This window comes from Lagenorhynchus albirostris, chromosome 6 (assembly GCF_949774975.1).
Source record: "Lagenorhynchus albirostris chromosome 6, mLagAlb1.1, whole genome shotgun sequence".
Taxonomy (NCBI): domain Eukaryota; kingdom Metazoa; phylum Chordata; class Mammalia; order Artiodactyla; family Delphinidae; genus Lagenorhynchus; species Lagenorhynchus albirostris.
The window spans coordinates 15,956,657-16,028,745 of NC_083100.1; the positions used below are offsets into that span (position 1 = coordinate 15,956,657).

Consider the following 72,089-nt stretch of genomic DNA (forward strand, 5'->3'; position numbering starts at 1 on the left):
CTTTAACTTGAATATAATTTTGGTGATATACTTGCTTTGTTGATAACAGACTATCACAATTTTTATTAATGTTAATATCTGTCATCATGTAAAGTTAAGAGCCGTTGATGGATTCCTTTCCACACAGTGGAAGCTATTGCAGTCATGAATTTCTTCGACTGTGGCAGCTACTGTGCAAGACAGTAGTAAAAATTTCTAACATGAATCTCTCATTTTTCTGAAGATTTCAGTACTTTACAGACTTTTAAACCACCCATTTTTACAAGTTGAAATGGGGCCATGTGGCAGTAGCTTTTGCCAGAAAGCAGCCAGTGACAAGAGGAGCCTTGATCGATGCACATTAGGAAAAAATGCTGGAAGAAACAGAAGAGAAGGAGCTGTTAATTTAGCAAAGGGTACTTGCGCAAAGCTTTCGGTCCTACCTGGGCGATGCTGCAGAAGAATGACCCAGTTGGCAATTGGCAAAAGGAAATTTGAGGCTAAAAGTCACAGTAAACACTCTTTCTTTGTTTCTTCCCAAAGAGTGCCAACACATTTTTAATTCTCAACAGACATATTATACCTAGAACTAAACAAAGTACAGATTTATCTTTCTGAGAATAAGTATGTATTAACTCTGTAATAGTGTGGAGAAGGATTGAATCATTTATCCCATGGTCAGTAATAAACAAAAACACACAAAGAGGAAATTATTCCCTTAGTACACCACAGACCTCTCACTGTCTGCTTTGGTTTAATAGCTACCAATGTTTATAACTATCAAAGTTTTCTGACTTCTTGTCAGAAAAGATGACTGCATTGTAGTTAGAACTTTTCCAAACAAATGTAGCAAATTTCTTTGATGCAATGGTGGTGTTTTTTAGAAATGGATTCCTTAATGGATTATAGGCTTCTTTTTTCCTTTGTAAGATTCTAAAGGCTGAACGAAGTATTTGAAATACAACATGCTAATAACAAACACCACATCCCATAAAGTAAGCAGGAAAACAAAGGACCTCATATTAGGGTACAAAAATATGGTGATGACTTTAATTCAACAAGGAAAGATAAAATAAACTTAGAGCTGTAACTGATGATTTAATCTAATTTACCTTTAAAATCCATGGAATAGTCAAGAGTCGAAGACACCTGCCACCAGGATCCTGAAATCTGAGAAAATGTTGCATGCCCTCAGTCACAATCGGAGGTAATTTGATTGCAATTACTGGACAAAATTTGTTGAATGACATTCTAATAAACTCAGCTGAGGTAAATATCATATTATTACAAATAGAATTTTTGATTTTCCCTGCTTGAAGTAGATGAAGGACAAAATTAAATGCATTTCCTAAACATCTAAACAACAACGATAATCATAACAGTTTATAGCATCCTTAGTCTGTTTTCTGATCTGTGACTTAGAAGTCAGAAAGCCATAAACCTGTGTCTATTTACATGACTGGAAAATTAATTTCTCTCCTCTGGAGGAATGGAGGGAAGGCATTTTTCTCAGCTCTTTGACTATGGAGTCAATGGAATGAGAAGATGAAAATCAGAATGGAAGTGATGTACCTATCTTGAATAAGTTAGATGTGTATGCTCAATGTTGAGTCTGAATGTTAGCTTGTAGGTGTTAGGTTGAAAAGCCAAACTAAGATTTGAAACTGAACTTCATCTTAGAGTTCCTTTCAGAGTCGAATTCTCAACTGACATATTGAGGATTGATTTGAATTTACTTGAGTCTTCACTCATATGGAAACATAATTAGAAGAGGGAAACAGAGAGTTTAATTGTTTGGAAAGCAGGTCAGGCTATGCTTTTCAAGCTGAAAACAAGGAGAAAAGTGATGGAGGAGTAGGATGTGGGGAGGAGAGTGTAACAGGTTTCTACCTTGATCAAATTAACGTGGTGACTATAAAAAGCATCTATGTGAGCATAGAAATGGGCCAGTCTTTAAGAAGTATTTCTTATGGAATAATATGGGATTTTTATCTCTAGAAATCTGTAAAACAGCTGAGCCATTAGATCATTGTTTGGGCTAAAAGCAAATGCATAGTGCAATAGTTTGCTAGGGCTGCCATAATAAAGTACCACAATCTGGGGAACTTAAATGACAGATATTTATTTTTCACAGTTCTGGAGGCTAGAAGTCCAAGATCAAAGTGTTGGCTGGGTTAGGTCTTCTGAGACTTCTCTCCTTGTCCAATAGATGGCTGTCTTTTCTCTGTGTCTTCACATGGTTTTTCCTCTGTGGGTGTCTGTGTCCTGATCACCTCTTCTTGTAAAGGTACCAGTCATATTGGACTAGAGCCCACCTTAATGACCTCATTTTAGCTTAATTACCTCTTTAAAGACCCTATCTCTAAATACAGTCACATTCGGAGGTACTGGGGGTTAGAACTTAAACATATGAATATTTGGGGGCATAATTCAGCCCACAGGAGATGGGTTGTGTGACATTTGGAAGTTTTGTTGAGGCTATCCGAGAATTCTATGAAATATCTTGAATGCCTGGATCATGGTAGACTGTGTAATGAGTATACTGAGAAAGGCAAATGGAGAGTTAAGGTAGGAATTTAATTAATTAAAAAAGTTCTCTATCGAGGCAAATGGCCATTTTGACCTTTGTCTCTAGACTTGCCCCCTGACACACAGCCCTGTCCTTCGGGTGGCTCCAGAAAGAGGAAGGTAGCACGAGGGAACTTAGACTCCTGTGCTGCCTGTGGAGTAAATAAGAGGCGTCATCAGTATCGTGGGAAGTCCTGTCTCGTCATGATCGTCACAACTGGGAAAATGGACCACTTCCTGGATGTTAGTTTCAAAGAAGGGAAAGCAGCCAGAACTCCTAGTTCACTTCCTGTTCTTCCACGTGTAACCAGCTAAGCCACCAGCCCTTGGGTTGATGCTTACAATGTTCCTTTATTAACTAAGGCAAACATATTTTAGGAGAAAGCTCCTTATTGACCCTGCTTGCCCAATCAGTTACATCTACTAATTGTTCTATCAAATCACTTGTATCAGATATGTGCCTTTAGCCATAAAAAGAGATTTCCAATCATATCTATAATTTGCAGATGAAACAGGCTAAAATAGTGTAATTAGTGGGCTCTTTCAGCATGGTATAACTTTCCCAGTAGTTCTTCATTCTTCAACTCTTAAAATCTAATGGGGTCTCCAACTCTGGGCCAGGTGCTTCCCATGCTGTCAGGACTCTAAGAACTAATGCTGCCAAGAGCATATTTTAGGATTTTTGTTAAAGTTGACTTTTAGGTATAGGCACTTATATAATATATACCTTAAAATACTTCTTCCGTTGATGAAGGTTAGCAGTTATACAGATGTGGGCAGTGTTAAGGGTCACCTAATCTAAATATGTTTGACCTACCTTGTATTAGTTGAACTTGAATAGCCCTTCACAGCATGTAGCACTTAGAGTTGGTAAAGAAATTTCACATGACTTGTTTTGAGACTCAAAGCATCCACATGGGTGGAATGAAGGATTTTGCATATGAAGACATTTTGCCTCAGAAGTTAAATGATTTGTCCAAAGCAATGTATCTGTTATTGAGTGGAGGTACCATGACTCTAAGTTTGGTGTTCTTTCTAGTACCCTGTACTTGGTGGAGAACTAAGTCAGTCCTTTAAGCCCAATTCACCGTGAAACAGAGCATTTTTCTTTGACTAATAACAATAATTAACACTGTATGTTGAGGAAGACTGACAGCCTTGTGTTTCCCATAATATAGAGAAAAGAATCATTGTAGATCTTCTATCTTCATCTGTAAACTTTAAAAATAATTTCCTTGCCTATTTCTTAGGGTACCTGTAGAAGAATGATATAATGATAGCCAAAAATCTCAAAGAAATTAAAATTCTTTCTTTTTGTTTGGGTGTATTTCTTTCTTAGTTGATTATGGTTGGGAATAAATAATCACACTCAAAAGGAAAAAAAACCCTCAAATATTTTAGGCTCAGAAAGCACCTGGAGGAAGAAGAATGAAGTGGGAAAGATTACTCCTTAGGAAGTAATTACTTCTCAAAAGTTATAGAATGTTTTAAAATTGTTAAAATCTTGCTTTACTATCCATCCATTTAATAATTCCCTTGCCCTATTTCGTTTTTGCTCACAAACTTTCTGTCCTAGATTTTTTGTAGCTCTTTCTCAGAAGCATCCCATCCTTTGTATTATTGTTTATTCAATAGTTTGACTGAGATACAAAAGATGTGACTGGATCACACAACATGGATCTATGGTAAGAGGTCAGCCATTCTACTACGGGGTCCAGGTTTATTTGTAGATGTGCCTGATTTAGATGTTTACCAATACCTGACATTTTTCTGATTCTAATATTTATTTTTCTCTTGTTTTAATGATTTTCTTTTCTGAGGGATTTTAAGATATTACAGTATCTTTGATAGCATCCTAAGAGACATCAAGTACCAAACTCTCAATATTTTGTGTCTCCTATTCCTTTATTAATTTTCCTTTGCTGTATGATAGTTAAAGGTTGTTGTACTCAGACTGTTTAGGTTGGAGTTGACAGAAACCCAAATTTAAAATAACTTAGGTAAAAGTAAGGATTTATTAGTTCATGTAATTAGGATGGCTGAGATCAGGTCCATCTTAATTCGGGCAAGGGTTAAGCTAGGGGGTTCAAGTAAAGTTGAAGTTGAAGTTCATTCTCTCTCTCTCTCTCTCCCTCCTTTTTCTCTTCCATGTCTCAGCTTTGTTTACTTCTGGCCTGGTTTCTGTTCCAGTTCCTCTTGTCACAAAACAAACCACCCTAAACCTCCCAATACATTCATGGTATTCTGTGGGTCAGGAATCAGAGAGGGCCCAGGGAGGGCTTTTCTCTGCTACACAATGTCTGAGGCCTCAGCTGAAAAGAAGCTGAGCGGTGACTGGGGGCCAGAATTGTCTGCGGGCTCATTTACGCTTATGAACTGTGATTGATGGTAGCAGTTGGCCCAGGCCTCAGCTGGAGCTGTCGGCCAGAACACTGACACGTATCCTCTTCCTGTGGCTGCTTGGGCTTCCTCACAGCATGATAGCTGGGTTCCATGAGCAAGCGTCCTAAGAGGATCAGATCATCCTGGTTTGCCTTTTATGTCTTAGTTTCAGTGTCACTTCTGCCGTTTTCCAGATTGAAGAGGAGGAAACATAGACCCCACTCTTTCATAGGAGGCATGTCAAAGAGGATCATGTGGGATGGGAGACATTTTTGTGGTCATCTTTGCAAAAACATCTGCTGCAGCTTTATTCTCAGATTGGCTCTGTCCACATGGTGCTAAAGATGGTTCCAGGAGCTCCAGACATACATGGTCCTTTATTGCTGGGGAATCTCAGAAGGAGAAAGATTCTTTCTCTCTCCCAGTCTCATTGTCAATCCCAAGAAAAGGGCTGTGATTGGCCAGCCTGGATCACGTGGTCCCCCGTGGCAGAGAAGTAAGGCCATGTGATTGATAGCAGATACTGACAAGGCTGTAGTAAGCCAGGCACAGTCAGTTTCCAAAAGGGAAACAGCTCTTTTGATACAGAAGGAAAAGGGGGTACTGGCTGGCAAGCACAAACCAAAGGTCACTACGACTGGTTTCTCTTATCACTAAATATTTTATGCTGTCCTCTCCTTCTTAACCGAAATCAGGTCGTGTGTTACCAGGAGGCCCACATTTTCTCTGTGATAGCACTCATCAGACCATACCACAATTGTTGATTTGCCTTTTTATCTTCCCTGCTAGAATCCAGCATTGTACATGCATGACCATACCTTATTTGACACTATGTCTACAGTGTTACCCAAATTCTACCACAGTGGTTCTCAGAGTATGGTCCCTGGGCCAGCAGCATTAGCATCATCTGGGGACTGAGAGAAGTGAATTCTCTGAAGCATGCTGAAGATTAAGAACCACCGTTCTAGATGCTCAAAGAAGTTTGTTGACTGTTGAATGAACCAAGTGTATCCCCCCAGGACCTTCTGTAAAAAATGTCGTCTGGCCGGCGGTTTGGATTACGTGTGCATTGGACATTTGTTTGATTGGTCAAAAGTGAACATTTTGCAGTTGTCCACGGCAGAGCTGGAGCCCAAACCTGACATTGAGGCACTTCCCTTCCAATCAGCTGTAAATGGAGCAGGGTCTCCCAGGAGTGGGCGAGGGAGGAGGGGAACAGAAAGGACCCTTCCCATGGTTACTGATGGGAGCAGCAACTGCTTATAGAGTCAGTGTTGCCAGGAACCACCAGGACATTGAAAGCTACAGCAGGAAATGCTGCTTGTCCTTACATTTACATTTTCTTTTCATCATGTTGACATGAATGCAGTATGGCAAAAAGATAACTTATTCCAAATAGTGCAAGATGTTTCCCCTATGTAGCCCAGCCTCTGTGCCTGCACTTGTGTAGAGACACATGGAGACAAAGCACATGTGGCCAAATTATCTCCTCAGTTACATATGTACAACTACTAATGATTTCAATGGGAGTTGCCTGTAATAACCAAGGGTTGGATTTGGCCCATGCAATTTAAATTGAACTAAAGCCCAATTTGTAATACTTCAGTTGAAAACCAGCAGTGATTATAAGACTAGCATGTGATTAAAGCTTCACCTTCAAAATCTGCTGCCCAGAAATAGAGAAAGTTTAAAAAAATCATTATGTATTTTTTTCAACTTACAGTAAAGGATGAATTGTTAAAACTTCCAGCCTAAGAAAAGAATTAAAGTATTGGGGGAAATTGGATATTCAGGGTGGCTGTTTTTCATTACTCTGCAGCTAATGAAAAGAGTGAGACTTCAAATAGGATTCTGCTTTCATTGTTTCTGATTCCCCACAAGAACTTTCATCACGTTTTTGGAAACCATATCTACAAATTTCTTCCTGAAGTCAGTCTAATCCTAGAAAACATTTTATGAATTTTCAAATTATTAATTCTAAATACTTTAAAATTCTCTATTGTTGTGTAATAAACTACCCCCAACAGTTAGTGGTTTAGAACAGCCATTTATTTTGCTCATGACTTTGTGGGGCAGGAATTCAGGGTGGGCTCTCTTGGTCACTTGTCTCTGCTCCACCAGGCATCAGCTGGGGCAGCAGAGGCTGGAGGGCCCACCTCCAGGATGGCTTCTTCACTCACTCTTATGCCACTCTCTCTGTGTGTGTGTGGTCATTCCACGTGGCTTGGGCTTCACACAGCACGGACATCTCAGGAAGTTCTCCTTTCTTCCCCATTGGCTATCTTCCAAAGGACAGGAAGTTGTCCCTGCAAGTCTAGTTAATGTCTCTCCTAAGACTGGGACATCATTTCCATCATATCTATTGGACAAGTCAGTCACAGGACCCACCCAGACTCAAGGGGTGGGAAAACAGATTCTGCCTACGGAAGGGGGAATGACAAACTTCCAGTGCAAACACATGTGGGAGATGGAAGATGTTGAGCGACCATCTTTAGAAAATATAATCTGCTACATTCTTAAGCTGAATTAGCTTAACATAGCCTTATTTTAACAGCCATTATAAGCTTCTGTATTCAGTTTATTTTAATTTTTTTATACTTTATTTTTTTGACCAAATCTTTTTTTTTTTTTTTTTTTGGGCTGTGTTGGGTCTTCGTTGCTGTGTGTGGGCTTTCTCTAGTTGTGGCGAGCGGGGGCTACTCTTCATTGTGGTGCACGGGCTTCTCATTGCGGTGGCTTCTCTTGTTGCAGAGCATGGGCTCTAGGTGCGTGGGCTTCAGTAGTTGCAGCACGTGGGCTTAGTTGCTCCTCAGCATGTGGGATTTTCCTGGACCAGGGATTGAACTCGTGTCCCCTGCATTGGCAGGCGGATTCTTAACCACTGCGCCACCAGGGAAGTCCCTGTATTCAGTTTATGATACCGTATTTGGTGAGCACAAAAACCAAATAGCGTATCATTTCTTATTGTTAAATATGCAGAAACCATTCATTCTTTGTACAGGAAGATGTGTAGCCATATTTAAGTGTTCATTTAAAATTACTGATTTAATATAGATTAATATATATTATACTTATCATGTGCTAGATGGAAAGGTGGACAAAAATAAGTAGCCTAAGTTTAGAATCATGGAAGTTGACTGCTTAATTACCCCCCCCCCTTTTTTTTTTTTTCCTGCGGTACGCGAGCCTCTCACTGTTGTGGCCTCTCCCGTTGCGGAGCACAGGCTCCAGACGCGCAGGCTCAGCGGCCATGGCTCACGGGCCCAGCCGCTCCATGGCATGTGGGATCTTTCTGGACCGGGGCACGAACCCACGTCCCCTGCATCGGCAGGCGGATTCTCAACCACTGAGCCACCAGGGAAGCCCAGTTACCCCTTTTATAGATAAAAGGGTATGGTGAGATTGCCTAAACACACAGAGCTGATGTGTCTTAGTTTGGGTTTCCCCTAAAACAAACTCTAAGACAAGCATTTGGTCATAGTCGCTGATTTGGGAAGTGATCCGAGAAAGCAGATGTGAGGAAATGGGAAAAGTGACAGGGCAGGAGGAAACCCAACAAAAGGTGAGTCAGTGAGTGAGTTACCCATGCTCAGTCTCACTGGAAACCCCTCAAGAAACTGCGTGGAATGTACCTCGAAATGTGCAGACAGAGGTTGGAGAGCCGGGTTAATTTATCCACCAACTACCATCCTCCCTTGGTTGATGGTTGCCTCTGGCTGGGTACTTAATTCCTGCTGGCTGTTGAGCAAATCTTTGTGATGCCAGAGGAAGCCCTTCAGGAAGTGAGGAGAGATGCTGATGCTGAAGGTGGGAAGTTGACTGTGCTGGAAACTGTCCATTATACCTGCTGGTGAACTCAGGTGTCTCAAGGAGATATGGGGCAGGGCATAAACAGCATCTGCTACATGGTTGATGATGGTACACTTAGTAGAATGGATTTTGAAGGGTCATAATCACTGTCATTTTGGGGGCACTTAGTATATTCCAAGTGTTTTATATGTATTTTTATCGAAATACAGTTGAGTTACAGTGTTGTGTAGTTCCATGTGTACAGCTAAGTGATTCAGTTATACATATAAACATATGTCTGTATATATGTGTGTATATATATATATATATATATACATACACACACACATACTTTTTCAAATTCTTTTCATTATAAGCTATTACAAGATATTGAATATAGTTCCCTGTGCCATAAGAACTTGTTTTTTATCTATTTTGTATATAGTAGTGTGTGGTAACCATACGTTTGTTTTCTGTGTCTGTGAGTCTGTTTCTGTTCTGTAAATAAGTTCATTTGTCTCATTTTTTTTTAGATTCCACATGTAAGTGATATCATGTGGTATTTGTCTGACTTACTTCACTTAGTATGATAATCTCTTTCATTGAGTTATCCTAGCAATCATATGGAATAAATATTAGTATTACCCGTTTTTATTAATTTGAGGAAGAAAGTGGGGCTCACAGAGGTTTAGTAAGCTCTCCAAAGCCCCTTGGTTGGGAAGTGACAGAGCTGAGATGTGAACCTCCATCATTTTGTTGCCATCGTCCTTGCTCTTAACCATTGTCCTACTCGACAAACACAGTCGTGCCATCCCTATGGTATCTCATCTGGGCTCTTGCGGTGGTCTCCCAGCTCTTCTCTCAGGGGTCACTCTTGCCTCCCACAAGGCAGCTAGAGTGGTTTTTTAAAAACACAAACCCAAATAACGTCTCTCTCCTCCACTAATTTCTCACTGCCCTTGGAATAAAATCCAAAAGCCATAGCAAGCCCCAGCATGATCTAAACCGCCCCCTTCAGTTTCAACAGGCCACATTCACGCTGGCTCCTTACATTCCAGTTGCACTGACTTGGCCTCCCTTCTGTCCTCGAACCCCTACACTTGTTCATGCTTAGGGTCTTCACACTGCCCCTTCCTGCAGCATGGGATGCTTTTCTCCTGGATCTTTGTATGGCTGGCTCCTTTTTATCATTTCAATCTCAGCTTAAATGCCATCTCCTCAGAGAAGGTCTATGGCCCATATTACGAACACAGCAAATCAGATTTCTGTAAGACTCACAGACTTCTGAGAGTCTTTGGTGGCTCCCTCTCGCTTTATCTAGAGGGGAAAATAAGACACACATATAATTCACATATATTGGGTTGACCAAAGAGTTCGTCCCTATTTTTCTGTAACATCTTACAGAAAAACTCGAACGGACTTTTTGGCCAACCCAATATAAATACACACACACACACACACACACACACACACACACACACACACACACACACACACACACATATACACACAGACATATATACATACAGGGATATAAAGCTAGGTAGATAGATACAGATTGTTACAGCTATAACATGTTATATATACATATACATGTTATATATGCGTATGTTATATAAATATGTAGAAAGATTTTGTTGTTTGTTTATAGGAATTGACTTTACTGTTTTGCATATTTGTCATTGAGCAGCATTTCTGTCCTGGTGTCAACAGCACTAATAAAACTTATTTTAATTAAGTCACTACACCAAGACGTGTGTGTTTGTGTGTGTATATCTACACTCTAGGAGGAATGGTCTAAGGCAAGAATAATACACAAGTCCTTCACCGGGATCTTCCATCATATTTCTGATTTCGTCCTTGCACATGGACATCCTTGAACTGTTATTTTTACCAGATTTTTTATGGTATTATTTATATGCTATGTAATTCACACATTGTGAAATACAGTTCAGTGATTTTTAGTTAATTTAGACAGTGCACACCATCACCACCATCCAGTTTTAGAGCCTTTCTGTCACCCCATAAAGAGCCCTTATTAATTCCCATTTACAGTGGATTCCCATTCTACCTCTAGCCTCAGATAGCCGCTGATCTGCTTTCTCTCTACACTTCTGCTTTTTTAGGAATTTCATACAAATGAAATTTTACTACATGTAGTATTTTATGTCTGGTTTCTTCCACTTGGCACAATGTCTTCGGGTTCAGCCGTGCTGTTGCGTATATCAGTAGTTTATTCCTTTTTATTTTGTGGATAAACTGCATTTTTATCCATTCACTAATTGATGGACATTTTGATTGTTTTGGGGTTTTAGTTAGCCGTTATAAATAGTGCTACTACGAAAATTTGAGTAAAAGTTTTTTCTGGGGACATATATTTTCACTTCTCTTAAGTAGATACCATAGTGTAATTGCTGGGTATATAGTAAGTGTATGTTTAACTTTTTAAGAACCTGCCTGTTTTCCAAAGTGGCCACATCATTCTACAGTCACACCAGCAACCTGTGTGTTTTGAGTTCTCCATATCTTTGCCAACACTTGCTATACTGTTCATCTTTTTGGTTATATCTATTCTAATGGGTGTGTATAGTATCTCCTTCTGGTTTTAATTTTCATTTCCTTAATGATTAATGACATTGAGCATCTTTTCATACACTTATTAGTTATCTGTATATCTTCTTTAGTAGAATGAAAACCCAATGTTTACTTGATTGTTTGTCTTTTTAAGTTTTGAGTGAGTATAATATTTTAAAAGTTCCTTTGTTTGTGGCTTTCTTCAATAGCATTAGAATTGTCCCTTGAATGATGGTGTCATGGTCAGATAATGTTAATACATTAAGTGGTCTTGGAGATCATTTCTAGTGTTTCCTAAAGTGGTGCTCCAGGGAGGAATGTCTTAGGAGCTGTTGAAAGTGTTCCTTGGTTAAGAGTTCCTTTGGAGAGCTCTATTTACTGTATCCCACATCTTGGAAGGTCATAACATATGTCAGTATATTAAAGGCCCTGAGAAATTCTGTAATAACAACCTGTTAGCTCTTTAATCTAAGATCTTCTAAACTCACCTGAGCCTAGATCACATCAACAATTAAGTAAGACTAATGATATTAACATATTTATAAAGCAGAATTTTTCCAATCTGTGTTCCATGGACCTTGTTAATAGATGAAAGGTGAAAAAGGACATCCAGAGAGTTTAAATGATTTGTTCAACTTAGTGACAAAGTTGGTGGGTAGAACACAGATTTTTGGACAGCCACCCTAGTCCTCTTTCTTCACTGCTCCCTTGGGTTGCCACCAGCTACTGTCAAAAGCCAATAGAAAAGAAAACAAATGAAGTTGAAATATGTATGATCAATTCCAGCCAATGAGTTGACAAAGGATGCCTTCCAAAAGACCTCCTCTCACATCCAGCTGGTAGGGTACGTGCTATTCTACTAATATGCTTCTTTTCCATAATCTTTTGTTTTCAAAGGTTAATCTTTAATTTAAAAATTTATATATTTTTGTTTTTATATTTTTATATAGATAAAAATTTATATATTTATCTGTGAAGTAGGGTTAGGGAGACCTTAGTCTGAAGCTCCTTTAATAGAACTGATTATAATACAGTAAAACATTGGGCCTTCCTCTACTTCCTCTTTTTCTTGCAGGATTCTTTGGTTTGTTACTTCAGTAACTACTTACTTCTATCCAGGTATGTAACGGGCAAGGTCTTAGGGACAAGGAGAACAGCAGGGAACAAAGCAGAGTCCCTGTGCTCATGCGGTGGGTGTGAGGATAGAGACAATCAAGGAATAGGTAGATAGATGATGTTATGTCTGGTAGTGTTATGTGCTATGAGAAAAAAAATAAACAGGGAAAGGGGAAAGGGAATATTAATAATAGAGGGGGTGATTTTAGTAGAGCCTTGGATGAAAGGAGGGTAATAGTCATGTGACTATCTTTGGGAAGAAGGTATAAAGCACATGAATGGAAAATGTAAAATCTTGAGCCAAGGGTAGGCTTGATGCCCTTGAGGGGGGCTAAGGGGAGTGAATGAGAGGGAGAGTGGAGGAAATGAATGAGGTTAGGTGGGTCACTAGAACCACAGCGGGGTATACAAAGAATTATAAGGTGCATCTGCTGCCCCCAAGGAGTTGATAACCCTGGAGGGTCGGGTGGGCGTTGTTTAAAACCATGAAAACGACCTTTATGATTGAATTGAATTCAAAAATATCTGTTTTTCTACTTGAGTTTTCATGGCACTGATTAATAGTTGTTCCAAAAAAAAAAGGTGGTAGGAAGGAAATTTCTAGATAATTTTGGGAATTGCTCACCACACACTCATCTTGGAGATTTACAATGTACATACCCACTCACCCCCAACCCCCGACGTGCAGATGGTTCTGAGACCTTCAGCAATGAAGAAATATCTTGACTTTTTAAAACTTCACACATTTTACATCAGTTTATTTCATAAATTGATGACTCTCTCCTTGGATGATCAGAATTCTCAGGGATTGTTTTCTCTGGTTTCCAGTAGACATATTCTGTTCTGTTCACAGAAGGTGCTGAATGCAGCACATTTAATATGCACTAAGTCCATGGAACTAAAAAGGTATAATTAGGAGTTTTCAAAGTTTTATCTTTATTTAAAATTAGACAACTGACACTTTTTACTTTCAAGTACTCTCCAAATTTTTATCATGTCAGCTGTAAAGACCAAACTTAATAAAGATGAGAAATGTACAGTCTTATTAGATCCTGGCTCAACCGTTTGGATCCTCTGAAGTCTAGTCTTCTGATTTATGACTCATCTGAAACATAATAATTTTAAAAGTCCATCGTAACAAAATTGTTAAAATGCTAGATAAATTCCACTGTGGATATCAGATGAGAAATATACCTTCTATGAATGATATATTTCAAGACGCAAAAAAAGTGGAATTCACATGAAATGTTACGCGCTTCAGAATGAAATAATCCCTGATTCGTGCAGGGGGACCATAAACACGAATGTACGCACATTTATGGACATGAAACTGTGAGACTTGGCATGCGGCCCCCATCTGTGATGGCTTTTCTGAAAAGGACAATAAAGTCCACCTGTTCGACTTCCATTAGACCTGCAAGTGTAAGGCAGGCCAACGAGGTCCTGAGCCTACCTTTAATATGTGACTTTTGGAAATTGGTCTCATTACCTTGAACTCCACATCAGAGGAAACACAACTACTCAAAACAAATTTGTCAGGAAAAGCAGACAAATGAATAAAACGCTGGTTAACCAAGTCAATATCCTGCTTCCCTGCACAAGTACTTCTTCCTTGGGCATATGGTAATGGTCAGTGTGTGGTCTCTGCCTGATATTACGGAAACAATGCTCGTAAACAATTGGGCTTTCATACTGGGGGCCTTGGGGAGGCTGTGCCTTCATACAGGCACCACACAGGTGGGTGCTTTTCTGAAGTCCTGCAGCAGAAAGAACGCCATCCTGGGAGGGGGGTAGACGTGAATATTCAATAAGACACTGGGTTAAGGAGTTGTGTGAAATTAGGAAAGCCGTACCTTCTCTCCTGGCTTCAGTTTTCTTGTCTGAAGGGAATTTTGAGTTCTGAAAGCTCTGTGACCCTACATATTTTATGCCAGAATTATTTCCAGGTTATTGTTCCTTTCAATGGCTTTAAGGCCAAGTAAATAAAAATAATTAAGAAATTCACTTTGGCAAATGTTTCACGTTTTTATATTCAATATTGCATCTTTTTGAACCAAAAACCCAAAACCTCAAATTATTATTTCACTATTTCTCGCACTACACTTTTAAGCCGTACAGGAATTTCAGAGTACTCTTAGATATGTGTTGATCTCCCTGTGCTTTTTTTGGATAGCCCATTATACCAGCTCTCAGCGGGACCCAGAGATGGTTTACTTCTCCCATTTCTCCCAAATTGGGGCCACATGGCCTTCACACTGAGTTCCTGTTGGAGGAAAATGGGATTTTAATCTATGAGACTTAATTACCATCAAGGTTGGTCTGTTCTTCTACTGAAACCAGAGTCCACTTCTCTTAGTTTCAGCCTTTCCAAAAAGCCCACCTACGGTAATTAGAAGGGAGGACCTCTGTACCCCAAATGCCTGTGCTCCCTGACTTAATCTGTTACTTCCCCACTTCCTCCTGATTGCTTGCATGTCGGCCACTTTCCCAACATCTACATTTGTGTTTTCACATTCTCTGTGTGTAAGAGAGAAAGAGATCCAGCACCAGTATCAGCGTCCTCTGACGCATGTCTGCTCCCCAGGATCAGTTTCACCCTCTTATGTGAAACACTGAGGTTAAATATCCAGGTGGAGAGAGACCACGATGGGAAGTTGCATGACAAGTTAAATAATTTTCTAGGGAACATCGAGGAATCGTCTCAGTTCTTTGACTGCTTGGCAATTTTGTTTCACTGCTTCTTGCCTTTTTCTGTTTTTGTAATTCTGTTTTATTGGCAATTTCTCACGGTGAGTACACTGGTAGTCTTGGTGACATGTTGATTGTATTCAGGTCTTTAGGACAAGGAAAATTTCTTGTAATGTTCATGAGCTTGTAGATGTTAAGATGAGAACCTTCTTTTGCACTGCCTCGTGTTTCCATGGTGTGGGAGTTGTGCGTTGGAGGAAAACCCCTATTGTTCACTGTCCCACTTTCATTGGTCTCCAGGGCATAAAGAGGGGCTTTCTGATGGGTTAGTTTGGGAGAAAAAACATGATAGAGCCCTTTCCTCCTCTCTCTCTCTGTTTCTCTGTCTCTGTCTCTCCTTTTTATACATCTGTCATACTGCAGACACCGTGCATTCATTCTGGTCTACTGCTGGCTAGGGGGTTTGTATTTGCCCAGCTCCAGAGACCAGAGAAATGCACAATCCTGTTAAATTCAAAGGTGAAGTATCAACACTTTCAGTCATCACTTTAAAGCCACATCCTCCCAGATAGCCTTGCTTCCTCCTCCTTCTTCTCTTTTTCTTTTTCATAAGTAATAAACCTAATATATTGGTCTCCAAGTATCTGATTCCTATGTCTTTCAGTTTTCTCTGAACTCTGGAGGGGTGCTTGGCCCTCAGTCCCCTTAAGTTTGGAGACGAATGGCTTCTTCTGCTCCTACATTTTCCACTTTTTAGAAGATTCTATTAGACTGAAAGAAACTTCCAGAAACTTTTTACAAATAGAAACTAGATTAGTCTTTCAGAATCAATTAAGACAAATAACAATGATGCTAGGGAAGTTTACTTAGCAACATAACAATCATCAGGATGGAATGATTTAATCATCTCCACCTAAAATGGAAATAGGAATAATGACCCAGCCTCAATTTTCAGAAATGTTTAAGTGAGTAAACATATGTCCTTTGGGGCTGCAGTTTTCCAGCAATCATTTTCTGTTTCTTACCCACCTGTACCACAGTAGGGATTCGTTGAAAACTTTCAATACACATCCTACCCCACACATGCCATGTGGGAAATGCAGAGTTTAAAGAACACAATTTCTAGCTTTCAAAACAAACATGAAAAGGGATATTACACAGCGTGGCTCTGGAAAATGGAGGAGCGCATGTAATAGTTATGGATGTGTGCAGAATTGTGGATGTTGAATTGAATAGATAGAAAACTGGCTCGGGACAAGTGAGAGACAGGGTTTCAGAGGTGATCCTTGCACGCCCAGCTGCTTGCGTAGGGCGTTCTGTAATATTCTTCCAGGAGCGTCCATGCTATGTATGGATTTTGCTTTTAAATGTTAGCTTTCGGAGGCAAAAAAGTTTCCATACAGTATTGTACTTTAGTGATACTGAGATTGTTTGACGACTAAGGAAAAATGGCAGCTAATAAAGGTCTCCTAGAAGAAATTTTTTTCCATGAAGCTTTAAGTTGACCTGAAAAGTCTAACCTTTATTAAGGTGGAATCATTTTGGAAATAGAGGTGTATTTTCAGAAATTTCACTTGTTTTTCAAATGTTTCAACATTTCTTACAATTATGAAGATACGTATGAATGGAAAGAGTTTCCAAAAGCTTCGACTTTTCTCATAAATATTGTACATGGCAACTGATAGAATATTTTTCTTTCTCCGGTGCTCCTGGCAAACCTTTTCAGTCCCTGGAGAATAAAGCAGAGACTGAAAACATTGGGGTAATGCCTTCTCTGGTTGTATAGGTCAAGAAGGCTTTATCCAGGCCATTTCTGATAGCAGCCCCTCCCACCCTCATGCATGTCTTTTTGGTTGGAGATTGAATTTTTGTCCTCGATTTGGCACCCTGTTCTGCTGGCGGGGACTCTTTCCTGTGCACCTGTGAGAGTGCTCAAGGAAGCAATTCACAGTTGTTCTTGGACTTCTTGGAGAATTCACAGCAGCCTGATTTTAAAAACATGGGTGCTGGAGCACTGCCTGACTGTGAAATGTTTTTGAGGTGTTATTATGTTTTGCAAGGCCCGCATTTTAGACACACAGATAAATAAAAAGTTCGAAATGGAGCCATGCATAGGTAGAAAGAAAATATCTGAAAAGCAGTAATAAAATGTTGAAAGTAATTGGATGTGTGGAGAATTGTGTCTTGGACTGTCTTCTTTTATGATTCGGAAAAAAAAAATTACTGGGCTTAAGAGAAAAGTAGAGTAAATGCATTTATACTGATGTTTCTCCAGCAGATTCTTTTTTTTTTTTTTAATTTTATTGGAGTAGAGTTGGTTTAAAATGTTGTTCTAGTTTCAGGTGTACAGCAAAGTGAATCAGTTATACATATACGTATATCCACTTTTTTTTAGATTCTTTTTCCATATATGCCATTACAGAGTATTGAGAAGAGTTCCCTGTGCTATACAGTAGGTCCTTATTAGTTATCTATTTTATATATAGTAGTGTGTCATTTGTAGCAACATGGATGGACCTAGAGAAAGTCATACTGAGTTAAGTAAGTCAGACAGAGAAAGACAAATATGATATCGCTTATATGTGGAATCTAAAAAGAACGGTCCAGGGCTTCCCTGGTGGCGCAGTGGTTGGGAGTCAGCCTGCCGATGCAGGGGACGTGGGTTCGTGCCCCGGTCTGGGAAGATCCCACATGCCGCGGAGTGCTGGGCCCGTGAGCCATGGCCGCTGAGCCTGCGTACTGCAAAAAAAAGAATGGTGCAAATGAACTTCTTTACAAAATAGAGTCACAGATGTAGAAAACAAACTATGGTTACCTGGGGGGTATCTTTTCATGTGCCTGTTGGCCCTCTGTATGTCTTCCTTGGGATTGACATATCCAGCAGATTTCTTTACAGTCAGCTCAACTTAAAGTCTTGTTGGTTTGATTGAAAAATAGTTCTGTATATCTGGCAAGGATGTGTTCTTCAAGGGAGCACGTATCTGTGGGAGAGGTGCACGTGGGACAGAGGAGGGAGAAGGCAGTATCCACTGGCAGAGAGATGGCCCCTGGTGTGGAGGGCATGGCTCATTGGCTCCCTAACATCCACTCCACCTCTGCCCCACTGTAGAGCTGCATTTGGTTTATGCAGGATTGATCTTCAGCTCTAGTTTATTGGGTGGACATTGAAGGGCCTGACCCCAGAGTAATTCTGCACCACTGGCTGCTGTAGTGAATGGTTCACAGGTGAACATATTATAAATAGAGTGACGTTTAGGTCAGTTGTAGAATTAGAAGCATCTTCTAAATGGGTGGTCTATAGATGTGAGGCCTGGAATTGTTATAGCCGTTTTGCTACCAAGAGAGAGGAAGCCAGCTTGAATACAACCCAGCTAAGACTAAGCCAGCCAAGGCATATTATTTCCTTGGTCACTGAGATTACTTCAGAGGTGGACACAGGACTAGAATTGGTCCTTAAGAGAGAATATGATGACATCTGTTCAGTGATTGAGAGGACATAATTCTCACTTCTGTGTGTGATGTGGTTTGAGAATCTAAGGCCATTTTGCCTCAGGAAGGTGGAGGAAGGTGACCTGAAGCCAGATTCAGCACACGGAGGAGGCAGAGTCTGAACAACTGTAGAGAAATGGGGCTGACACCTTGATCAAACCTCTCCTGAAGGTTTTTTTAATTGAAATATATTTGACATACAATATTATATTAGTTTCATGTGTACAATATAGTGATTCAACATTTGTATACATTGTGAAATGGTCACCACAGTAAGTATAGTCACCATCTGTTACCATACAAAGTTAAAACAATGTTCGTGACTTAATTTCCCATGCTGTACATTATAGCCACATGACTTATTTATTTTACAACTAGAAGTTTGTACTCCTTGACCCCCTTCACCCATTTTTGTACTCCCCCAACTTTCCTTCTTTTAGGGAGGAGACAGACACTAGTTTGTTCTCTATATCTATGAGTCTGGGTTTTATTTTTTTGGTTTTGTTTTTTAAATTCCACATATAAGTGAAATCTTGCAATATTTGTTTTTCTCTGCCTGCCTTATTTCACTCAATACCCTCAAATTCCATCCATTTTGCTGCAAATCGTAAGGTTTGTTTCTTCTTTTATGGCTGAGTAGTACTTCATTGTATATGTATGCCACATCTTTATTCATTCATACCTTGATGGACACTTAGGTTGTTTCCATCTCTTGGCTATTGAAAATATACTGCAGTGAACATGGGGTGCATATATCTTTTTGAATTAATCTTTTGTTTTCTTGTAATTGATACCAGTAGAAATGGAATTGCTAGATCATATGGTAGTTCTATTTTTAATTTTTTGAGGAACCCGCATACTCTTTACATAGTGGCTGCACCAATTTACATCCCCACTAACAGTGAGTGAGGGTCCCCTTTTCTCCACACCTTGCGACACTTGTCATTGCTTGTCTTTTTGATAATAGCCATTCTGACAAGTGTGAGGCGATATTTCACTGTGGTTTTTATTTGCTTTTCCATGATGATTAGTGACGTTGAGCATCTTTTCATGTGCCTGTTGGCCCTCTGTATGTCTTCTTTGGAAAAATGTCTATTCAGATCCTCTGCCATTTTTTAATTAGATTTTTTTTTGTTATTGAGTTGTACGAGTTCTTTAAACATTTTGGATATTCATCCTTTATCAGATACGTGATTTGCAAATATCATCTCCTGTTCAGTAGATTGCCTTTTCATTTTGTTGATGGTTTCCTTTGATGTGCAGAAGCTTTTTAATTTGATGTAACCTCCTGAAGTTTTTTGCTTCTCTCCACTTTGAGTTTTGTGAGCCAGTAATTTCTGTTACAAATAAATGAATTGTTTGAGTTGGAAACATTAGTTGATTTAAATGAACTTGAATCAGTGTTACTCCCTAAAGAGAAGTTAACACACTATCCTGTTATATGCTATCATACATACAAAAATGCACATTACTTTTTTAGGTGTCCTAAGAAGAATATTAACATGCAAAGGACAAAACCCAGTAAAACAGGCACATTTAAATCTACACCTTCACTATGTAGGTCAAATGCCACAGTCACTTAGTTTCAACTGATTTACTGGAGAAAACACAAAAGCATATAATAAGAATCAGATGTACTACAAGTTGCATATAACTAATTGGATTCAACAAAATCTTGGAGATGTTTCTGCTTGTTTTTTTGAGCAATCCAACAATTTAATCAAAATAGAAACGGTCTTCTTTCAGTTCAGAGCAACAAATGAAAAGTATACAGTACAACATAAGAAAACAATGCAATTTTGTTCAATTGAGAGACACACACACACATACCAAGAAAACTACAAACATATACACAAGCACACAGAAAAAATTCTGCAATGACACACACACAAATAATTTACCTAAACTCAAAACTAAACTATCTCACATGCTGAAGTCCATGGATACCAATGTACAAAGAAAGGGTATCTGCCTTATCTCAACAATTACAGTTTGCTCTAAGGTGACAACCCAAATACTTGAAATACCCAGTGGTTATTAAATTTATGATACTGTAATATTTTTATGTTTTTTCCTTCTTTAAAAAAGCAAGGGACAAAGCCATTTCATAAAATTTTTCAAGAACCAAATCAAACTCTAATGTAAAACTAATGGAATTATAAAGTGCCTTGAACATCATTTTGTTTGTTTGTTTGTTTGTTTTTAATCTAAGACCACAAGGGGGGTAGAATAAAGGAGGAAGAAGACAGAGGGCTTCATAGGGTAAGAAAGATTGAAGACACAGGAAGAAGAGAATGAGAACTAGAATTGTTACTTAGCAAATGAATAATGAATAAATTAGAGGGTCAGAGGAAAATGCATAGATAGTAGTTTCAGGATCTTTAAGTCTCATCATAACATCATTATTATCGTCAAGCAATCCATCAGTTTAGCTTCGGTCATGCTTATGTCAAAAAATCATTTGAGTTGGTCAAATCAATTATATTAATAATTGGCTATCTTGATAAAGATTTAAATCAAAGTTTTTGGAATTGTAAAAGCAAAACCAAAAATTGTTCTGAAGATGATTATCTGAAGATGATAATTGCATACTGTTTTGCTCACAGCCCCATCTAAGGGGAAAATGCCCTGCCTACAGTGCCTGTTAGATTATCATGTTTTATACTTTATCTGGGCCCTGTGCTCACAGATTATTAAACTAGATACGGGCATCTGATTCCAGGGTAGCAGCACCATAAGCTCTCTAGCAAATCTGAGCATGTTCTGGTGCTAGGAGACAAACTGGACCCATTAGATGTTTCCATCTCAGGGACTGAAATGAAGAAAGACAAAGGAATCTGTCAGTTGGCAATAAAGCAGAAGCTGAAAAGTTGCTTTGAGGTGAACTTAGGCATCATAAGCGAAAGTCACGGGCAGCCAGACGTATGAAGAAGCAGATATTTGGAGGAAGGACAGCAGGAAGCAGACTGTGGAGGGTATAGAGTCCTATAGTCATAAAGCATAGTCAACCTGTTAGCAGAACATAAAGAGCCAGGAACTTCTGCTTGCTGGCGTCCCTGGAGATATTGTGATCTCCCAATTCTTTCTGAGGTGGGGACCTATTACAGCACCTGTTTTGTGAAAGATCTAATTCCCTGGTGGTGCCAAGGGTATTTCTGCAATAAACTCCCCTATTACTTGAGCTAACTTGAGTGTGTCTCTTTCCCTGCAAACCAGAGGAGTTGGATGAAATACTTCTGAACTCATTTTGAGCATTTCTGCCTCGAAGCCTTCGATTACATGTAAGAATTAGCTGGGGAATTTGTTAGAAATATGGTTTCCTGGAACAGAACTTTGGAGATTCTGATTCGATGGTACGGAGACAGCCGTGGAGTCTGTTGTTCTTTTCTGATGTAGCTGCCAGGAGACCGGTATTTGGGAAGCACTGCATTGGCTTATGTTGCCCCTTTCCTGGAAATCCTCTAATCTTGTGGCCGTCAAACGTTATGGTCTCAGGACCTTTTTGTCACTCTTGAAAATTATTGAGGACACAAAGAGCTTTTGTTTGTGTGCATTATGTGTATCAGTATTTATGAGAAATTAAAATTGGGAAATTATGAATGTTTTTATAAATTCATTAAAAATAATAAACCATTGTGGGTTGTTAGTCCCCTGGTGCTGGTGTGAAGGAATGGTTTAACAACAGAAATTTGTTGTCTCACAGTCCCGGAGAATGGAAGTCTGAAATCCAGGTGTAGGTAAGGTTGGTTTCTTCCGAGGGCTGTGAGGAAGTTCTGTTCCGTGTCTCTCTCTAACTTCTGGGAGCCTCAGTTGTTCCTTGGCTGGCAGATGATATTCTCCCTGTATCTTCACATCATCTTCCTACTTCTTTAGGAAATGTAAGAAATGCAAATGTCTGTCTGCCTTTGTGTCCAAATTTCTCCTTTTTATAAGAACACCAGTCACACTGGATTTGGTTTCACCCTAATGACTTCATCTTAACTTGATCATCTACAAAGACCCTGTTTTCAAGTAAGATCACCATCACAGGTATTGGGGGTTAGGATTTTTTGGGAGACACATTTCAACCCATAACACAAGTTAACAACAACAACAAAAAACATTTTTTTGTGAAAATAAGGATATTTTCCAATATAAAAAAATTTATTGAGAAAATAGACATTGTTTTGCATTTTTATAAATCTCTTTGATATCTCATTTAATAGGAGATAACTAAATGCATCTTTTCACTTTGCTGGGGTTTATTGTTTTAGTTGAAATACGTGCAGAAAATCTGATCTCACACAAAAATACAGTGGAAAAAGGAGAGTTATTTTAAAAGCCTTTTAAGGTAATTGTGCATAATTTTCTATGATACTATACTGAAACTTGACAAATCATAGTTTCATAAAGTTTATTGTTATGTGAAATTTGAAACCAGAGCAATACAATTTTGAAACTTGTTACGTCAAAATGCATTGGCATCTCTTGCAATTTGAAGAGTTCTTTTACCCATGCGTGATTTTGTAACGTCACGCGATGATCCTTTAAAAAATATTGGTTTCCTGAATTATGTAGATTTTCAAAATTTACAGTGGAAAACTCCACTGTATCCGTATGAGAGAATGAGAAAAAAGGCATATAAAGTCTTAGGATTGTTAGGAAAATAATTTTTTACCTCATGGGTCATCTGAAAGGGTCCCAGGGACCACCATAGGTCCCCAGGCCACACTTTGATAACTTCTGTTCTAATCCATTCTTACTTGAGGAAATTCTCCCAACATTTCAAGTACCACCTTAAATTCTCTTCTCCCTAGTATCCTAACTGACCTCCCCACATAGATGGGATTACCTCTTCCTTTGTGTGGCTCTATTTGTGTACTCATTATATGGTCTCCATGTGAGCTCCAGGGACTGAATCTTAATATACATTTTTATTACTGTAGGGAAAGAACACAATGCCTTAAGAAAGATCCTTTCTGGTTTGAACTAGATCAAATTCATTACGTTGTTTTTATGCAGAATAGTTTTTAATAATCAAGGGACCCAGCTTTAACTGTTGCTATTTCCATTGTTTATTGTAAAGCAGACTTTCTCATCAATTAAACAGTTTTTGACTTACCTACCCTGAGATGGAAAATAGTTTGTAAAAATGTTGTTTACATTTATTTTCTTGAAATTGTACAAATGATGTACCCTTAAGTTTTTACATATGTCTTTTCCTCTCTCTAGATTGCTGTCTATCTAGCAAACTTCCACTCATCCTTCTTGATGCAAAAGTTACCTCCCCCAGCTCCATGAGACACTGTTCATCTCTCCTAAAGTAGTTGCAGTCATGCTGTATTGTGCTGAAGTCCTTTTTGCAATTTTCTCTTGAAAGAATCTTTCAAAGATGCTCAAACGGGCCAGAGAAAGAGATCTATTTCTCACGTCTGTTGTGCAGTTGGTAAGGGCAGGAGTGTTGTGTTATGTCACTCATATCTACGTGAGTAGAAAAGAGTATAGTACCTTGGATGGGGTATTCCCAGCCAACTTAAGAAATGATAGATCATGTTTCAGTCAGACCCCCGTTGGTTTCCAGAGGCAGAACTTCAACTCTAACTCAAGTCAAATAAGCATTTATTTGTGAGTGTATATTGGTTGATTGGAAGGTCCACAGAATTGAAAAGCAGCTGTACCACAAGCCTCAAGCGTACAGGAACCAGGCCTGCTCCAGGGCATTCAGATATTGGAACTGGGACCAGCATGCTTTCAGGACTTCATGACTCATCTTTATTTTTTTTCTATAGACCAGCTTTCTCTATGAAGCTAGAACCATGGCTGCTACCAATAGCTCCTGGCAGCGTATCTTACCAGCACTGTCATCTACAGGAAGGGACTTTTCTCCCAGAAACAACTGAAAAACCTCAGGACCATTAGATGGCCTTGTTTTGGATTACCTGTCCAATTCCTGGACAAATTATTATGACCAGGAGGGTGAAAAACTAGACTTGGCTCAGATTGGGTCATAGGCCAATCTTAAGGACAATTACTATGTCCAAGGAGGGGGTTCATGAAAGAAGAGGGCAGCAATCTTTTGAAGCTAATTATTGGAACTGGGGCATAAAAGACTGGGGAGAAACAGTTCCCCTCCAAAAGATGGCAAGTTCTGATTTCAGAAAAGAGGAGGAGTCCTAGATAGACTAATCATTAAATGTCCACCATAATAGCTGGCTGGTCTGTCTTTACAGAATCCCTTGTGAAGACATTTGAAAATACCATGTTAGCCAGCCATGGCCAATTTAATCATGCTGTATGCTTTGGAATATTGACATCAATGAATATATCTGTGACTGAATGAACGTAGTTATTTAATAATTGTACTTTAATATTTCAGGTTACATGCTTTCCTAGTAATGCAAATCAACACTTCACAGAAAACTGTTATTATTTTCCTATGGTGAATATTGTAATGAAATTACATGAGCACTACCGGATTTTGCACAGAATTGGCATTCACATTAGTTTCCCCAGGATTAATTTGGGCTGGCCGTATAACATGGTCTTCCTAGGGTAGCTGTCGCCCTGATAAGACCCTCAAGATGCTTGAACGGGTGACCCAGAGCCACTGTGCCATTCAGAGGACTCTGAGTCTGTACTTGAATATCAAGCACAAGGCTTGGCACAATGGGTTGACTGCTCTCCTCAGAGCAAACCCAATGCCTAACTGCTTCACTCAAAATAATCCAATGTCATATGAGTAAATCTCATGCTCCATTTTCACCTTACCCCTAATTTCTTATTTAGTTATCAGTTATCCTTAATTTTCATAATTGCCTACCATTGCTGACAACCTAGTTTAATTCAGTGTACACAGAAGTCTCTCAAATATTTCTGCCCTCATCATTCTATCGTAGTTGCTCTGGCTAAGATCCCCAATGTTGATCTCAGGTTAAATGTCAGAGGGTCCTCTTCCTAGGTTTCAATCTACATTAGATTTCCTGTATTAAACTATCTCATTCTTCCCTTTTTTTTCTTTCATAGCACCTCATATAATTTATCATTATAGACGTATGTTTATTTAACTAATGTCTTCCCTCTAACTCTAACCTCATGAAGATAGGTACCAGATCTTTGTTCATTGTTGGGCTTGATGTATTAGGTGCTCAGAGAATATTTGTTCAGTGACTGAATGAATAAAAGAAAAAGTACCTTTTTGAGCCATATTCCTCCAGGAAATAAAATCTGCCTCATATGCAACGGGTAATTCTAAGTAATGGAGGAAGGGCAAATGAAAAAAGAAATAGCAGGTAGCCCAAATACGAAGACAACATAGGTTTTAATTTTTAAAATATGTCTTCAAAAATGGCCTGTGCCCTGTAATGCTCTTGAACATTGTCTGTGAAAATAAAGTGCACATGTTTTATACTTGAATACACGGAAGCAGGAGACGTCTGTCTCCCCACTGTGAGCACTCATAGGCTGGATGGTGGTGACTAAATTCTGCTCCCCTTGAGTTCCCTTTACTTTTCAGACCAAAGAGATTGACCAACAGAAGCCAGTGGTGTGACCATCTCCAAGGACTGGTGCCCAAGCCTTTTCTTTCACATATTGATCACGTCTGAGGGGAAGAGGGAAAAATACATTGAGTCAAGGGTCATTTGCACTGAAAACATCTTCCTTTCTCTGAACTCTAGCATGTGTTTTTCAGTTAAGTTGGAATCATTTTTTTCAAAGGAAGCAGAAAAGCTATATTTGTTTTCCAACACTTCATCAACATCAAAGTATTTACCAAGTTCTCATCTGTGTGTAGCACTTTGCTACTTGCGTTCCAGCTTTGCCACTAATTATCTGTGTAACTTGGGCATGTCATTTTGTTTCATGTAATTTTTGACTCTAGCTTCCTTATTTGTGAAAAATAAATAAAAGGTTGGAGTAGTTTAAGGTCTTTCCAGATCTAACGATCAAGGAAGAAAAACAAGCATCGTATATCTTGTGAGTTTATTTAATACAACAAAGCAGTCATTTGCTCAAGGAAACTAGGAAATTCACTCACTCATTCATTCTACAGTCCTGCCTAGACTTAGAATGTAGTGAATAAGAACATTGACATGGGAGCCTGAGCTTGAATTCTGGCTTTGCCATCTCCCTGATTCTAGGCAAGTTTCTTAACCTCTTTGTGCCTCATCACCTTCGATGTAAGGGGAGAACCATGACACTAGTACTCAAAGGATTTAGTGTAAAATGTATCAGATGTTTAGAATATATAAAGATATTCAATAAATATTAGCTATTAATTTTTTTTTTTTTTTTTTTTTTTTTCGGTATGTGGGCCTCTCACTGTTGTGGCCTCTCCCGTTGCGGAGCACAGGCTCCGGACCCGCAGGCTCAGCGGCCATGGCTCACGGGCCCAGCCACTCCGCGACATGTGAGATCCTCCCGGACCGGGTCACGAACCCGTGTCCCCTGCATCGGCAGGCGGACTCTCAACCACTGCGCCACCAGGGAATCCCTAGCTATTATTATTTATTGGGAACCGACTCGGTGCCAGGCACACTGTTAAACATTTGGGATATAAGAATAAATAACGGGGCAGTTAGACTTTACTGAATCCAGTCAGGCCTTTTAGTGGTTCTTAAATCTGGTTGCACATTAGAATCACCCGAGGAGCTTGTAAAATTCCATCCTTGTGTCACTCTGTGGGAATTGGGGCTCAGACACCAGCACAAGTGCTGATAATCTGGCTACTGTTATTGCTGTGAGTAATAACTGTCCTTCGTCTCTGTCCCAGGAGTCTTGTGCCTTCTCCCAGCACTCATGGAACTGAAGCAGAGTGACCTGTTAGCTTACAAGTAGGATAAAATCTCAGACTCTTCATATTTTTTTATACAGTCTAGATCTAACAATGAGTTTATAGGAAATATAAGGGAAAGAGGACAGGGTAAACAACATTAAGAGGATATAATCAGCCAAACTCAGAATGTAGGAATTCTACAGAAGAAATAGTCCAGTTTCTTGGACAAATAGCATGGTGGGGAAGGATGGAGAATTCTTAAAGAGACTAATATCAATCAAATGAAATGCATGAGCCTTGCACAGACCATTATTCAAGTAGAACTTGCCATTCATTCACTCATTCACTTATTCACTTTGCTGGGCTAGGAGCTAGAGATACAAAGACATAAGATACAGTTTCTTGTCTTAAGAATATCATCATTTAAAAAAGGGAGGCAGACATGTAAACAAATTATATAGAAACTGTGTTAGAAGTAGGTACTGGATATAGTGGAGGAAAGAGGGACCATTAATTCATGGGGCTGAGAGAAAAATTAAAAAAATGAATTCATGCTGGAGCTGATCCTTGAGCTTAATTTTACAGCCACTGGAGTAGCTGAGATAAGAGCACTGTGCTTTCCATGCACAGAACACAACTAACTTGTCTTCTCAGAAAGTTCATCCATACCCAGGATGGCAGGGACGTCCTGGAGGGATTTGTATTCCTGCAGGATCTTTTGCACCCCACAGGCAATATCATAACGCTCATTGCCAACAATGTTGGGATCCATGATGGGAGAGGTGGAGTCCATAGATGGATAGATGCCCAGCTCAGCGACAGCATGGGACAGCACAGTGGCAGCATCCAAATGGGCCAAGGTAGTGGCAGGGGCAGGGTCAGTCACGTCATCAGCAGGCATGTAGATAGTCTGCACAGATATGATGGATCCCTTTTTGGTGGTGGTGATTCTTTCCTGCATGGTACCCATGTCAGTGGCCAGGGTAGGCTGATAACCACAGCAGAAGGGATTCTGCCCAATAAAGCAGCCACTTCTGAGCCAGCCTGGGTGAAGTGAAAGACGTCATTGATCAACAGCAATGCATCTCGGCCTTTTCTTGGTCTCTGAAGTATTCAGCTACAGTTAATCCAGTCAGAGCTACCCAGGCCTGAACACCAGGCAGTTCATTCATTTGACTGTACCCCAGCACTACCTCAGAGGTTGCATCTGTTAAGTTGATAACACCAGACTCAATCATTTCATGGTATAAGTCATCGCCCTCACAGATCCTCTCACCAACACCAGCACACGCAGAGTAACCACCATGGGCTTTGGCATCGTTGTTGATTAACTCCACGATCAGTACTGTCTTGCCAACTCCAGCACCACCGAAGAGCCCAGTTTTGCCACCCTTGGCCTAGGAAACCAGCAGATCCACAACCTTGATACCAGTAACCAGAATTTGCTGCTCAGCGCTCATCTCCACGAATCCAGGAGCCTCAGCATGAATACTGGCAAAGCGTTTGGTTTTGATGGGACCTCCCTCATCAATATATTCTCCAATGACATTCGTGATTCTGCCCAAGGTCTCAGGGCCAACAGGAATTTTGACTGGTGCAACAGAATCCAGGACTTTCTGTCCTCTAAGCAAGCCTTCTGTACCACACATGGCAATGGTCCTTGCTGTGCTCTCACCCAAATGCTGGGCCGCCTCCAAAACCAGACTGGTCTCCCTGCCTTGCACTTCCGGGGCATTTAGGATGGGTGGCAGTCCCTCATCAAATTGGACGTCCACCGCTGCACCAGTGACCACCACAATGTGCCCAATGGCGGTGCCTGCCTTTGGCGAGGGATATATTTAAGCGGCATTGTCTCCAGCAGGCTGGAGCGGCTCACAGTAAGACCTAGGCTTGGGGTAGCGGCGCTGAAGGGCTGAGTCCCTGAAAGGCCCCAGAACCTGGGGCATCGGCCACACGACCCACAAGACCCAACAAGGCAGAGCCCGGGTCGGGGGTGGAATGAAGAGCATTTGACTTTAACACCTCACCTCCCAATCAAGTGAGAAAAATCCCTGCTGGGTTCCTTGTCTCAGAAAAGAGTCTTTTAGATTCAACACAAAATGTGATGCTATCGTCTGGAGCAGAATGCCATCCCTAAGTCCCTCACATCTCTAGGCGGAGCTGAGATGCTGGGCAAATTCACGACCCTCACTGATGTGTTAAGGGCTTAGATCTTGATCAGTCATCCTAAGTTGTTAGTTGTAGGACAGTGTTTTTATGCTGTTGCGTTATATAAACCTGATTTCTTTATTCTGGTGTGTAAATATTATTTCTTGGTATAAATAATTGGTTATATCAATTTGCTGGTTTTACTCATCTGTAAATCCCAAGTCTCTAGAAAAAAAATGTGTACATAAAACTTATTTGATGCATTTTTTTACAATCATATGATTTAGCCCTTTCAAGTGTACGATTCAAAGTTTATAAAGTAACTTTATCAAGTTTGCAACTTGTATCAACATACATCTGTTGAAGAGCATTTCCTTTGGGCTGAAATTTGAAAGATGAATAGGTATTTGATAGGGAGACAAGGGAAGGGAAAGATAATCCAGGGAAAGTGGAAGGGATGAGCAAACGACTACAATATTAACTAATTAATAGAAAATTAGTAGAATTTTCATTACGTACCCAGCTAAGAGCTTTATATGGATTATTTCACTTACACCTCATAACAACAACATAACAATGATGTAGGGAGAATTATTATAATAACCCTCATCTTACAGATGGGGAAGCTGGGGCACAGTGAGTATATTGCCTTAGGTTACACCGTTAGTGAGTGGTGGGATGGAATTGTAATTCAAATCCAGGTAGTCTGACTGTAAGGACTACATCCTTTCTCATTCTGTCTTCCTGCCTGGAATGTCCTGAGGTCTAAAAGCAGACTGGTATAAAGGAGCTTGAATGACTTGAGTGCAGAGGAAGTGGCAGTGGGCAGGAGCCATGGGGCTGCTGAGAGGGTACTCCAGCTTCTGTCTGGTGTGACTAATGGATTATGAAGACAAGGAAACAAGAGGAAGGGCAGGTAATACTGAGTCTGAGATTTCTGAGGGTCACTCAAGTGGAAACATCCAGAAGGTGTCTGGATACACACAACAGGGCTTGCCATAAAGATTTCACTCTCACTTATGTATGAGTAGCTGAAGGCAAGAGTGTAAATGAAACTCTCCAGGCATAAGGAATGAAGAGAGAAGGCATAGGACAGAACTCTGCAGGATGTGAACTTTTGAAGATAGAACAAAGGAAGATGCTATGGACTGAATTGTTCATAAAATAAAATTCATATGTTGAAACGCTAACCCTCAATATGACTGTTTGGGAAATAGGGCTTTTTAGGAGATAATTAAGGTTAATGAAGTCATATGGCTATGGTCCTAATCCAAAGGGGTTGGTGGCCATATAAGAAGAGGAAGAGAGAGAGAGATCTTTCCACACATAAATAGTGAGAGAAGGCCATGTGAGGACACAGCAAGAAGTCTGCTATCTGCAAGTGGGGAAGAGAGCTCTGACCAGAAACGGACCCTGTTGGACCTTGATCTGGGGCTTCTACCTCCAGAACTGTAAGAAAACATTTTCTGTTGTTAAAGCCACCCAGTCTATGGAACTTTGTATGGCAGCCCAAGCAGACTAAGAAAAGGAGCCAGTTGTGCAGCCTAAGAATGGATGATCAGAGAAGGAGAAAGAGACAGAGTGGCATCATGGAGGTCAAGGTTGTAGTTCCACAATAGGAATAGTAAACCGGATTTCCCTCTAAGAGGTCATAAATTTTGACACATACTCATTTGATTTGACAAATAAGAAGTCATTGGTGACCATGCCAGGGTGTGGAAGTGGTGGGGCAGAAGCCAGATTACAGTGGATTGAAGAGTACATCTGAGTTGAAGAAGTGGATTGTCTCGAGACCCTTTGTACTGGCCTCACCCAGGAGCTTATCAGAAGTTCAAACTCTCAGTCTCCATCCTAGACCTACTGGATCATAATCTCATTTGAATAAGATGCCCATAAATGAAAGTTGAGAGTCTAAACCATTCCTTGTGGGAAGCTACGTGGGAATGAAAGGAGGGAGGATTAGGGGATAGTCAGGGGGAAGCAGAAGGGAATTTTAATTTATTTTTCAGAAGGGAATTTTTAAATGTGAGGCACTTGAATTTACTGATAGTCTGTGAGGAAGAAATCGGTTGAAAGGGGAAGACTGAAAAAAAAGGAGAGAGAAAGAATAACCAATGGAGCAAGGACATAAGAGGTGAGATCAAGAACTTAAGTGGAGAAAATAGCCTAGTTTGAGAGTAGGAACACTTCTCCATTTGGCCTGGGAAAAAGAAAATCTTGGTTATGCAGACATAGATTTTTAGGTAGGGGTGAAGAGCTGAGGAAGTATATGTCCAACAGCTTTGGTTTTTTCCTCTATGAAGTTGGAGGCATAAACACCTTCTTAAAAAGAGGAGTGAATTGATTGAAATGCAAGTGGTTAAAATGAGGGTCCATGGGATCTGGGATGGATAGGAAAGTATGTGTCCATGAATATGTAAAGGAATTCATCTTGGGTGGCCTTGGCCTGCAGCAGCTTGAAGCAGGATTTCAGTTCCCAGCCAGAGATGGAGGTCCGGCTGTGGCAGTGAGAGTGCTAAATCCTAACCACTAGACCAATGGCCAGTGACAAGGCCCTGGCCCAAAGGGCTTTGCAGAAATGAATTCCCACAAAGACGGAAAGTAGTGAAACAAGTAAAGCGTTTATTAAGAGGAAAGATAGTACGTGTGGATAGACACACAGGCGGGCTGAGAAAGTCGCGCCCTCGTGGTAGTTTGAATCACTTATGTGTGGCATTTCTTCCGGGTTTCCTTTGGCCACTCGTCTTGCTTTACCTGGTTCTGAGTCTGTATTTGGTTTATCTCAGGATCCTCCCATGTGTGCATGTGCATCTCTTAGCCAAAATGTATTCTGGTGAAGAGGCCTATGGGTAGGTCGACATCACTCCCTTTTGATTTCCAAGGAGGCTTTCTGCACGTGTATAGTTGGAAAGGTGTCATTGACCTTGAGAATGAGAAATCTGTGGTCTCTTATCTGGGTGGGGCTCAGTTCCTCCTCGTCTTCATCTTGGAGTTATCTGTCCACAGGGGACAAACTCTAGCTGCTCAGCCAGGGACCCATCTATCTCCTGCCTCAGAATGGAATGAAAGGGAGGGACCGAGAAATGGGAAGATATAAGAGCCGTGAGGTCAGGAGAGTGTGGTCAAGGATTGGTACGTTGGAGTTAAACATGTCAGAGGTGAAGCAGAAACACCTCTGGACAATGACAAAGTCTTGGGCGTGGCCATGGAGTGGGTGGTCGATGAGTGACAAAAGACTGTTAGAGTCATGAAGATTAGAGAATGTTGAGCAGAGTAGGTCAGATAGGTTGTCACCGTGGATGTTAAGGTCATTCCTGGTGACAGTCAGATGGAGACAAAAGGCTGAGAGCTGGATTTGGACCTCAAAGTTCTCAAGGGGGGAATCTGTTGTGACTGTGAGGAGAAAGGCACAGAGGATGGACTAGGAAGATGTGTGAAAGCTCAACGAAGTGAAGATTTTGTATGATGGTTTAAAAGCAGCAATGGGGAGCAAGTAGAAGGAGGGCAGTGATTCTCACTCCTGGCGGTGATAAGGGGTCAGGGATGCCAGGAAGGGAGAGCACAGTGTGTCCCATGTTGCTCTGAGCTCACCAGTTCCTGCTGTGGGCTCTAATCTTGCTGTCTGCAAGTCTCACTGCTTCTCCTTCCTACCTTGTCAGTTCTTCCAACATCACTGGTGGTCACCAGACTGAGCGGCTTCTCATCTGCAGTCTCCGTGCTTGTTTCAACCATGTAGCCTCAAGGCCCACGGTCTGGGATGGGACCCTGATGGCCAGTGAGGACTCCAGCACACGAGAGATGCTCTGTAAGTGTTGGACCTCTTCCTTTCTTTCTCTCTTCTGGTAAGTTTTGTACACTTGAAAATGGAGTTCGGTGATTGGCAGCCACAGCCCAGCCACTGCTGATGGTGAGCTGGTGAGCCCTGAGTGAACCCAGGAAGGGAAAGAATACCTACCATCTAGCAGCCATCAGACTGCAGCCCCTCCCCACAGTAAGCCCTGAGGAAACTCAGGATGTGAAAATACTACAGAAGACTGGCCCCCAGATAGCTTGGGGTGCCTAACGAAGGAATGATTTCAGTGAATGATTTCATCATCCCATACATAGAAAAGCGCTACATGCCTTCACTGGAGATTTCTAGTTTTCTTTAATTAACAGGAATCGTTTGTTCCTACTACCTGCCCTTTGTTGCAAAACTCCTATACATCCTAGCTCCCCCCTCACCTCCTCCGAGCAGCTCTCTCAGGGTTACCCGAGAGGCCACGTCGTGGGCTTGAAATGCTAAAAATTTCTGCCAGATAAAACATAACTCTCACAAAAAATAATAAAAAGAAAGGAAGAAAAAGAAAATGGAGTTCATAAAGATGGGGAAGTGTGGGGGTTGGAGGGTTGTGAGAAACAATCTGTTGGGAGAAGAGTCTGGAGAGATTGGCCAGAGACCTACAGAGGTGACATTTGGCAGCCAGGATTTATAAAACGGAGGAAGCATTGGAGACTTTGAGCCTGGGGAGGGATAGGATCACTTCTGTATCTGGTGAAAATAATTCTGTAGACAGCTGGAAGGATGACTTGGCAGGCAGGAGGTTAGGAACCGGGAGATGAGTTAGTACCTGATGCTCAGGACTGATTAAAGGAGAGTGAGGTCTGGATCAGAGAAATACTTGGAGGGTAGTTTTGAGTCATTTAGGTCCATGACTTAAATCAGTGTGGGTCAACATTGGAAAGAGAAAGGAGAGAAGGTGTGAAGGTTAGTTCTCCTTGCAAATATGGATTTCAAATTGCGTTACAATTACCTTGTGACTGAATTTTTCTTCTTCATCTTCTTTTTAATTTTGTTTTTGCAATTATTCTTCTTCGAACTCCTCCAATTGTTTTTGTTTGTATAGTCCTATTTAACTAAAATAGAAACTCCAGCTAAAGTTTCATACCAGTTGTTACAGCAGAACCCAGGAAGTAAGGCACTTTGATTTGTGAAGTAAGCAAGGCTATCAAAAATATTTTTCATTGTAGAATACATCCTACATTCTTGTATTCCTTAGCTATACAGTTTTAGTCTTTTTTTTTTTTTTTTTGCCGTACGCGGGCCTCTCACTGTTGTGGCCTCTCCCGTTGCGGAGCACAGGCTCCGGACGTGCAGGCTCAGCGGCCGTGGCTCACGGGCCCAGCCGCTCCGCGGCACATGGGATCGTCCTGGACCGGGGCACGAACCCGCGTCCCCTGCATTGGCGGGCGGACTCTCAACCACTGCACCACCAGGGAAGCCCGACACTTCTATTCTCTATTGCTGATTTCTGAACTTGTCTAAAACAAACTATGAGAATGTGTATCTGTCAGTGTTACTGTTACGGTGATTGAAGCTGGGAGGAAGGGGTGAGGTGAGGGAGAAAAGAGTTGTATGTGTCCTATAACTTTACCAAGACACAAAAATCTGAATTTACTTTCACCTGGTGATACACTTTTATCAGCTAGACCTTTGGTTTGCAATCATTAAGTGCATGTTCGTGTAATAGTGGCACATGATTCTCTTAGTAAAGCCACTTGGTTATAAATCCAGACCTGCCTCAGTTTCTTTTAAAAATGGGGGTGAGGCGAGAATTTTCTTTCTATTTACTTCTTATGTGAAGCCAAGTAAAGTATTTTAAGAGTGAGTGCGCTATGGAGAAGTAGGGTCAGAGGGTCTCAGTTCAAGTTCCAACTTCCTTTCTCCTTAAGTCATTTGTCCTTCTAAGCTTTGTTAGTTTCATTTGTAAAATGAAATGTGAAATAACAGAGTGTACCTGAGAGCTGTTAGGAGAAGTAAATGAGATAGTATCTACCAAGCTTGGCCACAGCACCTGGCTCGTAGAAACTGTTCAGCATTATAGTTTCTCTGATACCCCTTTTTATAGAGATCTGCAGAGTTTTCAGTAAGGAAAATTATTTTTCTATTCAAGCCAATAGTGCTGCAGATGAAGAGCACAAACGTATGGACACCAAGGGGGGAAAGTGGGGGGTGGAGGGGGGATGAATTGGGAGACTGGGATTGACACTAATAGATAACTATTTTATAATAGTTATAAAATAGCAGTTCCTTTAATAAGAACCTGCTGTATAGAAAATAAATAAATTAAATTAAATTAAAAAAAGAAACAATAGTGCCGTAACTAGGAGGTATGGAAGAATTTGGGGCCAGAAATGAGATGAAGATATTTCTAGATGCAAGAGCCAGAAAATGATTACAGGGGGAAAGAAGAAAGGACAAACAAAATGGACAGTAATCAAAATGCAGGAAAGTGAAATAAATGTAAGTCACAAGCAATGTGATACAATGGGGAGAGCTAGGGGTCAGCAGATTGAGTTTCAAGACCATTGACATGACCTCAGCAAGTCACTACCTCTTTCTGGGCCTCAGTTTTATCATAAGTAAAATAAGGACCATATTTCCTGACCTGCCTGATGCCGAAGGTTAATGTGAAAATCAGATGGGAAATTATGAGGGTGTGAAAGTGCTTTGTGAGTATAAAGGGAAGTAAATATGTTGTCTGAATGCAGGCGTCAAGGAAACGACCAAGAGGGCATCTTTTAAAAAACTCTACAGATTACCCACCTTCCTTATTTAACTGCTATGATTTGACCACCAGTCTATCAGCATAATCTCAGAGGGACAACCTTTGTGGAATCCAATAGAATAATCTAGGAGTTCAAGATTTGGTGATATTCACTGAGGCCTGGATTCTGTTCTTCAGATTCCTGGATGTGTGAACCTGGACTGAAGCTTTTATCCCTCTGGGTCTGTTTTTTAGCCAGCAAATGATAAGACTAGCTGTTCTTTCTCTCTCTTAGGGTTATTTTGAAGACCAAATATATTGTAAAAGATCCAGTATAAACGACTTATGCAAACAATCAATGAATGAATTCTTCATCAATTAATTCACTTGAATTGCAGATGGTATGAAAATTAGGTGAGGTAAAGCATAAAAACATATGGCTTCTACATAGGTCGGAGTATCATGCCAGCCTGACCAACTGTGCTTGCGAAGAAAATTTAATAATGTGGGAAAATGTTTATGAAATAACGTTAAGTGGGTAAATAGACATGCACACGCAGACACACACACACACAATCTTAGAATACACAGACACAGCAACAATGATTGTCTTCCTGAGTATTAGGATTAGTATAGGATATTTATTTATTTATTTTTGCTTCTTTAAACTTCCCTGCATTTTCCATTTTTTGAACAATCAAAAGCATGTATTGCTACTCAATAGGGGAAAAGGTTATTTTAAACAATGAGACAATGTGTGTCAAAGGTCTGCAAGCAGTGCCAAGCACACACTGAGTAGGGATTTCATAGGCATTAGTTGAATCTGAATGAACTCTTATAAAAGAAATCTTGGAAGGAGGCTGTATGTCCAAGGCTCTCCCATCAGTTGATGATCTTCAAAGGAAATAGAAAGACAAGACCCATCAAACATACCCTCACTAGGAAGCCTGGACATAGGCCTTCAAGTGGATGTTAGGAAAAACTTTGACCCCTAAGCCCTGAAGGGGTACTGTGGCTTCTACTTTTTCATGACAAACAATTAACGTTTCAGCTGTTCTTGTTCTGAGTAAGATGAGAACCACGTGAAGGATTTAAAATATCACTGGGATGACATGTTACAGAGCAGCTGGCTGGCTGGAGGGGTCCCATAAATGTCACAAGGAAACATACCAATTGGGAAGGCAGGAGACAAAAATAATAACAATAATTCTCCCCATTCACATGGCATGTTTCATCTGAAGAGCTCAAAGTATTTTACAGATGTTATAGCCATTGAAACTTCTGTGGCAAGCATTATTCTCCCTGGATTACAGATGGGGAGGGGACTGTAATCCTGCCATTCAGACTAAAACTGGAATAAACATATAATTATCCTTGAGAGGAAATCTTTCTAATGTAACCCTTTCCTTCTGCCGTTTCCTACTGCTTCTGAGTGAACAGGGCACGTCACCTCCTTGGTCCTGCAATATCTGCTCCAGGTATCCAAACACTGAAATGAGATCACCTCTCCATCTTTCCTCCCAGACGAAACATATTTAACTTTTCAAGTCTTTCTTCAGAAGCCTGAGCTTCCCTTTTCTCATTTCCCTACAACCTGGAGGTGGTTTTCAAGTTGAGTAACTAAAACCAGTGCCTGATACTTCAGCCCAGATTCATCAGCGACTTTACCTGAATAAATCGACAGACTTGAAGTTAGGTTTGTGTTTTTGCAGCTGGGCTTTCCACGAAGACTCGTTGTTTTTGGTTTTGACTTGTTTCTGATAAGGCAATGACTTCTATCCTATTTCTGATGTTCAAGATCTTTGTTCCTTTTTTCTTTGATTTGGGAGTTCAGCTTCCTTTAAAAAGGCCAAGTATCCATTCTCCTAACAGAGCAACGATTATCATTTGTACATATTCCATTTTCTCTTTATTTATATTCTTTTAATAGCATTAGAGTAGTATTGTATATGTCATTTTGCATTCTTTGAATTGTATTCTGCTTTTGAGACTCACATTATATTGTAAGTATCTTTCTCCATTGCTTCTTGGAAAGTAAGCACAATGTTGACTGTATAATCAGGATTCTAAGTTTGTATTATAATTTGCTCAATCATACTATTAGAAGATATTAGAATTGCCTCCAGTTTTTCTATTGCTGTAAATTGTTCTTTGCTGAACATGTCCTTATATCTTCTTTTATATTTTAAGCTATTTTATTAAGAACTTTCAATATATATTTCCAAATGGCTGAAGCTAATTGCAGCATCCCCAATAATGCGTGGCGGTATCAGTTTCACTGCACTCTTGTTAGAATTGAATATTTCTATTTGAATTGGTGAAAATATTTACTTGGCTTTAAAACTGATTTTGAATTTCATTACTATTAGCAAAATTAGCTATTTTTATTTATTTATTTTTTAGCAGACTAAATGTTCTACCTCTTTTTTGGGGAGTTTCACATTGGTTGAAGGATGGTTATAAACCTAAACTATGTTAAAAAAATCTTGATATAGAAATAGTTGTGATAATAAAATCTTGCACTATAAAACACCTTTCACTCAGGGACCCAGTGTGTTGCTTTAATCTTCAAAATGCTTCTGTGTGGTACATGCAAAATGCTATCAATCAGTTTTAAAGATGAAGAAAATAACATGACTAGTACTTAGTGCCATGATTTAGACCAATGGTTGTGTTATAGCAAATGGCACTGGTCACATTTTCTCACTGGTTCTCACTATTTTCTCATAGCAACAGCGCTTCTGGCACGGGCTTAGCCTTACTCAAATTCTTCAGGCATTATTGCCTTTCCCTTTGTGTCTTGAATATACATCTGATTATTTATCCTATGCCAGATAGTGGGAAAAAAATCAGTTGAGCCAGTCTGGCAATATGTAGGGGAGGAAAAGGCACTTGTGAATTTAATCTCTTCTCAGAACCAAAATGATTTTCATATGCATCAAAGAGCCAAACTAGTTCGTGCATGCAGACACCAGCTCAGACAGACCGATTGTCCTTAGGGATATATTTCGTATTGGGATCTAACTCAGATCCCTAGGAAACCTTATTTATAATTTATCTCTAGGAGGAATCCTGGCCACAGACCATAGACTTTTTTTTAAAAAATAAATTTATTTATTTTATTTATTTTTGGCTGCGTTGGGTCTTTGTTGCTGTGCACGGGCTCTCTCTAGTTGCGGCGAGCGGGGGCCACTCTTCGATGCGGTGTGCGGGCTTCTCGTTGCGGTGGCCTCTCTGTTGCAGAACACGGGCTCTAGGCGTGCAGGCCTCAGCAGTTGTGGCACGTGGGCTCAGCAGTTGTGGCTCGCGGGCTCTAGAGCACAGGCTCAGTAGTTGTGGCGCACGGGCTTAGTTGCTCCACAGCACGTGGGATCTTCCTGGACCAGGGCTCGAACCCATGTCCCCTGCATCAGCAGACCGACTCTCAGCCGGTGCACCACCAGGGAAGCCCCCAGACCATAGATTTTAAATTTTTTGACAGTCTGAGGTTCAGCCTTTCCAAAACTGTGTTTTCACATTATCTCAGTGTGAAGCTGCCTTAGCTTATAAAGTCAGATGGCTTCTCCCTTTTGCCATCATGCGAACATGTTAACTTGTAAACTGGTACCTACTTAAACTAGGCTTCCTCCTGAGGCTTATGGGAATAGGGTTTCCAGTCTTTCAAGTCAGAGCACTGAATTTCATTCCTCTTCAGCCATCAGTGGTCCTTGATCCTTTCCAGAGTAGGATGTACTTTAGTTAACACACCTGGGAGGGAACTGAGTTTTGATAGAATGGAGCCCAGTGAAATTTTTGGAATTTAACTAAGTTTGGGGAAAATCACTGTCTAAATAAAGAGAACTTGACGTGCTATTTATTTCCTTACGGTATCTCTCTTCCCTGTCTCTCTGCCTTGTTCACATTTATGTGAAGCAGGATGAAGGAGAGAGCAGTTTCAGGACAGACTTGTCTTGCAGCTCAAACATTTGGACTGGATTCATTAGCAGAAACGCTGCAGATTATTAAACAATGAAACCTTTTCAAGTGGGAGATAAAGTAATGAGAAGTGGCAGGAGAGACGTAGGAATGCAGACAGCAAAACAGCAGAGAGTGACTCTGATAAGATCTCAGGGAATCTGAGACAAATCGGATTCAGGCTCGAGATGCCCTCCACCTTGTGCCTTCTCTGCCCCTTGCCCATGACTTGGCCTTGGCACTTTCCAGTCACTTCTGTCGTGAAGGAGACCAGGCGCAGTTCCTTCCCTTACTTTCTGTACCTGATCCTTCAGGAGGGCTCAGAGCCCACCTACCTGCTCCTGACAGGCTTTGGTTGCCGTGTAGCTAAGACCCTGCTCTTGCTGTTTCTGCTCTGACCACCTGAGAGTAATTAAGCGGCCTCTCCTACCTAGAGCTGAACGGACTGGTTCCAAAATTATATTTTCTTGGAACATCTTGTTGAACTGGAATGCTTTGGCAGTTGAAAAAGCCACTGCTCACACCTGAACAAATCAGTCTGTTTTTCCTGAAATGAGTTCATGTTCACCTCCTGGCACATGCGGAGGTAACTGGCAGACCCAGGGGTCTGGCTGAAACCAGCCACGGTGAGATCATTGTATCATCATAAAGTACAAAGTTAAAGATGGCAGAAGACCAAGAGTTATATTGATTGATTTGTAGTCTAATCATGCAGACAGGTCAGATGAAAAAACCCAGAGAGACTAGTGAATGTGTCCAAAAATACTGGGCAAAGCGAGTCTGCTTCCGATGAAGTCGATTTCCCAAAGAAACAAAATTATTGACATACGAAAGAATTCTTATGTGGCATAACACACACACACACACACACACATACAGAACGTGTATTCTATTGCCCATACGCTACCCCTTTTGTTGGAAAGTAAGTAAACTCTTTCAAGATTCAGAGTTCTGGTCTACACTTGCCTTACCATTATTACTATTTGCCACCTCTTTTTCTTTGGGCAAAAGGCAATAATTCCATGCTAATTTGTAGGGTAATCTTAGGAAAAGAGTGTGGCCAACTTAAGTCAAAACAAATGCTTAAAAAGCACTTAACTAAATGAACCTTTGAAAGTGGTTCTCCCATATCCAGATCGAAAGGTAATAATTTTGAAAAAAGAAAAAAAAGTACAAATTAGAAGCATTTAGCAAGACACATGTATTAGAACCGGAAGGCATAATTTTTTTCCCTAACATTCCATTCCAGGGACTGGGTTGGCTTCTTACTTTCTTCTCACTCTAGGGGAAACTGCTCTTGAGATGCTGCAAGGAACCACTGTTACTAAAGCACCCAATATATCCTTAGACTGATCCCCTCAGCCCCTTGCTGCCCAGGAGAAAACGTCTCCCTCATTACCCGTAAAGCAATACTGAAGAGTCCTGGAGTCACTACCTGCAACCAATGGTGAACGGTACAAATTGTGGTGCTCTGGGACCTGGCATGCTGGCTGGGAATATTAGACATGGCAGCCAAATGATTTTGAACGCCATGTGGAAATAAATACCCCTTCTCAAGTAAACACATAAACGCAGCCACAAGAAAACCTAGAGATGAGACAAACTCCTTTTGTGATCTACTCTCATTTCATTCATTCAAGCTTCTTTGGGTTTTATTTAATACCAGCCTGCTTTCTAAGGCTGCCCTCCCCTGCATGGACCCATAAGTATTTGCCCCAAAGCAGTAGAGTGGTAACGAGCATTAAGAATGGCCTCTTCAGGTTTGAGAGTTTAATTCCTTTTTTCTTTTCCTCTTCCTTGTTGGAAAGGAAAACCCTTATTTTTGTATTCATGGCAATCTTAACTTTAGGAGATGTAGTAAACATTTTGAGGGTTGCTATGTCTTGGGATGAAATTTTAAATTGGGAAAAGCTAAACACAAGTCTGGCTTTTGATGGTAAATTGAGGTATAAATATTTAGAACGAATTACCAGATTCCACACACTCAGATGTGGGCTTGTCAATCATGGCTCCAATGGCGGTACCTATCAGAGGCTGAGAGGATGAGAATACCACCTTCTCATTGATAACCAGTCAGATTCCTCCTTTTGTTCCAAATGCTAAATACAGTAGCTGGCACTCATTGATTTATTTCATGTGATCTTACATGCAGTATGCAAAGTTATGAAAAATTAACAGAATCATGTTTTACACCAAGGGCATACAACAGTAGGACTTCAGTACTGCTAGGAATATATCTTGATAGTGCTGGCTGGTATGTTACTTTAGTTGCTAATATAATGACTGTGCTTATTTTGAGAGACAGTTTTAAACCATAGTTACATTTTATTACTCCCTTAAAAGTACTTCTCACAAATCCCATATCACTGTAGAGTGTGTTGGTCCAATTTTTTATTAAGTGCAGCCCTTGTCCTATTTATGACCCATGACTGATGCATCAGCCCCAAAATGTGATTTCTCTCAAGCACTGCAGGACAAGTATCTCAGCTCCTATGACAGGAAGGCATTTCGCAGAATCGTTTCACTACTCTAAAAACGCTTCTGTTGCCAGCATCCCAGATAGGAAGCAAGGCTTCCCATGGCTTATGTTTTTGCAGGAAAAACACAGAATGTCTTAGAGAAGGTAGTTCTAATTGGTGTGAAACATCTTGAATTACTGAAGTTCTAATGGACTTGAAAAAGCTTCTGGAGAATCAAAGGAATTAAATGATGTAATGGTCTTTAAAAGATAAAATACGAATAGAATGAAGAAAGCTTTAATTCACTTCAGAAAAAGATGTCAACTCTTAGAGTTTGTGGATAAAGTTGCCACATAATCTTCTTCATTTCAAAATCAGGGTTTCTTTTTGGGGGGGAAGGTTGGTGAGGAGGTGATATGCCAGGGGAAAGATGACTATCAAACCATCAGTGCCATCTAGCGGTTTTATACGATAAAGACAGAGAATTTCAGCAAACGGAGAACTGGTTTTTGCAACCGCAGTGCCTGAGAAATGTTCAATCAGGCCAAACTATAGATTTCTAGAGAAGACTGGCTGCAATTTATATCTCCATTTATTCACTGCATAATGAACATCAAGTGATGCGGCAGTAGTTTTAAATAGTTTTGGTGAAGGCTAAACGGAAAGAGAGTGAAGCCCTTAAAAGTCACAGATAACAAACAAGCCCTTTAACATATTTTAAATCTGTGAACTTTGCTGTGTTTCAACCTTGTCTGAGTTAAAACTACCAAGTGATATTTGAGGAGGAAAATCACATCTATTTCAAAATATCCTCTTAATGAGAGGTTTTTTTGTTTTTTTTTTTTTTTACCTGTAAACAATACAAAAAATTCTGAAGTTAAACAACTGTCCTGAAGGTCTGAGCAAGAGGAAGAGAATAGAATCAAAGGATCCACAAGCTTGGATGGAAAAAATTACATCTTTATTCTCAGCACTGTAAATCTGAAAGTTAGCATTTCCCTCAATTGAGAATGTAGGCTGCAAACCACAGTAGTGTTAGCAATATCTGGGAACTTTGACACCAAAAGAAATCAGATAGTTTCATATTATTTTATATGTTCTTCACCATTTATAAAGGATAGTAATTATTAGACCTGATGCCAGGTATAATAAAGAAACAAATATAGTACCGTGTCATAAATTTAGTTTTAAAAACATTTAAATAGCTGTTTTCAATATAATTTATTTTCTTTGTACCCCTATGTATTTTATCTATGGCATCTGGTTTTCTCACCCACATCTCTGTAGAAATTAGACTTCTCTCACAAGGTTTTTGTGAGGATTAAATAAGCTAATGTTTATGAACATCAAGAAAGAAGGCTGGTCCACAGTAGGCAGGCAACAACTCTGTGGTGGATGTGGCCCTCTCTCTTAATGTTTACGTGTGGAATTAACCAAGGAGGCCGTGGGGCCTACGAGAGAAATAACTTACTTACCTTGGTGAATCTTATCTTCACCTCTAATGCAGATAGTATCTGCCCAGCAGAGTGGTAGTTGAAGTACCAGCAATAGACCCCATGGTGCACCTAGTAGTTTCTGGTACAGAGCAAGCAGTCGTGAAATTGTACCTATTGTGATTATTACTGCTTATGAGTCTAAACACATATTAACTAGGCCATCTGTGAAATGTGTTACAGATTTGGATTGAGGTACTGTTGCTTTTTTTTTTTTAGATGTTGGGGGTAGGAGTTTATTTATTTATTTATTTATTTTGGCTGTGTTGGGTCTTCGTTTCTGTGCGAGGGCTTTCTCTAGTTGTGGCAAGCGGAGGCCACTCTTCAGCGTGGTGCGCGGGCCTCTCACCGTCGCGGCCTCTCTTGTTGCGGAGCACAGGCTCCAGACACGAAGGCTCAGTAGTTGTGGCTCACGGGCCCAGCCGCTCCGCGGCATGTGGGATCCTCCCAGACCAGGGCTCGAACCCGTGTCCCCTGCATTGGCAGGCGGACTCTCAACCACTGCGCCACCGGGGAAGCCCCTGTTGATATTTTTATTATAAAGACTGTGGAATATTTTGACCAAAAAGCCTTAAAACAAAGAAAACATTGAAAAGGCTAAGAACGTTAAATGCAGTGGAGAACATAGGAATAACAGCTAGGAGTTCGTAAGATCATAATAAATGTCCCTCAAAAGCATATCTTCAGAATTCAGTTTTTTTTCTGACTTCATATATACATGAAAAACCACATATATACTGCTTGTGAGGTATCGGATCTCTCTAGAAGACAGGCGTGTTTATAGGGACCAGATTTTTCCCACTGACTCAGTTACCTGAAAAGTGTGTGTGTATTAATGGTACAGCAGGACTGAATATTTAAAATTGAGAAAGGTTGGTACTGTAGGCACAGACTTGTTGGGAGGAGTTAAATGGGAGGGGAGTTTATTCTTAAACAGTATTTGGAAAACCAGATTCAAATTTAAGTACTTGGGCTCATGTCATCTTTACAAATGTAGTGCCCTGGGACCGGTCCCTGTGGATCTGCCTGGGTCCAAATTTACTCCTACATGTAAAGGGTGTGTTGTCTTACAAAGGAGGGGGTTGGTTAAATGAATATATTACGGACATCATGCTTTTAAGCTTTCTGATTGGTTGAGGAGTGATTTCCTCCTCGCCCCCCCCACCCCTTTCTCTCTCTCCAAACTCCATCAGCTCTTGTCATTGTGGGGTAGGTAATTGGCAATTTAAGACCTCAACCCTCACTGCATTCCTCTGGGGGACACAGGGGCTTCATCTGCAAGAATGATGTGGGAGGTAGTGGCTACATGCTGAGTGATTCTCTCAAATGAAATGAATTCGAGCTCTGTTTGAAGGAGCTCCATGAGGCCAAGCCTGCAGCCCGGGCTTGGACTTCAAGGACTGTCCCCTCCAGGATGCAATCAGCTGGTTTCCCTCTTGTCTTCCTTTCTACCTGCTTCCTGCAACTTCCCTCTTCTGGGGTCATATAGGTGATTTCTGCTCTTTCTGGGGCACTCCCTCCTTAATTAGGGCACTCGACCTCCCTGCAAGGCCCAACAGCTGATGTTTTGGTCTCCAATTGTGATTGGTTTGCTTATATCTGCCGCAGGGAGAAGCCTGTTGCCTGCAGCCAATTCCTCTTCTGCTGCCCTTCACTGCTCCCTACTGGCCAAAGAGGTAACTTTTGTTAATTCTTGAGGTTTAGACTCCACCCCAGAGAAAACAGATAATTAAAACTTTCAGATGTTTGTGCAGTGAGGCTTCCAAGTAGAAAGTTGGTTAAAAAAAAGGAAGAGAGACGTATTACAGAGGCTGGAGTACTGTTCTTATTTTTATTTGCATCTTAAACATAAGTAATTATGTTGAAAAATATACTGCTTAGGTGATTTGGTTTCAGTGCAATAAGCAGAAACAAGAGGTTTATTTCATTAGAGTAGCAGCTCTTGATTCTCATTCTCTAGTTAATTGCACACTTCTGCATTTTACATAGTTCGGAGGGTTTTGCACATGAATCAGAGCTCTGACTCAGATCATAGGAGCATGATGATAAGGGTCTCCTAATACCTGGGTGTACCTTCGCTGTAATTCAGGTGCCTTGGGGAGTTCCATAACCTCTCTTGCCCAATACTGCAGCTGACAGGCCAATCACGAGGGTCTGAGTTAATTCTTGTACATATGTAACATATATGGTTCTTATGTCAACACCATCAGTTGAATCTCACAGGTCTTAGCAATCCATTATACAACCAGGTGATTTCCAGTGGAAGCAACTATTTTCAGGCCACCAGGTCCTTATGGAACATACTAAGAAGGCCAGTTTGTCTTTGGCACCTTCTCCATCCTCTGCAGTCTTTCCCACCTTAAAGATGTCTAGGAACCACATGACCTCTTGCCTGAACCAGTCAAGTTTTTTTGCATCTTTGGAAGTGATGCGAGAGAGCCTCTCAAACATAACGGTGCACGTGAATCACCTGGGTATATTCGCGGACTGAAGATTCTGCTTCGGGGGGAGTGGGGTGTGCCTGAGAGTCTGCATTTCTTACAAACTTCCGGGTGATGCCGAAGCTGCTGGTCCTTTGAGGACCACACTTTGAGTAGCAAGGCAATCAAATCATCTGATTAGAGGGGTTACTTCTAATGAAGTGTAAATGAGTTAGGTCTAACACAGCTGGTGTTTGTGTTTTAATAAGAGTTGTGTTCTTTCCAGCAACCCTTGATTACATCAGGAAGAGCAGTGGTGTGACGTGTACTCCTCCTTTTAAGGTCCTTTTCTGAAGTGATGTGGGGGGGGATAGGGTTAATACTAGGAAATTTGCAAAGGTGTTTCTTGGAGTTTCCATCCCTTTTCTGTGCCCACCGCCACCTCTTCCATCCATGGCGCGTTGTTTCCTATACCCCCTTTCTACTCTGTGGTTCAAGGACAAGAAAATGCTACTCGTTTTTATAATTTTTTTAATCTTTAAATATTTTTGGATGATAAAAATGTTTGTAAACTTTTGGTAATGAATGGGTTCCTATCCCAAGTTTGCCACAGAATTTAGGTGCATATGTGGCCTATTTCTTGACCAAGAGCTTGGGCAGACAGTATTAGCTTCCAAAAGCTAGGAAAGCTTCAATGATGTTAGAGACAAAAGACCAGTAAAAATAGGGTTTGAAGTTAGTGCTGTTATGCATTAACCGATATCTATTTAATGAGGACCTTACTCTAGTAGAGTGTTGAGTTGGAGCTAAGAGACCTTGGTTCTGCTCCAATTCTATGCTCTCTAGCTGAGTAATACCGAGCAAAAGCAGTGGAAACTGGGCTTCAGTTTTCCCCTCTGTCAAATCTATTCATTAGTTGAACAAATATTTATGGAATACTTATGAGGTCGTTCGATATCTAGTTAGTACCCAATAGTCAAGTGTCGATCAAGTCCTTATGTATTTTTAAGTCATCGGGTTTTTGAAGCTGCATTTATTTGCTCCCGGAAGGTAATTTAGGCACAGAGAATAATGACTCTACTTCTTGCTCTGCACTCGTCATGTGGTAAGAGGCAACCCCCTCCTGTCTCCTGCTGTTTTCTTGAATCTAAAATTATGTCTGGAAGCCCTAAAGACTCAGCAGGCTGGTTCTTGTAGCAACTTTCTCTGTTGGGTGATGGCCAAGGAAGGTGTCCTGTTGCATATGAATAAACTGTGTCTGGTGAGCTGGGGCTGTTATAACTTGGGTGGGCTTAATGGCCAGGAATGCTGCGACTGGCCAAGGGGAAGTGCTGGAGAAACCTCGGACCAGATGGGCCCAGGGCTGGGGAACTTTCTCAGCTGAAGGGCTCCAGAGCCAGTGGTACAATTTGCAGTGTCAGAAGGGTCAGCCACGTCCTGGCTCCTGAGGATAAACACATTTGGAATGGTACCCCTGCCAGCAACTGGGAATAGAAGGAACAAGCTACAACCTCCAGGGGAGGGATAAGGGCAAGGGTGCCACAAGGTGTTGGATCCCTTCCCAGTGGGCTCTGAAGGTTCCAGGCAGAGCTCCAGACCCAGCAGTAGACTGGAATAATAAGCAGGAAATTGAGGCTGCAGCCTGGTGCTCGGGGCTCATCAGATACCAGGCCTGCAGCAGCAAGATGAATTCCAGACTCTACACACTGGTGTTAATCCCTTCCCTGGTCAGGGCTGATTGAATCAGAGTCTGGGCAGGGCTGTGTCTATAACTGCCCAGGACTGGGAAGGCAGGGGTCATGAGGGAGGAATCAGAGGAGGAACTCTTGTCGACATTCTCAGTCCCAGTATTGCCACCTCCATCCCATTCCTTACTGGAACATGATATTTACAGGTAGGAAATCACTTCTTTGTCCCAGAAAGGTTTTTAAACAAGAGTAAGATTTGCTAAGTGTTAATATTTCTGAGAGATGTGACATCTTAAGCCCTGCTTCCCTTTTCCTGTACTGAAAATCCTGGAGCAAATGTGTTGTCAATGCCTTCTGGTGAAAGACCGTCAGGGGCATACATGTAATTAACATGCTGAATTGATTACTCATTGCAATAAGGGAGAACACACCACATGGGGATCTGTGGGATGTCTTGGTGAGAAGGTATTAGAAATGACTTATTACAGGCTCTTGACTTTGGTTGGGTGACTTTGGGGGAGGGCCTAGAGTGGCTTCTGTTAGAAAGCAGGGACAATTCAATGATTAGGCATCTCAATAAGTCTTCTCTATAGGGAGAAGAGTCTAGAGCAAGCACAAAAGTGTAATTAGTAAAGGAAGAGCAGTCAATCATATTAGCTATGAGCAACTGGATTGTTTGGTATTTTGTGGATTGCATAATGACTGTATTTCTGTCTGTTCTTAGATAAAATTAGGAAGTGCTTTTCTTTTGCCTCACTTATTCATGGCCTCAGAGTGACCGTGTCTGAGGCCAGTGTTCTGGGAGATTGTCAAACAGGAAACCCCATGCCCAGCTGTGAGCATCAGGCCAGCTCTCAACGATGCCTAAACCTAGTTGTACGTGCCAGGTCAGTTCTCAGATGACAGTCTACTTTGGCCCATCTACTCCTAGTAGGTTGCAAGGAGTAGGTTTAATATGTATATTTTTGATAGTTAGAGTTTTGGGTACACAGAGAAACTCATGTCCCCACACTAATATTTTGCTGTCAGTTCTCACACTTCACTTTGTTGTCGGGCAACACATCCCATAACACTTCTCCATTAATCCCACTCAGATGTTGTATTTACACCTCGCAAGAAAAGAAATAAGGGCGTAGAAATTTAGGAGGGTTATCCTAGATCATGCTAAAGGTGAATCAGGCAGGACTAGAAACAACACATGCTAAGCTTCTCTGATCACACACTAGTGGTTGGTCATCAAATCACGGGAAGGCTGCCCTTTGCTAATAATGCATCCATGGTGGCTTTCTGAGAAATCATGCTGGGTGCAGTTGGTGAGGAAGATGATGATGGTCTTCAGGGTTAGGAATGTATCATAAGCATACCTGACTTTACTTAACATTGGTATATCCATTTTTTATATGGTAACTCATGATATCACTTAATCTATCTACACTGATCTATCTATCTACAGTGATCTACACATCACTATCTACAAACATTTTCTTAAGCCAAGTTATAGTTGTGGCCAGTTTTTTCTTTCTGGAGAATGAGTCCCTTGAGTTTACTGCCCATTCTGTTCATAGGCCTACCCTCATTCAATTTATTTACACTTTCTTTTTTTTCACTAGATTATGTGTTACTTGAGGGCAAAGTCAATATCCTCATGAGTTGCTAGAGTACAATACTGAATAAATGACTATGGGTGAAGGATGCTTATTTATTGTCCAAGGAGCTATATCATCCCAGTGCTAAGATTTTATGACAAACTCAAAATCTCAACACTGCCATAACTGAAATTGTAATTCCCAAATTTCTTTGATCTTAAGCAAAAACATCTGCTTGAATGAAAAACAAATCCACAGAAGACTTAAACATGAATGTTTATAGCAGCTTTATTCATAAGAGCGCAAACTAGAAACGACTTACATGTCCATCGATAGGTAAATAGATAAAAAAGCTGTGGTATATCCGTGCAATGGAATACTACTCAGCAATGGAAAGGAAGTACGTACCAATCCACAGATCAACATGGATAATTCTCAGAAACAATATACTGAGCAAAACAAATTGGACATGAAAGATGACACACTGGATGATTCCATTTATGTGAAACTCAAAAAGACAAATTTCATTTATAGTGACAGAAAACAGATCAGTGGCTTCCCGCGTCTGGGGATGAGAGGCCGATTGATGGGAAGAGGCACCTAAGAGGTTTTTGAGGTGATGAAACTGTTCTGCATCTGGATTGTGGTGGCACTCACACAGATGTACACATTTGTCAAAACTCATTGAACTATACACCCGAAGTTGATGAGTTGTATTGTATGTAAGTCACACCTCAATTAAGCTGATTTTTTAAAAAATTGTCTTGACTTCGTATCCCTCTTCATCTATTGTCCTTTTCCTTGGTCCCCATTCAGAGCAAAACTTCTTGAAAGAACTGTCTATACTCTTTTCAATTCTTCTTCTTCTCTTTGGAAGAAAAGACGCCCACCAAGGTCATCAGTGATTTCAGCATTGTGATCCTGGTGGTCAGTTCCATCCTCATGTCATGAGACCTCAGCAGAGCTTGACAGAGCTTTTCAGTTCCTCCTCCTGGACACCCTGTCATCAGTGCTCAAAGTGCTGCCACATCACTGGCAATTCTTCCTCAGTCTCCTTCTCTGCTTCCTCATTATTGCATAGATGATTGAATTTTAGAGGCTTACCCCTTGATGACCTCATCTAGTCTCAGAGTTAAAAATGTCACCTCTATGCTGATGACTCTCAGAGTTCTATTCTCAGTGCAGATCTGTCCCCTGCCCTCCAGAGTCATATAACCAACTACTTATGATGTCTACTTGGATGTCTGACCATACCCATCATTTCCCAACTGGAACTCCTGATTTCCACAGTGTTTCCTCCCACACTGCTGCCTAGCCAACCTGCTTTTCACACTATCTCCCTCATCTCAGGAAAGGGAAACTCCATCCTTCTATTTCCTTGAGCCAAAATCTTGCAGTCATCCTTTGTTTCTTTCATATCCCACATTCATTCCATTGACATTCTGTTGACTCTACCTCAAAAATATATCTAGAATTCAACAATATTTACTGGTCTTATTTCAGTCCAAGCCATAGTTGTCTTGTGCCTTGATTATTGCAATGGCTGCTACTCGATGTCCTTTGTTGAGTAAGCAGTTGCATTCATGTTCCCCTATAATCTAATCCCCACACAGGAATTAGCATAATCCTTTTAAAGTGCAAGTCAGATCATGCCACTCTGCTGAAAACAAACACTCTAAGCTCTGATGCTCTAAGTCTGGTGCTTTAAACCCACGTCCTTATAATGTCCTAAAAGGCCTGACAAGATCTGGCCTCCTGATGCCTCCCCTTTGCTCACTCAGCTCCAGCCCCACTGGTCACCTTGCCGTTTTTGGAATGCACCGGGTGTCCTCGCAGCCCAGGGCCTTTGCATTTCCTTTTTCCTCTGGAATGCTTTCCTCCAGATATCCACATGGCTCATTCTCACTCCTTCAGAACTTGGCTCAAATGTCACCTTCTTAGGAAAAGTCTTGAACAGCCCCATTTAAAATTAGAATGTCTTTCATGCCCTTCTGCACTAGGATTCTCTATTTTCTTTACTGTTTTATTTTTCATAGAATTTATCACTATCTGACATTCTATATATTGCACTTACATATTTGTTCATTGTACACTTTCCTCCACTTGAATGTAAGCTCTGTGAGGCAAGGTGTTTTTTTGGTCCATTTCTTTGCCATTTTATCTATAAAGCTTACAGTCTGGCACATGGGAGGCTCAACAAATACTTGCTAATTAATGAGTGGAAGGAAACCTGAGGCACGGAGGGGCTAAGTAAATTGATAAACGTTTTCTAAAGGAGAGGGAGAATTGCTTTCAAGAAAAACAAATACCCTGAATTTGGACTTGGTCCTTACGCCAGATTTACTTCTAGTAAACTAACCCATATGTATAATAAACTTCTCCACATCGGCAAGATGGCTCTAGAAATTAGTTATTATTTCTAAGTTGATTGACTTCAGCAAAGCGTTCAGAAAATTTCTAGAGGATGATCACCGACTATTCAATGAATACTCCACTGTCAAGGGGCTTGTGGTCACTAATGAAAAAAGAACAGCCATTATCCACCAGCCTCTGAAATGCTTATAGTTTTAGATATTTCTGTATTATTTCTATGTAAAAAAGCTGAAAGTTTGCTCAGTGGTGAAAGGATTCATATGAAATTTCCACCTAATTCCTGCAAAGAGGAACACTTGGTGGTGAGGTCAAAGATTCTTAGCCTTGGGTCTCCTTGGGCAGAGGAAGTCCCTGATTCGGAAGTTGTGAATCTGGACCAAACTCTAGTGGGTATGTTCTCGAACTAACTTATAAGTAAAAAATCACTTTCAAGGTCCCCAGCATCCTAAAAAAGAGTGAGCAAATACCTACAATGTGGTTTTGGAGCAGGTGGTTTAAGCCTGCACAGAAATAGAGCAATCATTTTGACATATCCTTGTGATTAAAGATAATAGTGTTTTAGTGACTGTAAGCTTACTCAGGTGTGCCGTTTGTTCCATATGTCGTAACACACTGCTTAGGTGTCCGGACGGTGCAGGTTTGCTGGATAATTACCTCACTGAAAACCAGATTACTTACTGTTCAGGTGTCAGCTACTGAGAGTGTGCCAAATAACCCTCAGACAGCTGGGAATTACCCAGCAATACTTGCCTGATGGAGGTACCTGCATTTTTCATGTCACGTGTGCTGCCAGGGTAGGCAAACTGGTTCAGAGAAGTGAACTTCGTTGCATTCCAGGGGAGGCAGCGGGCCTCCCCTGATCCACCTCCACCCCAGCTGGGCAAACATCATGACAATCATTTTCTCTGACGGTGTGGTGCTCTGAGACAGCTCCTGAGCCTGCAACCAAGAAGAACAAAAAATCTGATATTTGTCTCTGACAATATCCTCTGCTTGGGAACTTCTGCAGTCCTATCGACATCATGACATCAGAAAATTTGATATTCTAGACATTAGATCAGTTTTGAAAACTTGAATACACATATATTTAAATAGTTACAAGTAAATATATGTGCACCCGAAACACAAGTCTTAGAAATGTCTGCTTTTTGTGATAAAGGGTTATTAAAAGTCAGGAGTTAGTTTGCTGGATTGAAACCTGCTTCGACCTTCTGCTTGTTACTTAATCTCTCTAAACTCATTTTCTTCTTCCAAAAATGAGGATAAAATAGTAATTTCTCACAGACTTTTTTTTCAAAATTGAATGAGGAAAAATACATATACAAATATGTGACAAGGAACCATGCATTAGGTATGAACACCAACTCACATATATTGGGAGTTTATTATCAACCAAGTTCAAACAGAAATCCAACTGAAGATAGGTCGGGATTATTTTTCTAATTCCCTAATTTAATACCCAGTTTCCTCATTTGCAGTCCCTGAGTAGTGCTGAGCATAATTCCTGGTCCACAAACAGAGATTAGGAAGCATCAGCTATTACTATTATTGTTGTTGTATTATGCTCTGAGGTTTAGGAGGCAAAGATCATCCAATCAATAAACAATTATTCTAAATCTTACTAAGTACAGGGGTAGGAGTGAGAGAAATGGAGGAAATTAAAACACGGAAATTGCAGTTTAGTTGGTGAGGCTGACTTATATACATTTATAGATATCTGGGCTACAAGACCTGAGTTTTAAGGAAGAACGTGAGGTTTGAAGCTAGAAGACTTCAAGTTCCAGTCCACCACTTACCAAGTGGTTCCTTGAACAATCCAGGTACTCTGACACTTGGACTTTTGAACCTGTGAAATCACTGTAACGAAAACTATGTTTGAGGTCAGGATAAAATGAGATAATGCATGTGAAATGCTACTAAAGCACACACACACACACACACACACACACACACACATACATATACACACACATATATATATATATATTAGCTATTGTTATCAGGCACTAAAAACTGAAATCTTATATAACAGGTATCTAATTAGGCATACAGTAAAAGGTGTTCAGAGAAAGGGGAGATCACTGTGGCTAGAATAATCTTAGAAAATTTCATGGAGAAAATCCACCTAAAGCTAAGGATCAAATGAAGGGTATGGTTTAGGAAAAAAAAAAAAAAACAGGGAATAAATTTCCCAATGGGGAAAGCAGTATGAGCAAAGGCAGAGAAATAGAAACACAAGGCACATGGCTAGCAACTGTGAGTCGACCAGTTCTCTGGGGATGTAGAATTCGGGTAGGGATGTCGTGGCAGTCGGGGTCACATGTTTTTTGCAGAGTGTGTGATCAGTAGTGATATGGTAAGAAGCCAGCCCAGAGCTTGCTTCTGGGTCCTGCTGCTTACAGTGTAATCTTGGGTAAGTCAAGTCTTCATGGAAATGGTACCTAACTCTCAGGATTGTTGTAAATATTAAATGGATCAATACATATAAAGCATATAAGCATCATGCCTGGTCCTTAGTAATCACTTAGAAAATGCTAGATATTACCCAGTGGCACTTAAGCATTCTGACCCATTCACATTGATCTTTATTCGTTATTATCAGACAGCTGAAAGCAGGATATATGTAATTATTCATGGCGTAAATAAAACAGGAATGGAAAACACCCATGACTCCATGAGCCAAACAAATCAACCACTTTATTGTTTCAGATTTTCTTTTGATCACATATAGATCAATATGTTTCTCATTGCTTTAAGAGTAGTACAGATAAACGTTTGCTAGTAAAGGCTGTGTGGATAGTTTTTCCATGATACATTCAAATGCTAGGTAGAATTTTTTTTCTAATCTTGAATCTACTGGAATTTTGGTAACCTGAACACTTGAAGGTATCTTTGAAGCTTCAGATCATTTCTATCAATTTCAAGGGAGTTTTTATGAACTTTTGTTTATTTTTTGCATCTATTTATCTGTATTTCCTCACATGAATTTCTTGGAATTACAGTTGACCCTTGAACAACATAGGGTTGAACTGCGTGGATCCACTTCTGTGTGGATTTTTTTCAATAAATACAGGACTGCACGGTCTGTGGTTGGTTGAACCTGTGAATTTGGAATCGTGGATATGAAGGGGTGACTGTGGGATTGGAGTATGGGCAAATGTTGATATCTGGCCAGGTCCTGAAAGCAATCCCCAGAGGGTGCTGAAGCACAGTTGGGGGTGGGTTTCTGACCATGTGAGGGTTGGTGCCTTAACTTCGGTGTTGTTTAAGGGCCAGTGGTACCACAGAATGGGAAAAGACCTGGAACAGTGGTTCTATACCTTGGTGATTCCGCCCCACACCCCAACCTTTGGCAAAGTCTGGAGAAATTTTTGGTGTCAAAACTTGGGGGGAGGGGATGTTGCTACTGGCATTTAGTGGGTAGAGGTCGGGGAGGTTGCCAAACGTCCTCTAACGCGCAGGACAATCCCTCCACCCCCAACAAAGAATTATCTAGTCCAAAATGTCAATAGTGTGGAGGTTGAGAAACCCTGACCTAGAAAATTCTTTCGTCCTCGCCTTCTTGAGTTAGATACTATGACACGGCCAAAGGTACTTGAAATAAGAAACTGTGGCTTAGATGATGTAACTCGGCAATGTTTTTTACTCCTTCATGTCTGTGTCAACCACGTTAAGCCTATCTTCATTGGCCACAGTAGACCAGGAGTGACTGGAAAACCCTGCTTTACAATCGGCAGACACAGCCCCCATGTTTGTGTTCAACTTGGTGCAACCAAGTGAATCATTCCTATTCAGTCTTAATAAATTGCGAAGTGAAACAGTTAATTAGAACCTCTTCAACTGCCCACAAACACCATCTAACAGAGGTCTGCTTCCTACTGGATGTTAGCTGTTGTTTCCGGAGCTCGTCTCACTCCTAATATTTCTGGTTCCTTTCCTAATGCTGCATTTCATCAAATTTAATAAGCCATCGATTCTAAGACGCAGCATTATTTCTTTCTCAGTGGTGTGTATTCCACTGAGAAAGGGCAAAAATGGTACCATTTTCCATTGTAAGATGCCATTGATGGTAAGATATATGCCAATTTCGGATATGCTAAAATGTGAAAAAAATGTGCATCTTAAAGTTGAGGAAGTGTGGTCACTATTGCCCCTATTATTAAACTTACTTTGATTTTAGAATATCATATCCTTTCAACATTTAAATTTTACTTTTGAGTAACTTCAGTATTTAAAAACTGAAGTGCTCTAAAATGTGACCATTGTAAAAGTGAGTAAAAATTTTGTTCAACAATAATAGATTGCCATCCTGGGTGAAGGGTACATACCCAGCAATTCTTGTATCCTGAGGAATATAATGGTAAACATATTTTAAAATTCCTGGAAAAATTATATTATGCTGTAATGTGGGTATAGCGTTCCATAATATTTATGTCCATTAGTATGTGTTCTTCTATTAGACTTTAGATTATGGCCCCTCACTCACTCATTTTGACTTTTAGATTCTATTCAGTTATTTTGTTACAATTCCTTAATCTTCCATAATAATATTGATCTATTCCTAAAAGTTCCTAAACCTCTTCTCAGTAGCCCTAAATTAGAAACCTGACTCATTTTAGCTGCAGTGAGAAGCAGAGATGATTACTCCTCTGGGCTCATTTCATTTACTTGTTCTTTGCAGCTATAGGAAAAGCACAGAGAGGCAGAAATGTCAGGGTGTATAATAGGTGATGACTGAAAATCAAGGTCCAAGTCCAGTGATGGGGAGCCCTAGCCAGCCATAGAAAGGAAAGCTTGTGTTGTTGGGACTCAGCCTTAGGTTAAATCTGGAAATCTGAAAATGACGATTGTTTTAAAACAGCGAAGTTCCTTAACAGGTCATTTAAGAGTCTTACCAGAATCTGGGCCCATCAGCCCAACATCACTGGCTGTTCACACATAGTAACAGGTTAGTTTGGGCAGCCTTTCAGACTAACTAGGGAAATATAATTTTTAAAATAGTTGCTATTTGAATGAAAACCTGCAAAACCCATTTCTGTGGAGCAATTTGCTATGTTCAAGATGGCTTTCTTCAAGTTTTCTCCTCCAATGGACAAAAATATTTTTATAATAAAGTAAAACAGTAAAGCAGTAGTGTAGCTGATACTTAAAATGGCTTGCTACGTGTACTTGCATTTCCTGTATAGCTCCACAATCTTTTCCTGAGAAAATAATCCAAGATGTTTGCCTCTTTGTACAAAGAAATGTGAAAAAACAGAAAATGAATAATTTCCATATATTTAAATCTAATTAAGGAAAAAAGATTGCAGTTTTTGAATATCATGCAACTAAATATTTGTAGCTGTTCAGGTTGAAATATGGAACCAGAAGATAAAAACAATTTATATGAAAAAGAACCAAATCAGGCAAAGCAGTTTAATGAAATGACTGAAAAATAAGCTTGTAGGAAATTATTATCGACTCAACCAGGGAGATAGAATGCCAAGACTGGTGAATTGCTCAACTGAAATGAAAACTTTACAGTTTCTTTTAAGCTGTAAAAACAGCTTCTTTTTGACAAGGGACAGAATTAAGCACAAAGCCCTATACCATAGTCAGCTCTCTTGTGGCAAATACAGATAATGACGGAAATAATAATTAAAAAGTTCTGTACAAGACATTTTTCAAGAGTCAGAATTATCTTTCTCTATACTAAATTTCAGAATACGTTTACTTAAAAAAATCATCATAGGTGTTTGCAATCAGAAAATAGAGTGTAAGTGTCTAGGCTTTGGAGTAAAAACACTTTTGGAAAAATCCCCATTTTGCCTCTCAGCGGCTGCCGCCAAACCTCTTGGGCAAGATTCTCAAACCTCTGTTTCCATAAACGTGAAATGGGGTGGAGTACTTGTTTGGCAATCTCAACAAGATCCTTTGGAGGAGGGTTAACTGAAATGGTGCATGTGGAAGCATTTTTAAACTGTAAAGTACCACAAATGCAATGAGCAAAAGAAGTGACTAAACACCCAATCCAAGATACTGGCTTGAAAAGCAGAATGTGTCTGACCTCATTCTAAACTTAAGAACCTTTCAATTCTGAAATAGCTGCATTTTTTTTTTTTTTTTTGGCGGTACGCGGGCCTCTCACTGCTGTGGCCTCTCCCCTTGCGGAGCACAGGCTCCGGACGCCCAGGCTCAGCAGCCATGGCTCCCGGGCCCAGCCGCTCCGCGGCATGTGGGATCTTCCCGGACCAGGGCACGAGCCCGTGTCCCCTGCATCGGCAGGCGGACTCTCAACCACTGCGCCAGCAGGGAAGCCCTGCATTTTTAAATTAACTGTTCTTTTCTTTGCATTTCTCTTCCTTTACTCTTTCGGTTTTTAAATTCTTGCAGTTTCCTTTCAGCTTTTTATTGGCTTTAATACTAACTATATTTCATATTGTTTAAAGTTTTGCTGTTCCCATTGAGATCCTATCATTTCTATTCTCATCTTACATTTTCATTTATAGATTCTCTGGTCTTTTTGTAACGAAATGCCTATAGTATGACAATTACTGTTCTATGTTCTGGGGATACAGGGGTAAAAAGACAGTGTTCCCATGTGGAACTTATGATATGTGTGTGTATGTGTGTGTGTGTGTGTGTGTACTGCTAGGTAGTGTTAAATGTTACAAAGAAAGAGAAAGCGGTAGCTCAGAAATAATGGGAGTGAGGTGGTGGAGGAAAAATTATTTCAAGCTGAAGGAAGAATAAGTGCCGATGTTCTGAGGCAGAAAGAGAAAGAAGGCCAGTGTTAGTGGTATGAGTGTCGTGGAGACTGGGAAGGAGTCGAGGAGAGACAGGCCAGTGCAGCTCACGAATAAGTTTGTTGGCCATGGAAAAAAGTCTGTGGTTTATTCTGAATGTGATGGAGGCCACTGGGGGATTTAAAGTAGGATAATGAAACGATCCGATGCCTACTTGCATGGACGGCGTGGCTGCTCCATGAAGGACTGACAAAGATGAGACGAGAGGTGGCTTTTGCTGTGTTCCCTGAGAGGTGACAGTTGTTGGGAGTTGGGTGATGTTGGTGGAGAAGATCCACAGAGGTCAGTTTCAAGGTACATTTTGAAAGGATATGGGGATGCCTTCAAGGGATATCTTGGGTTTTTGATCTGTGCAACCTGGTGATCTGTGGTGCGTGCCGTGCAGCTGAAGGAGTTTGGGGAAGTCTGGGATAGAGATATAAGAGATATAAATTTGACATTCTTTTTTTTTTTTTTTTTTTTTTTTTTTGCGGTACGCGGGCCTCTCACTGCTGTGGCCTCTCCCGTCGCGGAGCACAGGCTCCGGACGCGCAGGCTCAGCGGCCACGGCTCACGGGCCCAGCCGCTCCGCGGCATGTGGGATCTTCCCGGACCGGGGCATGAACCCGTGTCCCCTGCATCGGCAGGCGGACTCCCAACCACTGCGCCACCAGGGAAGCCCTAAATTTGACATTCTTTAGTTTGTAGATTTAATCCTGTAACACTGGGAAATGGGTTCTTGATAAAAACAAAAAACCCGAGTATGAAGCCACCATTTTGGATGAGTATTAATACTCATTTTGGATGAGTATTAAGCCCTGGAGCAGTTCAACATGTAAAGACTGGGAAGAGGAAGAACCAGCTAGGGAGGGTAAGAAGGAAGAGCAGAAAAGGTAGAAAGAGTATCAGAAGACAGTAGTGACCCAGAAGCCAAGTGATGAAGTGTTTCAAAGATGAACCAGCCTCAGACTTCGCAGAGAGGAGTAAGAAGAGGGTGAGAGCGAACCACTGGATAGGGCAAGAGGAGGGTACTGGCGATTGTACTGAATACCCTGGGCACCACCTCAAAATCCTCTCAACCCATCTCTGACTCTGTATCACTGCAGTGGGCAAGTTCCAGGCACTTGCTCTGCGCTCACACAGGAACAGTCAGCAAGTGCAGGGGATTTACTGTGCACAGGACCGCCCTTGACCAAAGGGGAATAGGAACCTATGGATTAAACCTTCCTACTTTTATCCTCCTGATGAACACTTCTGAGATGCATCTCCTAAGGGTCCTCAGAAGGTCTCAGAGGAACTTAGCACCAGTCACCTGAAATGGTGGCCAACTTCATATTATAGCCTCGCACCCCTTTCCCTGTTTCCCTGTTCGCCTCCACCGTTGTTTACTCCTGCTCTCTGGGATCACAGCCCAAAATAAAATTCCTCAAGCCACATTCCTCTCCATGCCAGAAGGTGACACTTGTCCTCGTCACTCCCATCCCCTCAAGCCTGGCCTGGGTCATGGCCTAACACAGTGAACCTGGGATATGGAGCGCCTGTCCTAGAAGAAGATCTTACAGGCTTGAAGAAGTGATAGCACCTGGCTGATATGTACTGGGAGGAATTAGGAGACATGCAGACATCAGCTCGTCTGGCAACGTGCCTAAGTGATGGGTGAGGGGTTAGAGTGGAATAGAAAAACTGTATAGGTAAGAATTTATTAACGTGAAAAGGCTTTCTTTTGACCTGGAGTTTGACATTCTGGCAAAGATGCTAGGATTGCTCCCAGAACACTTTTGGGATAGCTCCTGAAACTTGGTCCCAATGGTGGCCTTCCGTAGGTTAGGTGGAGGTGCTGGAACTACCATAGCGTGGTACTGAGGAAGGGGTCAGGGAAGAGGAAACGTTAGGGTGGTTTTATCACGTGAGATTGAGAACCAGGTGGACCCAGAGGACATTCCCTTTTTTCACAAAGGGTAAGGAGAGTTCTGGTGAGGGACACTGGTGTCTTTGAGAAGCTCCGAGGATGGCTGTTCTCTGTAGGTCGGGGCTGAGCAGGAGATGCTGCCCTTGGCCTGGGCTCCCTGGCATTATTAAGAATGGTGGGATTCTGGTGCACAAGAGGTCAGGGGCCAGAACTTAGCCATCAGAGGCAAAGTGGGTATAAGCTACAATGAGCAGCAAGGCTGGAGGGCGGTCATGATGGCTTGGTTTCTGGGTTTTGTGGAGAGGGCTTCTGATCACAGTTTCTGGGGGAGGAGATAGATGGATAGCATATTGGGCTGCTTATTAATGTATTTTTTAAAATCCTGTGAGTTAGTAAGACCCGTAACAGGACTGTCAGCTACTGCAATAGAAAATTGCAGTTTCTTCACCCAGTCTCTAAATCAAAGTCAGTTCAGAGACAGGGAGCCCATTGACTGAAGGGAAGTTCAAGTCCCCTGGAAGAACCACTATGGTCTGAATGCTTGTGTCCCCCCTAAAAATTCATGTTAAATTCCTAATGCCCAGTGTGATGGTATTGGGGCGGGGAGGTTGGGAGGTGTTTAGATCATGAGGGTGGAGCCGTATGAATGGAATTAGTGCTCTTATAAAAGAGAACCCCACAGAGTTCCCTACCACGTGAGGACACAGTGAGAAGTTGACAGTCTGCAACCCACAGGAAGGGTATTCCCCAGAACCTGACCATGCTGGCCCCTGATCTTGGACTTCCAGCCTCCAGAACTATGAGAAATACATTTCTGTTGTTTGTAAGCCACCCAGTCTGGGGTAGTTTTTTCTTACAGCAGCTGGAACAAACTAAGACAAGAATGTTCCAGGTTATATTATAAACATGCTCCTGAAATTTCCCCAAAGAAGCCTGTGGCCACCTCCCAGGCAACAGGGTACTGGGACAAAGGGAGTGCTCAGACTTTTCAAGGACTGCTGGATCAAGGGTGTCTGAGCTCTCAGTAGTACCAGAACTTAAACATCTCAGTCCTTCTGTTAGAGTGGGGCTTTTGGAGACAAGGAGATACATGGAGGTCTGGTCCAAGTCTGTCGTCTACTGGGGCCAACACATGTTCATCACTGGGGAGAGAAAGATGTTGAACTCGATCAGAGAATAAGGGGTCATAAGCAGGAGGGGGCTAGGTTATTGCTAAAGGGAAGGGTAGCAGTGGGACTGGTCTGATGGCATGGGTTTCAACCGTCCTGGGATTCTTGAGGGAGGAGAAATGGCCTGGAAGCACGGGCAAAAAAGGTGTTTCCCTCCCTCCAGGCCCATTCTGGAAAAAACAGCCATCACTTTAAGAAACGATAAACTGATACATGGCACTGTGAGACAGGGACTGTGAATCGTCCTCATGGTTTACCACACGTTTCGTCTCACAAGTCACTTAACCCTGCCGTCTGACAGCTCCCCAGGTGATTCGCTTAGACACCAGTAACCATTAGACTTCAGAAACAGAATGGCAACTGTACGTTCATTGCTGTTCAGCTCAAAGTCTAGAGAAAAATCCTTTTCAACCTCCTCTCCTGCCTGCCCCCTGGCAATTGAGAGCATTAATGAGGTAATATTGTTCAAAGGGCTTTAAGCTCCTTGGAAGAAAGGCAGTCCATAAATAAAAGGTATCATTATTTCTCACTGCCAGGTGATTCTGCACGGGTGTTCCTCTCCTGCAGCCTTTGGTTTCCCAGTGCTTTGTCATACCCATAATGGATGTCACACCTGAACCGGAAGAGTCCTGGTAAAGGGGAATTCTGCAGTGTGTGTTCCTTACTAGTCTTATCTACTCTGGGTACCCACATCCTGACTTCAGTCCTCAGGCAGGTCTCAGGTACCACTCCTTAACAATACCTCAAGACGTTTGGTAGAGGCGACAGAAGGTTTGTTAGACCAAACGGAATATATACTATATATGATAGTATATATTATGTATTTATTTACTCTCTCTCTGCATATATATATAAAATCAAATGACATGAAACAGACCAAAATTGGGGGTAATATTGCTATGAACGCTCCCTTAAGATACTGATGAACCTTTAAGTCAGGAGGAGCTGAGAGATGGGTATGTCTCTGTTCTCCTTCTATTCAGATCGCTTTCCGCTGCTCATCTTTTGTTTTTGTTTTTTTTTTTTGCGGTACGCGGGCCTCTCACTGTTGTGGCCTCTCCCGTTGCGGAGCACAGGCTTCGGACGCGCAGGCTCAGCGACCATGGCTCACGGGCCCAGCCGCTCCGCGGCATGTGGGATCTTCCCGGACCGGGGCACGAACCCGTGTCCCCTGCATCGGCAGGCGGACTCTCAACCACTGCGCCACCAGGGAAGCCCCTGCTGCTCATCTTTTGATCCGCTTTGGTGTCCCTCACTGGTTTATATTCCAGCCTGATTCATATAGATAATTGACCCTCTTGACAATACTTGAAGTTCAGACCATAAGATATAGATTTCTACTCTCTTCTTTTACGATTAGCTTCTGTGTAGGTCATTGCAACACTGGAATATCAAAAGATGTGAGTCTCCTTCAATCCACACTAAAAAATAGCCAAGTTTGAGCCCTTTCAAAATAGCTGCCACATGGCTTCTCTCCCCTCTGCCCAGAAATGTGGGACCCTTTTTGCCTGAGTAGACAGGTGTTTAACTTGGTAGGCTGGATGTTGCCTAAGGAAGTCAGCCTCGTCATAGTAGAGAAAAGGCAGAACCGGCGTGAATTGAGGGCTCACCATGGGCCAGACCGTCATCTCAGAGTTGTTGAAATGCCACCTTCTTTTATGATCTCTTTTTCTGTCACACCACCAAACATCCCCCTCTTTAACCCCCAACCTAAACTGTGGTTAAACTTTTTATTTGTTGCCTCCCTTGAGTTTCACTGTGAATTTCACATTTAAGTTACCGTTTTCATGCATTTCTCAGTATTCCCCAGAGAGAAGTTGCAGGAGCCAATGAGAAAGCAAATTCTGTGCACTTCTGTACTCTTTTCATCTCTGGACTGTGCAGCTGACAGTTCATATTTTGGAGACCCCGGGTACCCTGTGAGTGTTGAGATGGGGCTCTCGAGTCTGTCTTGTTTCTCTCCCACCAGCCCTTGTGCACCAAGGCCCTCCACATGCATGTTCTCTTCTATATTTGGTGACACTTGAAGGCTCCACGCCTTCTCCCTGACTTCCTACGGGAGTCCTCATACTTCCGTCTAATTTAATGTCTTATTGTCAGTGCTAGGGGCTTGGGGCTGTCTTTCTCCTGCTGTGGAGATAATTTTGTGATTGTTTGTCTTATAATTAAGGGGATCTGCTACCACCATTCCACTGGCTCTGTTCAAGGTTAAATTACCTCCCATCATTATAGGGCAGGAGGGGAGGAATGTAGTTACGTGAGGCAAGACCTTTCAGATGCATGGGGGCCAGAGAAAGGCCCAGAAATAATGTTCTCTCCTATTTTCCTGTCCTCGTTTGACTGGTTGAAGCAAGTTACTTTGGTTGAGCTAAGTTGTTTAAGTGGGCACGGTAAGTGGCTCTGTGTGTGTGTGTGTGTGTGTGTGTGTGTGTGTGTGTGTGAGAGAGAGAGAGAGAGAGAGAGAGAGAGAGACAGAGAGAGAGAGAGACAGAGAGAGAGTTAAAACAGAGAAATACAAACAGACTAGAAAAGAAACAATGAAAAATAAAACATAAAAAAGGAAGCAGAGAGAGAAATGAAGGTTTCCCAATCCTCAACAGAGCTATAATAAGTTATATTTCCTTTATTTGCCCAGTAAACCTCACCTCTTTATTTACTTTTGCCTTTTATTTTCCCCCTGAACTCTGCCCAGGGAGCTGCCCTCTGCATCTCTCTGCCTCTCTGTGCGCCTGCCCACCAACTTCTATTTCCTTTTCTTCCACAGATTTAATACTGTCTGTTCAGCTCTAGCCCAGGAGAAGGCTCTTTGTGGCTTGTATTTTTAGGTCATCTCTGCAGTCTCTAGTCTCTGCACCTGCCTTAATCTAAGGGTATCACTCAGGATGTTCTCTGGAATGTTCTACCACAGGATCTCCAAAAGGTTTGGCCTCTGTGGCCAGCACTTGGGAGTTTCATCCTAAATATGCCTGGTCTGCCTTTTCTGAAATTGCCTGGGTGTGGAGGCATCTGGGGACTGTAGGGTGGCCAGACTTCTGCATAGACTTGAGGGTTCTGATGGTGGCGTGAAGGGGAGTGCCAAAAACAAAACAAAAATACACCCAAGAAAAGCAGAGTCGGAAAACAGAGCAGAAAGTCCTGACACTGCAAGGTAGACGTGTTGTGTAAGAGATTATTTCTTCCCCTCCAGCAACCACCTGTGTGGGATGAGAAGGGTGTCTTTCCCCAAGCTGTTCACGCAGTCTCCACCTACCAGGAAAGGGACTCCAGAAGTGCTGATTCTTCTCCAGCCAGCAGCAGCCAGTGCAGTGACCTGGTCACCAGTACGGCCAAATAGAACTTTAACTCACCCCAAACGTATGAAGACACTAAGATGTGGAGATCCCGTGCCAGATGCTGGTGTTCTGAAAGCTGACTACGGTAGAGAGGGAGAGCAGGGTTTGTTGCTTCACTGGACTTGGAGAGTTGCAGCGAGGGTGGAGTAGAGGGTGACTCCCAGGTATCCTGCTTGGGCAATAGGAGGAAGGTGATGATATCAGTGAACAAAAGGACCGTAAGAGGAGCAGGTTTGAGCAAGGTGGGGCAGGGAGGGAGCAGGGGCTGATATGTTTGGTTTGGTAGGTGTTGAGTGAAGCCTGCTGCTGAGGCATTCAAGTGGATATTCCAGAAAGGGGTGGAAGTATAGGTCCAGCGTTCAATGGGGAGTTCAGAATTGAAAACATGATTTAGGAGTCAGCACTGTAGAAAGAGTGTAGAATAGCTCTGATTTTAGGTTTCCCAATGTGGATAAAGGGAATAAATATCTGTTGCAAACTAATATATATATATATATATATATATATATATATATATATATATATATATATATATATATATATATATATGTCTCTCCTGCTGGTTCCTGGCACAGAGCTCCTAAAACCCTCGTCATTTCCCAAGTGATAAGAACACTAGGAGCAGGGCTTCCCTGGTGGCGCAGTGGTTAAGAATCCACCTGCCAATGTGGGGGACATGGGTTCGAGCCCTGGTCCGGGAAGATCCCGCATGCTGTGGAGCAGTTAAGCCCGTGCGCCACAACTACTGAGCCTGCCCTCTAGATCCCGTGAACTACAACTACTGAGCCCAAATGCCACAGCTACTGAAGCCCGCGTGCCTAGAGCCTGTGCTCTACAACAAGAAAGTCACCGCCATGAGAAGCCCATGCACCGCAACGAAGAGTAGCCCCTGCTAGTCGCAACTAGAGAAAACATTCACGCAGCGATGAAGACCCAACGCGCCCAAACATAAATAAATAAATTTATTTAAAAAAACACACTAGGAGCATCTATTTTCCTTATATTTGATCTTTGACCCCAGTTTCTGATACAGGGCTCTTGAAACCCTTGACATTTCCTGGGTGATGGATAGGAGTATCTTTTGTTCTAACGAGGCAATTCTGAGTGGGCCCCTGAATAGCTTCAGGATGTGGACTTGTCATCAGAAAGACTAAAAGCCATGATTAGAAACTTGGAACTACCCACCTCACCCACGCATCCTCCGGGGGGGAGAGGGAGGAGAGACCGAATTAATGATTGAGCCTGATTAGATGAGGCCTCCATACACATCCCAAAATTACAGGGATTGGTGAGCACATCTACACGCTGGGAGGGTGGCACACCTCAACTCCACCAGAACAGACGCTCCTATCCTTTTCTGTATCCTTTATAACAAACACGTACAAGTAAGTGAGTGTTTCCCTGAGTTTTGTGAGCCTTTCTAGAGATTATCAAACCCAAGGAGAGGATCATGAGAACCCCAATTTATAGCCGGTCAGTCAGAAATACAGGTGACAACCTGGGACTTGCGATTGGTATCTGAAGTGGGGACAGCCTTGTGGGACGAACCCTTAACTAGTAGGATCTGACACTAAGGCCAGGTAGATAGTGTCAGAACTGAATTGAATTGTAGGAGACCCAGTTGGTGTCGCAGAATTGCTTGATGTGTTGAAACCCCAAGCATCTTGTGTCAGAAGTATTATGCTTGTGAGTAAAGGGGAAACACAGGAGTGTTTTCCCTTTACAGATGCCCGGCCAAACTCATGGGGTCATTGCAGTCATCAAATAAGACGATTTACGCAAAAGTATTTTTAACACGCAAAGGGATGCAATTGTAAGATCTTACTATTATTGTTGACCACTGTGTTTATAATAGGGCACTTTGCGGTGTGGGATGTAAAGGGAGAGAAGGTGAAGCCCTTCTCTGAAGGAGCTTGCAGTTAAAGAGGGGTCTAGAAAGAATAACTGTGCCTACTAAACAACGAGGAAGGTGAATTTTGGGGGCGGGGTTCTTCTAGGATTTGGATGGAAGAAAGGGTACAACGTGGCGAAAAATTGCTGGTGGGGAAATGGTAAAGTGTTCAGGCTCTGCTTCGTGATCCGAAGCCTAGGTGTGGCGTTGTACGGTTGTTGGAAGAAGACTTTGTCCAAGTTGAGACACTTTTCTCATGTTCTCTTCCGTTATGCAGGCAGTTTTTAGGATGCCTCCTCTATTTGGAAGATGGCCCCTTGTCCATAACCCTGAAACACCCTGTCAGTACCTACTCCACAGGGACCAGTAGTGTCCTTTGGCAAAGGATAAAAGCTACAGCCAGATTGCCTACATAATTTGCAGGGCTCAGTGCAAAATGAAAAGGCAGGCCCCTTGTTCACAAATTATTAAGAAATTCAAAAAGGCGACAGCAGAGCACGACACCAAGCACAGGGTCCTTCTAAGTGTGGACCCAGTGCTACCGCAGAGGCTGCTCATCCAGAGGCTGACTCTGCCTGCAGAATTTCCAGCATCTGCTAGAGGACATCATCTGGCTCTCCACTTAAATTGAGGGGAAGCTCTTGAGTCTCCATGCATTCCACAGATTGTTAGATCACCACGTCAAGCATCCCTTATGCGGTGGGCCAGCTCAGAAGTGGGCACAGAGATAGGAGGGTAGATAAGGCTTTCTTCCCTTGACAAGCTTGCATGATAATAATAAAAAAACACACATAGTCTTCCTTGAAGGTTCAGTTTAAATGCTACTCCCCCAATCACTCATTTAGAATTTTCTCCTTTCTTCTATGTCCCCACAGTACTCTGGACCTTGACTGCAGTCTTTCTTAGGGGAAATGGACAGAACTTCATGGCTGACTGGATGAGGGCTTGAACCCACCTTTCTGTCCAGGGGGTCTTTCCATTAGCAGGACTTCCCATGGCAACATGCCATGATGGGGTGAGAGGGTTGAGGAGGTACTGGTGTGCTAGGGGTAGCCAGGTGAGGCTGTGGCAGTCTAAGTCCCCAGCTGGCCCCTCTGGCCACGAGTACTGTACTTTCCATGCATGCCACCATCTGGAAATGATCAGGAAGCCCCGTATTCCAACACAGTTCTTCTCAGGCACCAGGGCTGATCAACCATGGGAACTCTCCACACCCACATTCACATACAACCTTCCTCCTGGGTTTTCACTGAGTTCTTACATGTCTTTTTACTATGGTATTTTAGGGCTTGCGACCAGGCCACGGGACACAGGAGTCACGGTCAGTGGGCCAGACCACAGCCCCACAGAGCATACTTCACTGATCTGAACTCCCTCCTCTTTTCAAATGTAGGCAGACACTGAAATCCTAGAAAGGGTTTGGCTGGTCTTCCTTCCTCCTAAATGGGAGAGACAGTGTTAGTGTAACTGAGTCCAAGCTTGTATTGCTCGCAGCGCGACAGGCCAATAAGTCGAGAGACGAGTTTTTTAGGCAAAGAATAGAGACTTTATTTGGAAAGCCAGCAGACTGAGAAGATAGTGGACTACTGTCCAAAGACCATCTTGTCTGAATTAGAATTCAGGCTTCTTTTATACTCAAAGAGGTGAGAGTAAAGTCAAACATTTCCTAGTTCCAGAGGTGATGTGTTCATTTCTTCCTTCCAGCAGCCATTCATAGGTGGGCCTGGTCAGGATGTTTCCTGTGAACTAAACAAAGGTATTTTAGCTTAATGCTCATTACCTGGGAGGCAGGGTTCCCAGGGACAGGCCATTATGTATAATTTAAACTTACAGGCAACGTCCCTTTAGGGATTAACTTGTAATAGAATACAGAGATTCTTCCCTATGACATTAAGATCTGCCTGAGGAAGAAGATGACTTTTAAGCCCACATGTCCCTTCTCTGCTTCCCTCCTACTCCCTCTACATCCAGAAGATGTTGATTCTGCCCCGTACATCCTGCTACATCCCTTCTTTTCTCTTTCCTCCCTCTATTTGCACCCCCCTGCCCCCGCACAGCATTGTCTAACCTCTACATTGCTTTGCCCTCACAGAACCCCTTTCTTTAGGCTGAGTTTTATCATTGGGCCACCAGCCTACTACAGATCTCCAAAGCTTACTTTGTTGAGCTTACTGTTGGGGTGGTGCCTACAAGTTGAGAACTGAAGGAAGAGATTTCTCAGAGGCCTTGGTACCCGGATGAACTGGGTCTCTTTGGAAGAGCTGCTCTGCTCTTTAGTCTGATGTAAATTGTGTAACCAACAGTGTTGCCCCTTTGGAATGGCTTGCTGAGAACCAAACCCGTTTAGGATTTTAAAAGCCTGCCTGATATTCAGGAATATCTTTCTAGAAATATTTTTGCGGAACTCTACCAAAATGTATAGGATTTTATCACATGTTATTGGAATACTAACCTTTCCCTTATCTTAGTTTCTTTTTCTCTCCTTCCCTCCGATTTTCTATTTTCATAATGATGTGGTGCTTGTATCATATGCTGCTTTAAATATCTTTCTAGAATGAGGCAAGGTAATAAATACATAAACAAACAAGTGAATACATAAATAGAAAGTAAACAGATTTCTAATATGTACTCAGAAAACGTCTCTCCTTTTTTGTTTCTTGTTTTCCACCAATTTCCTTTTCATTGCACCTCTTCCCCAAGCCCTCTGCAAAGAGGGGAGAAACACTGTGGACAAAACAAAATGCCTGACAGGCATGTGAGTATCTGCCCAAGAGTAGGGAACACGTGACTAAATCATCCAATCACACGCGTTATATTGCTCAGTCCCATCGCTGGTGGTTTGCTTGTGTGTTGCACGAGGAGGCACGTAAGCACCTGGTGATGGGTGGGACATAAACTCCATGAAGGGAAAGACCGACCGAGTCTTTTCTTTAATCAGCTCTGGGCATCTGCTACATTTCTGGGCACAAGTGGAATGCGTTGTGGAGGAGGAGAATGGCGCTTCCGTAGGAGGCGGTGGATACTTCTGACGGCTGTTTTCAGAACTTAGATACTTAGTTCCAGGTCTGCAACTGGGGGCAAGGGAAAGAACCAGATGAAACTTTAGAATCATTTCAGCCTCACCATTCATGGGCCGGAGGTGGAGCCATACGCCGCTGTAGATTCTTTCCCATGTGGTATTTTCCATAAATTTAAATCTTGCTGCTATACAAAGTACAGTGCAGATGCGTCTCGGATAACAGCTCTGTTTCTGGGCATTTTCTATGTAAATTGAGTCTTGCATAGTAAATGGGATCATTTAACATACAGCTGGGCAGCTCTCGGTTCAAGGGAACCCTGGAGTGAATCCTTTTGAAAGCAATGGTTCCTCTGTGACTTAAGTAATCACATTCTAATTTATATTTTCTCTTAATTTGGATTGGAACTTAAAGAGTTTCTTTATAAAGCTTTATTTAATGTAAGTAAATAAATGAGTGCATACCCTATTATATTCTTCCCGGGGCAAAATGATCATCCATGTATCATAATTGTATTTTAAGTCAATGATTTAAACATAGCCTTAAGAGAGATAACAGATGTCAGGAAAGGTTTCTGCTCATTAGCTCTTATAAAGCAGGGACATCCAGAGTCTAGTTTGTTCATGTAAGAATGGCTAGCCTGGTTTCTGCCCTGGGATGTCCTGAGTTCTTCGATGAAAGGCTACTGAGGATTGTGGGGTGGGCGACAAGCATGAAAAGAGAGGAACTGGTTTAAATCGTGCCTTGACTCAGTTGCTTCCTTTAAACCTGTTTGACCTTGAGCTGATTTCTTAAAATCCCTGAGCTTCAATTTCCTCAGCTTAAAAATGGACTAAAACATATACAGTCTCTGTAAGAACATGGAGGGACAAATTTCATAACACACTTTATAAAGTGCCAGATACAAAGCTTATTAATCATTGATGCAGGACAGGGTATTCTTTTGTTTGTTTTGTTTTGTTTTTCAAATTGGCTTCTGCTTTTAAAACACTGTGTTTTCCTGGCAGCCTTTGATTCCAGTTTTTCTAATTGCTTACTCAGTTGTTTTAAAAAGTCCCTGAAAATTAGCAATCTTCCTTAGCCAAGACCGTCTTACCCCTTTATAAAGATGTGCATTGGGAACATTTATAGAGAAGACAAAGTTCGCCCTCTAGTGTGGTCCATGAGAAAGACAGAATAAGAATATGAACTAGTTGCAATGTGCATCTTAAAACACGCTGCTCTCCAAATGATATTTTATTCTATCATTTGCATTGACGCCTCACTTCTTTACTAATTTAGCTTGGCTACTAGGTATTTACTTAATCGCTCTTCAAATGAGCTCTTTATGTTTTATCATATTAGATATTCTGCTGGCTTTTTTTTTTTTAACATCTTTATTGGAGTATAATTGCTTTTCAGTGGTGTGTTTGTTTCTGCTTTATAACAAAGTGAATCAGTCTGCTGGCTTTTTAAGCCATTGAAGACAAGTAAAATTTTCAGAATTAGTTCAGTTTTATTCTTTCCAGGTTTTTTATAGTCATAGATGTAATGTGAATGCTAAGAAGAATCTGCCTTGATTTATTTAGCTTTGATGTAATTTCAGATTAAATAAACTTAATCAAGATTATGAACTAGGGCTTCCCTGGTGGCGCAGTGGTTGAGAGTTCGCCTGCCGATGCAGGGGACACGGGTTCGTGCCCCGGTCCGGGAAGGTCCCACATGCCGCGCAGCGGCTGAGCCCGTGAGCCATGGCCGCTGGGCCTGCGCGTCCGGAGCCTGTGCTCCGCAACGGGAGAAGCCACAACAGTGAGAGGCCCGCGTACCGCAAAAAAAAAAAAAAAAAAAAAGTTTATGAACTAAAGTGGCTGATGCTGTGACTTGTAGAAGATCCTGCTCCTGGTGAATAAAGAAAGCACAGAGAAATGAACGCTCTCAGAAGTTCAGAATGATGCATTTAATCACATTAGCGTACAATACACTGCATAAAATTTCTCTCCATGGACTTACTGGCTACTTATATTGTTTCAAATTGACATGGGC

The 72,089-nt window shown here is 41.5% G+C and overlaps 1 pseudogene; it reads right to left on the reverse strand.

The window, feature by feature from the left end:
• Positions 1-27,974: 27,974 nt before the first annotated feature.
• Positions 27,975-33,217, reverse strand: LOC132522465 (ATP synthase subunit beta, mitochondrial-like; annotated as a pseudogene).
• Positions 33,218-72,089: the final 38,872 nt, after the last annotated feature.